Below are 72,089 nucleotides of genomic sequence, written 5' to 3' on the forward strand. Positions count from 1 at the left end.
AAACATCTTTTTATTACTTTCAAAAATTTCTGTCAAACTCTTACCCCATTTCACATCTGCTCTCCTCTTTGCAACCTTTACCTTTTTCTTTACTTCTCTTTTCTTTTCTTTGTACCTCTCATATGACTCCCTCGTCCTATTTTGTAACCAATCTGCGAAGGCTCGCTTCTTCTCTTCTACAACCTCTTTTGTTTCCTCATCCCACCATTCACTACCCTTCCTTCTATTTCCCCCTGTCCTTCTTGTTCCACACACCATCCTTGCACACTTTATGACTCCCTCCTTGAACCATCCCCATTCCTCCTCCACACCCAGCTCTACTCTACCCTTTACTCCCTCCCACTCCTCCTTCAGCTTCTTTCCGTACTCCTTCTCCTTTTCCTTCTCATTCAAAGAGTTCACTCTAAGAACCTCCCTACCTTTTGTCCCTTTGTCCCACTTTCAACTTACCTTCCACCAAAAAATGATCTGATATTCCCCCACCCTCTCCCCTTAGCACATGTACATCCTTAACTCTTCCTATCATAATCCTATTTACCACTACATAATCCATTAGCGCTCTATCTACCACCCTTCCCTCCACCACCCTCTCCCATGTGTACTCCCATGTGTACTTATGATCCTAACTAGCCTAATTAAAACTAGCCTAGACAAGAAATGGCAAGCGCGCAGGGGTGTGTGTGTGAAACCATTGAGGAACCAATTCGAATGGTAACACATAAGTGAAATATACCAACCCTAATCATAAAGTACAAAGATACAAATACAATATGGTGAACCAGTAAAACTGAGAGGTTGAGATATTCCAATCTTAACATTATAACATCTGTGATGTCTTCGATCATAAGCATACGAAGAGACATCTTGGAAGAAGGGGGAGGGGGAATTCCAGAGTAAATAGGAGATACTGAAACTCCATAAGGCACTGTAACTAATTAGTGCTAAACTTGCACAACAGTTGCTGGAGGAAAGGGGGAGGGAAATTATCAAGAAGCAGTTGCTAGAGGCCTTAAGACTTCCAGCGATTCCATAGAGCGAGGGAAAGCAATAGCCGAAGGGGCTGAAAAGAGACGAAAGAAAATGGAAAGCAGGCAGTGTCAGCGATTCCATTGAGCGAAGGAAATTGATAACCAAAAGGGCTGAAAACAGACGAAAGAAGATGGGAAGTAATAGGCAGTGTGTCACAACGCAAAGTTGTGACAGGGAGAGATGTGGAGGTGGAATTGAGGCAGAGAACGGGGAGGGAAAGGTGATTGTCATATAGGATTAATCACTGCTGAGGTGGATGATGAAAGAAAAGAAAAACAATGTAGATAGTAGTAGTATATGAAATGAACTTTAGATGAAGGCTGAGAGTAAGGTGGGTGGATGGGACGAAAGGGGTTTTGGATGTATGTGGAATATCCATTGAGTAGGGAAGAAACTGCGAAATATAGGAGTGAATGGAGGGAGACTGAATGGGTGAGATGATGACTTTAATATTTTATATTTAAGTGGATACGGAGGGGCAGGGGTCGCCATATGATCAAGCGGTGAGAAGAAACCAGTTTGGCTACCAGGCTCTGCTGTGTAAGAACTGTACCTCGCTACATTGCTTTTGACCAGGACAGTGTGACGGGAGACAGGGACGACCCTTCATCCCCGTGGTGCAAACCAGAAAGGGCGGTTAAATGGTTTTTAATTGTGCATAATGTGGGTGTGTGGTTTGATTTAGCCACCTCTCACCTCCCTTATAAGAGAGGAAAGGCCTATGGTATATTTGATATGAATAGCAACAAGTAATAAGGTTTCAATCCATGTTCTAGAATTTCTGAGCGCAAGTTGCTGATATTAGCGGTAAAGCTTAGCTTTGGTAACACTGCTGATTTTGTCGCCGCCAGGGCGTCAGTTCAGGACGTACCTTAACTCTGTGTTTACATCCGAGGGAGTGTTTACAACTGTAGTTGGGTCTGCCTCGACCCTTCAAAACTGCAGTGCAATATCGCCTCTGCCCTTGACAAGGAACTGCAAGGTATTATAGATAGAATAAATATGCTAATGTGTTTTCTAAACTAATTTCAATGTACAGTTACATGTTAAGGGATTTTTGATATTATTTAATCGTGTGAAGGTAGACCAAAATATTGAGTTGTTTTGATAACTCCTGATTTATTAGGAGGGGAATGGTTGTACAGCATTTTGGCAGTAATCACATTTTTACTGGTATTATAAGTGTCGATAAGGGAACTGTGCGAGGAGTGTCATTCATTTGGTCGTGTATACTTCGTACCAAGTTTATATCTTCAGGACAGTTCATTCTTAATTTATTTTATTTTGTTTTCTGACCTCAGTCAAGGACCAGTGTGTCCTTCTCTGATAGGTCTACTGTATGTACTTTTAGTTCTTTTATTTCTATATTTGTCTACATCTTATCATTATTCTTGTAAAATTTGATAGGTGTTTACTTTTTGTCCATAAGTAATAGAGGATGTCAGTTTTACTGTTCTTTGATTTTAGATTGGCTCCTTACTTTCACTGTATGGCAATTACAGAGCCTGGCAGGCAACTTTTGGTAGTGTCATCTTTTTCTTTAACTGTCTAGGTGAATCATGATAAAGTTGGATTTGTAACATTAAGTCAGAAATGGTAAGATTAAGCTAGAAATGTAGAGGAAGAAGTATACATTTGTTATCTTATTTCTTAAGGGTCCTCTGGAAATAAGCCCCTCATTGGGCTTTCTGAGTCCTAGTATATTATTATGTTCTTACTGGTGACTCAGTGTACATTCCTTACATTTGTTGTAAAATGATTGTATACTGAAAATCTAGCTGACTGCTTCAGGCAAGAAAAGCCTGAAATGTGATAAGCCATGTTTTTCAGACAACATCATGCCTGATACCGAAATTGGACCGATGTATTCATTATCATAATTATTATTATTGTTATTATTATTATTATTATTATTATTATTATCATGATAGGCTGAATGACCTAATCTAATCTAATTCGATGTGGTTAAATCTAACCTCACATAATGTAATTGTATCTATACTTGAAATGATTGCCAAAATATTGCTTGGCAATTTTTCTGCCAAAATATAGCCTTTGTGAAAAACTAGTATGTCATCCTGTGGTTACTATATATTGAAAAAAAAGATTCTATAATCATATACAGTGGAACTTTTATATTGTAACTTAATTGATTCTTTGAAGCAGTTTGATTATTGAATTGTTTGAATTTTTGGATAAATTTTCCCCCTAAAAGCTAGATTGTATTAATCCATTTTGAGACTGAAGAAATACAAATTATAAAGCATTTAATTGAAAATATGGCAGCTTTAAAGCAGTGTGATAAGAGTTACATATATAAAATTACACTTGAAAAATGTATAAAGAATGACCATAAATGAAAACTTTACTGAGGAGTTATGATGGTTAAATGGAAGGTAGGGGAGGTGGATGAGACGTGATGTTATTGCTTGTAAGGGGGATCACCTTCCAAATTTTGGGTAATCATTGTTCTCTTTGCTGGGAATTCACAAGACCCTTTTCCTGTGGTAAAGAATTTGTTCAGTGTTGTCTGTTGTTGCCTGTTTTTGAAGTGGTCAGATACATTGAACATAGGGTTCTCTTCATAATAGCAATGCTAGGATACCATTTCTCCACAATGATGTTGTAGCCTAATGAGACAACAATTCCTTAATTTCTCTCGTAAAAATGTTGCCTATTATCCTCCTTTAAAGTAATTTCTTCAGCCAGTTCTTCTTGAGGGTCCTTATGAAGTTGTTGTAGTTCTTCAGTGTTAAGATTATTGTGATCATTCATCAACTCTTCTACAACCTCATCATTCACCTTCAAACCCATAGACCCCCAGAGAAACAATATCAACCTCAGAATCTAGCTCAAACACTTATAAATCTCTGGCTGCCACACAGTCTGGCTACATTTTTTCAAAGCAGAGTTCATTGTCTTCTAAGAAATTTTCCTTGATGCTTTGTCTATACTCCTTAAACAATTGAGGATACTGAAATTATTTATCCCAAAAGTCCCTGGTATCTCCTTCCTAAAAGTCTCATGACACCTCTTTCCCAGATATCTTTGAATTTTTATATACTTCATCTTCTCCCCATGCAGTTGTATACCAGTCTTGTGCCCTCCACTTTTGGATACCACCATCACCTTGTATTCTGATACATTAACTTTCAGTTTTCACCTTTTACAAACCTATTCACTCTATGTCTCCACACTCTGCAAATAGAACATTGTCATCTGCATATACTAGTCTGTTTTGTACCCCAGTTGGATACCTATACATACAAGCTAAATTCTTCTCCATAAAATATATGAAATGATAGTTACACAACTCTATGATAGAGCCCACAACACTACTCATCCATTTTATATTACACAAGCACTACCAGCTAAACATAACAAAAAAACACCCCAAGACCTCACTACTCAAACATGCACAACAATCCACCACCTGTACCACAGTGCATCCATGCAAAAACACATTTACATTGATCATTGAATAAGTTCTTCAAGAGACCACCAAACTCTAAATCTCACCAAATACCCCCCAAAGAAAAATCCCTCTCAAGAGAAGCAAAAACCACAATAGCATGTTTGTGTTCAAGATACCATCCAGATCTAAAACATTACCAACACAGAATAGACCTGGCCACAGAATCAAACTGCCTTTGATACAGTCACCATACAGAACACACTGAACACCACTTCCTACACTGCCCCACACTAATAATCCCTAGACAACAACATTATTCCTATCCTGAATGACCTATGGGCCCACCTGGTGGTTGTAACCAATTACATGAGAGCCATGGGTCTCCCCCCTACAAGAGACCTGGGGTAACAGATTGTTTGATTGACTAAGTTGTTTAGCTTTCACTCTTGCCAATTTTTCTCCAGTCTTTCTTCCCCTACTAACTCTTGTTTCAATTTCTCTCATCATTTGTTCATGTACAAGAGAGATTGATGAGAGGTGTAAATACAAGAATTATAAAGTATTGGGGTGAGATTGGGTAAAAATGAGCAAAAATGAATTATAAATAGTCTAGTGTATGCAAATGAAAATGTTAGTTGTGTAACACTCGGTTGCCTCAACTCTCTCTTGCAGAGACCTATGGCCCTCAGGTGTGTAGCAAAATCTTCCCCTGCCCCAAGGGTATGTTTAAGTTATAATTTTTTCTGTTTGCAGAACTATGGATGAATTTGACACAGGGCAGAATGACAGAATGTCTGTACTTGATAATACTCCACTCCCCCCTGTTTCTGCTGTATCTACACCACTGCCACCAGTATCTACAGTGACTTACTATTCACTCCACCATTCTCGGCCTATTCAGCCCTCAACACAAAATATTATGAATAGCTCCTGGAGACAGAATACAAGGGTAAGCTGAAAATAAACCTTAAGCTGAGAAAGGAATATGAAGGAATATTTATTAAAAATGTTGATTTTTTTTTAAGATATATATCTGTGAATCTAGTGTGAGTTACCTAAAAAGTACATCTGATTTTTCCTTTCTAGACATTGTCAAATCAGGAGCTTCTGGATTCTGCAACTTCAGATCTCAACGAAATAAAAAATGATCGTGAAAACCCTGCAAGGATTTGTTCTGTTGCCTCATTGCCAGTTTCCTCTTCAGCCAACTTCACTTTCTTGAGTCTTGTGGAGGGTCCACATGGGTCACCCACCACTATAGAAACAGAAACAGCAGAAGATGGTCGAGTTAAAGGTCAACAGTTGTTTCCTGACATTGCTTGCATGACAGAATCTCTTGACCCATATAGACCGCCTGCATCTCCTCTTGGGACATATCGTATCTATAGCTCAACTGCTGATCAACTTGGGTCTGAACCGGAATATGTATGTGAGTGATTATTCATTTATTTTTTCTAGTTCAATAGTTTCCTCTATTCAAATTCTGCAGTTCTTGTTAGATAAATTTTTCTGATCCATAGCTCTATTGTACAGGTAATGCCTCCCCCCCCCTCAGTGAAGAGGAGGGATGGCCACTATGTAATGAAGAAGTTGGGGTAAACCAGATTTGGCTGTTGTGCCCTGCTGTGCTGGTGCTGTGTCTGGCTGAATTGCCTCTGACCCAGGTAGTGGGCAGGGGGCAGGGATAGCCCTTTATCCACAAAGAACTAAGAGATTTTTGGAAGGGAAACAAATGGATGTGGGATGGGTTGAGGGTGGGTGAGTGCTTTGGCTGGCTACCGCCTTTGTAATGGAGGTTAAGCCTTTTGGTATATAGATAACATTAGTTAGAACAGAATGATTAAAGCATGTCACCATGTGTGGTTGAATAGAAGGAAGTATCATCAAGGATATTATGAGTGAAAATGAGAATAGGTTGGGAGGTATGGGTTTGTGGAATTGAAATGAGACTGAAATGCTTGATGACAAATTCCAAGCTTTATTCAACAAAATACCAGGCTACCATATCTGTAACAGAGAGACAAACAAAACAAAACAACCACTGACAATCACACAACACATAACAGACAAAACAAAATAAATACAGACAATCATACAAAACAGTATTAACATAACACAAAACAAAACAACATAAAAGAAACACTCAGACACATTAACAGTAGGAAACAATTTGGTATGCAGGACCTAGACTGAAAGTGTCACCATTGTAAATAATGATACACAGCGCTGCCAAATGCAAAAACGATAGTGCTAATCAAAGTTGCCAACAACTAATTATTATCATCACATCCTTCCCTCCTAGAAAATTTCAACATTATCAAAACAAACAAATCATGTTTAATCCCACCTGTAACAATCAGGGGGCTTTGACACCTGAGTCAACCTCCTTAACTCAATGGGCTCAGTGGGTACATGAGAGTCATGGTTACTATGAAGGTGTGCATCTTGGATTTTTGGTGAATCTGGAGTGTCCATATTGTTCTGTGCTTTCTTCTGGTGTACTGGAGTTGTCGGACTCTCAGGACTTTGAGCTAAGTCATGGATAGACACAGAGGACTTATTCCCATCTGGATATTTGATGTTTGCATACATTGGGTTCACATCAACAAGTTCTACCTGATCAGTTAATGGTTCGTATATACTAGACCTAACATGTTGTTGCAGTAATACTTGTCCAGGGGTCAAAAGCCGTGATGGTAATGTATTTCCAAGACTAGAATATCGTTGAAACCTAAAGAAACATTCATGTGGGGTCTCATTTGTTGCAGTACATAAGAGTGATCTTACTGAATGTAAAACCTCAGGAAGTACTACCTCCCAATGTTAATTCTTCAAACCATGAGTCTCAAGTGTTAGACAAATAGCTTTCCAAATAATGCCATTTTATCTCTTGACCTGGCCATTACTCAATGGATGATAAGGTGTAACCCCTTTCTGGGAAAGGTACATCTTCAGTTCTTTGGAAATGAAAGAAGGACCTTGTTCTGAATGAATAAAATTGGGCATTCCACAAAGGCTAAAGATAGATTCAAGATAGTTGATCACTGTTTTTGAATGCATATTTGGACGGAAATGCAAAGGGAAAATGTGAGTGTTCATCAACAACTGTAAGTATGTATTTATTGTTTGTGGTAGAGGGCAAAGGTCCCTTGAAGTCAATACTTAGGCATTCCATCAGATGGATTGCTTTAATGAGGACCCCTTTTTCTGGATGATGGAATTGTGGTTTTTGTTGTGCACAGACTTTACAAGAAGCACACACTCTTTTCACATCATCTGTTGAGAAGGGAAAGTTCTTAGATCGCACAAAATGCAAAAGCCGGGTGACCCCAGGATGGCAAAATCTCTCATGGATGTCAGTGAGATTCGACATTGGGTAAACAGAACAACAATAAGCACAAGTCAAGGTATCCGGCACAACATTCTGTTTCCAAGGACAATACAGTATTGTATAACTGAATGATGCCAGCTCCAACCTCCACTCTTGTATCTTGCTATTCTTTATTTTAGTTCGCTTCCTGTTGTCTAACATAAACATCATGGAGCACTGATCAGTAACCAGCGTAAAATGCCGTCTAGCTAAGAAATGGCTCCATTTGCGAAAATTTTTAATGATGGCTGTAGCCTCTTTTTCTACTGCTGGATAGTACAACTCACTTCCTTGGAGTGTTCTTGACATAAAAGCTACAGGGCAGCCACCCTAGTTTAAGACTGCTGAGACAGTGACTTCTGAAGCATCACACTCCACAACAAAAGGAAGAATCATCCACAGACCGTAGAGAAGCATCTATAAGTTCCTTTTTCAAGGAGTTAAAGGCAGCTAGTACCGATTCACCCAATTGAAAAGTTTTTGTGTTTACCAAAGGTTGAATTTTATCAGAGAAACTAGGGATCCATTTGACATAATATGCAAACAACCCTTGAGCTCTTTGCAGAGACCCCATATTTGTAGGAGGTGGTAATTCTTGAAGGGGATGTAATTTGTCAGGGTCAGGACCATTATTACCAACACAATACCCTAGAACATTGATCGTAGGCAAAGACATAACTGATTTGGATTCATTGAGGGTAAGCTTATGATTCTGAACAACCTCCAAGAACTTCTTAACATTTTCATCATGTTCAACCTGAGTTGATCTAGCTACAGTAATATTACCTAAGTATAGGAAAGTGTCTTTGAGATTCTCATCTTCGACTAGTTTGTCCATAGCTCTTTGAAATACTGCTACACCATTAGTGACACCAAATGGAATCCAACAAAACTGATACAGCTTCCCTGCACCCTCAAAAGTAGTATACTTCCTCTTGCTCTTTTTAATCAGTGGTATGCACTCTTTAAGTCAAATGTGGAAAACACCTTGTATTTTGCAAGATCATGTACCATGTCCTCTATCCTTGGGAGGTGGTATGCATCTAGTTGTGTGTATTGGTTTATGGTTTGGGAGTAGTCAATACAAAGTCTCTTTTTGAGCCTGTCAAGTGAATCTTTTACTGCTACAACCTGTGCTCGCCATGGGGATATGCTTGGCTCAGTGATATCTTCAGATAGGAGATGTGATATCTGGTCCTTTACAAACAACTGGTCATCTGTACTATAGCATCTAGATTTGACTGCAATAGGTTTACACTGTTGAGGCAAGTTCAGAAACAGTGATGACTCTTCAATATCAGCTGTTGCTAATGCACAGACAGATTCTTTACCAGTTATCTTTAAACTTGGCTTATTTCCTCCATACTGAAAAGTTATGCTTTTATGTTGCTTCTGAAAGTCATGACCCAAGATAACATCACAACATAAATCCTTTAAGACCCTTAGCTGAACACATCGATAACTTTGATCAAGATGCACTAAGTCTACTGTAACAAACCCAGGGGAACTAGTATTTAAAGATACTGATGCCATTGAGATTTCCTTGCTTGCAGGAACTACTGCCGGTTTTAATTTCTGTGTTACTTTCTCACTTATGAAGCTATCTGAACTGCAAGAGTCAATTAATGACCATTTACAGTGACATCAGTAACTGCATGTGAAAGATGCTTTGGAAAAGTGGTAGCAATTGTAAGCAGAGTGTACAATGTAGCAGTAGTGCCTTAGCCTTGGATCTACAGACTTTTGCAAAATGACCTGTTTTACCACATTTGTTACATGTAACAGCACGTGCAGGACAACTCACTCTACCTGTAATGTGGAATGCTTGACCACAAAAATAGCATTTCTTCTTAGATAAGTATGCAGCAGCGACAGTTGAATCTCCAGGTGATCTTCTTTCTACCTCCTTTCTCGTTGACTGCTGTTGCTGGTCATCACTGTTCCTGCTCTCCTAGAACTAAAGCAGCAGCATGAGGAACAGGCAGTGGAGATGTATATATGTCAGCATTATGCTGGGTGAGATCTAATGTATGGGCTTGACTGTATGCAGCCTCCAGATTCAATGTTTTATTTTCTAGCAGGTGCTAACAAATGAATGCTGAGGCAATACCATTAATAAATGCATCATGTACCAGCTCCTCCCGTTATTGTTCAGCTGTGACTACCTTGAAGTTACAATCCTTGCTTAGCTTATGTAACTCCATTAGAAATTCATCAAGGGATTCACCTGACTGTTGTTGTTTTGTTGCCAAAACATGCCTAGCAAAAACTTTATTCAGTAACTTTACATAAGTACTTTCTAGTTTAGTAATAGCACTCTCATATCACAGTCTTCAATAAGTTCATACACATTTGGGGACACACAATTCACTATAGCTCTTGATCTGTCTGGTGCGGCCTTTCCACTCTCCTCTATGAAGTTAGTAAACGTCCTGTACCAGTGTTTCCATTCCTTGGCCACCGTAGGTGAGCTGGGATCTGTGTCCAGTCTGGATGGCTTCAGCAGCTTAACCATGATGGGTATTTGTAGAATAAATTGGAATGAAACTGAAACGCTTGATGGCAAATTCCAGGCTTTATTCAACAAAATACCAGGCTACCATATCTAACAGAGAGACAGACAAAACAAAATAACTACCAACAGTCACACAACGTGGCATTAACATGACACATAACAAACATAACGCATAACAGACAAAAACAAAATAAATACAGACAATTATACAAAACAGTATTAACACTACACATAAAACAAAACAAAATAACATAAAAGAAACACTCACACACATTAACAGTAGGAAACAGTTTGGTATGCAGGACCTAGACCGACCGTGTCACCATTTTAAATAATGATACACAGCGTTGGCATATGCTAGTGTATCAGAGTTGATACACTAGTGCTAATCAGAGTTGCCAACAACTAATTATTATCACAAGAATGTGTTGGAAGCATTGTGAATGTAATGATGCTGGGGATTAAACACTAAACGAGCCAGTGGATGGAGTAATGGGAAAGTATGGTTTGCCAGGAAGGAGTAAAAGTAGATGGAATGTGTTGAAAATATGTATTGAAAGATAACAGGTGATAGTGAATAGTGCATTTAAGAAGAAGGTTATACTCAAATCTTATTGCAGATGATATGGTTGCTGCTGCACCAAACAGTACCAACGGTAACAATCTTATCACCACTACATCAGTCATCGCAGGGCATCTGGTCTCCGAGTCTACGAATGAGAATGCAGGGGATGACCTTCATCAATACCTTGTCCATCTCCATCAGCCAGGAAACCATTCACATCTGCAGGACATGTACACCTCTTCCACTTCACCACTCCCTTCCATCAGCCTTAGTCCAATGGGAGCATCATCTAGTGTCATCACAACCAGTCTTGCATCTAATTATGTATGAACATTGTTGTTGCAATAGTAACTGAAATGTTTGCTTTGAATTTCCACAAGTAGTCATACAAATAGTATAATTTTTAGTGTATGTTGGGTTTGAAAGTAGACTGGATGATTTTTAACTTTGTAAATAGTGGTATGATGGAGTAATTAATGATGATAATACATGCATAAACCAATGGCTTTTTCCCGCTAACAAGGGAGGTAGCAAAAAACAAAGGCATAAAATCTACTCCCACTTGTTCCATCCCCACATACTCCACTCCCATTCAGCCCCCTCCTTCCCTCTTATCTTGGCTTCTCCAAGATGACGGGTCATCCCTGCATCTTGCCCACTGCCCTGGGTCAGAAGTAATGTAGTGAGACACAGCACATCCACAGCAAGGCTGTTTCATTTAATTAGTGACCCCCCTCTCTATCCCCTCATACAGAAAAAAAGAAGACAGGGAGACATCCATTTGGGATGCATCAAAATATCATTCACACATACTCCCCCCATCCCCCACCCACTCCCTTCCATGCATAACAGCATCATCCATACACGACCATTCTCCACTCACCTGTATCTTCTGTCTTCTCCCTTCCTCAACAGACATTCCCCTCTTTCCCAAAGCCCCTTTTATCCCATCCATACATCTCATTCTTGGTCGCCCCCTCATGTTCACTCCTTCCTCCTCTGCCCTCCACACCTCTTTTACTAATCTTTCTTCACTCATTCTTTCCATGTGTCCAAACCATCCCAATACTCTTTCATTAACCCTATCTCCCAACTTCCTTTCCACCCCCATTCTCGTTCTCACCTCCTTGTTTCTCACTCTATCTAACCTAGTAACCCCTACCATACTTCTCAGGCATTTCATCTCAAACACATTCAAACTCCTCTCTTCCTCTCTTATTTGCCATGTTTTTGCCTCATACAGTGCTGTTGGCACAATCACTCCTTCATATAATTTCCTCTTAGCATCTATTCCCAAATTGCTATTTCTCATTACACTTTTTAATCCCCCAATGCATTTACTTGCTTCTCTCAATCTTCATTCTATCTCCACCTCCACTCCTCCCTTTCCTGACACATTCACACCCAAGTATCTAAAACTATCCACTTCCTCCAATCTCTCTCCCTTAATACTCACTTCCAGTCTTCTGCCACATTCTCCCCGTATACATCTGATCACTACTTGTACCCACATTTATCTTCAACTTCCATCTTTCGCACACTCTCCCAAACTCTGTCACTAGCTTCCTCAATCCCTCCTCTGATCCTGCTACAAGCACAGTGTCATCAGCAAACAACAACTGGCTAATCTCCCACAGGATTTCATCTGATTAAAATTGCCTGGTCAATATACATTCTAATTTTATCTCCACTCCTTGCTTTCCTGCCACATTTGCACCCAAATACCTAAAGCTATCCACCTCCTCCAATCTCTTTCCCTTAATACTCACTTCCAGTTTACTGACACATTCTCCCTTTGTACATCTCATCATCTTACTTTTACCCACATTTATCTTCAACTTCCCTCTTTCGCACACCTTCCCAAACTCAGTCACTAACTTCCTTAATCCCTCCTCTGCCCCTGCCACAAGTGCAGTGTTGTCAGCAAACAATAGCTGGCTTATCTCCCACTTTTCTCCATTTTCTTTAACCATCTCCAATCCCTGGCCCATTACCCGTGTTTACCTCTCGCACCACTCCATCCATGTATAAATTGAATAGCCCATCTTCCTCTTACTGCTGTCTCCTCTATTATCATCACTCCACCTGCACCTTTTATATTTTCTTCTCTACTTGATTCACCTCCTCTTCCTCTCTTAATTTCCTTCTAAAACATCTTTTTATTACTTTCAATATTTTCTGTCATATTCTTACCCCATTTCACATCTCTCCTTTTTGCCTCCTTTATCTTATGCTTTCTCTTTTCTTTGTACCTCTCATATGATTCTCTCATCCTATTATGTAACCAATCTGTGAATGCTCACTTCTTTTTTTCCACAATCTTCTTTACTTCATGATCCCACGACTCACTACCCAATTTTCTATTTCCTCCAACTTCCTTGTTCCACACAGCAACTTTGCACACCTGGTGAATCCCTCCTTGAATGATCCCCATTCCTCCATTTTTAGTTCCACTCTATCCTTCACTCCCTTCCAGTCTTCTCTCAGCTTCTTCCTATACTCCTCCATTTTCTCATTTATGCAGTTTACTCAAAGCACCTCTCTACCTTCTGTCCTTTTCCTCTTTCTCCATCTATCCTCCACTCTCAACTTACCTTTTACCAAAAAATGATCAGATATTCCCCCACTCTCTCCCCTTGGAGCATGCACATTGAAATCTCTTCCTTCTCTTCTCCTGGTTATCACTATGTAGTCCATTAAAGCCCAATCTACCACCCTTCCATCCACTACCCTCCCCCATGTGTACTTATGCTTGATTTTCTTACTAAATACTGTATTTGCTATCATTAACTCCCTAGCCACCTCTTCACCATCAACTCTCCACTACAATTTTTTCCTGGAACTGCACACTTCCCAACCACCCCATCCATTGGTTCATTTCCTACCCTAGCATTAAGATCTCTCAACACCCACTAAATTGACATTTCTCTCTGAATTGTCTATGCACCCACTTAAATCTTGTTGGAAAAGGATCTGTTTTCCTCATCCAAACAAACAATTTCTTACTTTAGTTAGACTAATTCAAAATGAGAAAGTTCAATCTTACCTTCTTCTAGATATTTAGATGTAATTTATTGAAAAGGAGAAGATTTTTCGAGAGACTGGTTTTAACTTGGCCGAGTATGCACTTACTCTCTTTCGCCTTATTGAGTCCATCCAACTGTTATTTTAAATTGTGATGTAATCCTTTTTTGTTTTTAAAGAGAGGTTTCTCTTTACAGTTGGGAGTAAATGTTCCTCCGAAATTGATTTACAGTAATTTTATATTATTTACTTTTAGTTGACACAAATTCTCAGCGTCTTAATTTCACGGAATCAGAGATTTGAAACCGAAGCTAGCAGCTAGCAGTAAGTAATATCTATATTTTTACTCGATCATTGTTTACTTTTTCACCGACCAGAATTTTCGGTATTTATTTCAAATATTTAAATTTTTCAATAGACTACAAATTATCAGTAGCAATTGATCATTAAAATGATTAATTATTCAGATTTTATCCAATAATTTAAATATACATAATTTATTACTTTAATGAAATTAAACCTCCAGAGTTCAATAAATGAGTTCAATATGACATCACCTTTTATGTAATTTCTAATATACTCCAGACAAGAGATTGCATTTGTAACAAATGCAATGCAACCTTGTGTCCAAATCAATATAGATACAAACATAATAAATCAATAAGATTTAATGCCTCAAATCAATCTTTAATAAAACATTTTATTCTCACCCTTAGATTAAGGGTGCAGTATTTAAACCACTACCTAAACACATGTATCCTCACCCCTGAACCAGGGTGTAGCATTTTACCCAACATCTAATACCCAATTTATAATTTATAAATAATCAAGTTTATTTTTCATAAGTTCACGCTGCTTTAATGCAGCCTTTCTTTTTGGTTTGAGATCTCTATTACTTGCAGATGGAGCTTGAGGATTTGTTTGATTTGAGTTGTTTCCAGTATCTACCTTTGAAGGTTGTGATGGGTTTCACTTTAACAATCCTAACCTTATTGTCATGCCCAATAATTATCTCTAATATTATTCCCATTAACCAAAAGGGTCTGGGTTTATTTGGATGTTTAATCAAAACTACATCTCCTTTCTTTATCTTGTCAGACCATTCTTTCTGGTAAAGATTTTTTGCATGATCCCTTAAACTCAGAAGATAGTCTTCATACCACAATCTTCTAAATTCCTCAAACATCTCATTCTGCTTGCAAAGTGCATTTTCAAGATTTTCCTGATTTTCATCATTAACCCAAATATCAGTTTCATCTTTGAACATCAATGAACCAATGTTGTTAAGTTTGAGGAATGAATTTGGAGTTATAAATTCAAATTCTTCTGAACTGGCTCTATAAGTGAGAGGTCTAGAATTAATGGCATTTTTTATGTTTGAAAGGGCAGTGAGAAACTCAAAATATGTTGATTTAGATCTTCCAATTGCCTTATACAGACAGTTTTTTACTGTTCTGATAAGACGTTCCCATGCTGCCCCAACCCATGCTGAATATACTGGGATTCTTACATGTTTGATTTTGTTTTTTGAGAGTTCATCCAAAAATTCATTCGACTCGAGAGTTTTCTCTAATATGTCTCCCCCTTTCACAAATGATCGGGCATTATCACTGTACAAGTAAGTTGGAATAGTATACTGATTACAAAATCTTTGAAAGGCCAGAATGAAATTCTTAGTTGACATGTCAGGCAACAACTCAAAATGGACAGCCCTGATATTAAGACAAGTGAAAATCAATATAAAATATTTACTCAAAGCATTAGTATTATCTTTTCTCAAAAACACATGACCTGTATAATCAACTCCCACATGATTGAAAGGTCTGATCAGATTCATGTGCTGCTTAGGCATACTGGTTACTTTAGGGTAATTATAGGCAAGTGCATTATACTTCTGGCAAATTTTGCAGTCCTTAATTGAAGCTTTAACAGAAGATCTACCCTTTGGGATCCAGAATCCTTGGGACCTTAGGAAATTTAAGGTAGTACTGACTCCCATGTGTTGTACCTGAGCATGACAAAATCTGGTAAAAAGTACAGTGAAATGGTGATCTTTTCCCAAAAGTACAGGATTGTGCACATTCTAATCAAAATAAAGTGATTTGGAAATCCTTCCTCATGATCTCAGGATGCCCTTTTCATCAAGAAACAAGTTTAAATTCAATACTAAGGAAGGCACTTCTGAATCTTTAAAGTTACTTGACTTGAGTTCCACTTGTTTAAGGAAGCTAATTTCTTTAGCAAAACTGACTGACTGATTTATCATGATCCAGTAATCCAATGCCTTCTCATGAGAGTTTTCACCACTCTTCATACAAATCCACTTGAAGAGATACTCAGTGATTTTCATAACTTTATTATAGTTTGAAAATTGATTAATGTCAAAAATAGGTTTGATTTCAACTTCCTTCCCTTGCATGGTATTGTGAGTATTGATATTTTGATTTATCAGATTAAAACCCACACTCAACAATGGGTATTTAGGCCAGGTATTTAAATCATATTTCATCCAATCTGGTCCCTTGAGCCAAAATTCAAAATAATCGATGAATTTGTTGTAGGTTAAGCCTCTAGTTAAGAGATCAGCAGGATTATTTTCAGTTTTGACATAATTAAAACTAATGGGAATGTTATAATCCCTTTCAAGCTGTTGTAGTTTACTATCCATCTCACCTATTCTATTTTTGACAAACTTAGATTTCAGTTTAGTCTGTCTGGTTATAACCAGTTGAGCACAACTTGTGCATCAACAGCAATATTAATATAGTTGAATCTTATATTGGAATAGGCATTCAAAATAGTGGAGATGCACTTTAAAGCAAGAATCACTCCAAGTAGCTCCAAGACTGGGATACTATGTCCTTTTTCCTTGTTAGCAGGAGCCACTTTTGCTTTAGCAAATAAGAGGGAACTACTTTCCTTACTGGTACCATAAGCAACAAACCCAAAGCAATTTTGTGAGCTGTCCCTAAAAAATATTAAGTCCATACTCTTCATTCTCATTTAATGCCTGCCTATTAAAGGAGACCTGATTAGCTTTCTCAAAGTCTGGTTTGATATTCCACTCATTTATTATGTCCTCAGGCAATTTTTCATCCCATCCTAATTTGTGTTGCCACACCTTCCTCATCAATAACTTTCCTTTGATACTAATGGGTAAGACTAACCCCAGTGGATCGAATAAACTTGAAGTCTCGGATAGCAATTGTCTTTTAGTATTGAGAGCGAAATTCAACAGGCGCAAGCTGCATCTCATCTATATTAGGATTAAATCTGTAACCTAGAATTTTCTGTCTCATTTGAGTGTTCAACCAATTTGCCATCCCTTTCTATCAGTTGTCTCAGTTCAAGTGAATTTGAATTCCAAGATCTTAAAATAAAACCACCAAGAGCCATTCTTTCATAGCAAAGCCGATAAAGGTCAGTCATTTCCTTAAAATTATTACCTGTGAATATTAAATTATCAACATAGAATTGACTGGAAAGAATGTTAGTGCATTTGTCAAGAGGAAATTTACTGGCATGTTTCTTCATTACATAATGTAGAATGAAGGGTGATGATGTAAATCCAAATACTAGAGTTCTATATCTATAAGCAGTCAATTTATCCCTTTCCCAAAGGAAACAAAAACGGTTCTTGTCAAACTCTTGGCTGAGCCTAATTGACAGGAAGGCCTGCTTGATGTCACTCAGCAAGATTATATCATTAGTTCTAAAGCAAAATAACAGTTTAAGCAAGGACTCCATTAGATCAACTCCAGTATATGCAGCCTCATTCAAAGAAGGTAGATTCTTATCAGTTTTTAGTGAACAATTGAAAACTGGTCTAATCTTAGTTGAGACCTGCTCTTCCATCTTAATTACTGGCCTATGTGGAATCCAAGTGTGATTATTCACCTTTTCATCAGAAAAGTCTATTTCAATCTGCTCTATGATTCCATCCTGAAGCTGCTTATCAAAGACCTCTTCATACTTTTCATAAAGATTTAACTTTTTAAGATTTTTTGAGACTCTCCCTAAAACTTTTCTGGCAACCTGAAAATTAGAAGGGAACAGTTCTATTTTTTTTCCGAATGCCAAGGAAGCTTAACCTGGTAATGGCCATCTTTAAACTGAATAGCTTCATTAAATCTAGTAATTTGTTCTTGATCCTCTGAACTATAAATTTCATTCTTACTAATTCCAATAGATTCCAAGCTAAAGAGATATTCTATCCCATTTTCAATATCTGAATCACTTAGAATGTTTTCTAGAGGATTAAAATAAGATTTAATTGGATTAAGTATCAGATTAACTGAGGTGTCATGAACTTTAGAAGACTTCTGACATTGATAATTTTGAACTTCATTACTTGCAGTTTTTTTACTAATTTGAGAAGCCTGTTTCCTAGTCAAGAAATGATTGACATTACCAATAGGAATTACTTTATTTCCAATTACCATGCAGCTCCCTTGCAAGCACGGGGCAAATGAACATTCTGGAAGGAATTGAAGCAAGTCTACTCCTATCAATGCATCCACCTCTATTAATTCATTATCCTGATTTAATCCAAAGGCTTCATCAGCCAATTCAAAACCTTGATCTTTTATATTTTTTAGGGCTTCATTCATACCCGGTACAACAAAACTTATGCTGAGTGAAGGGTCAATAAGAAATGGCATTTGAATTATCTTATTCATTTTAACACCTATTAAGGTTTGCTTAAAGCTCTTAACTTCAGCTCCAATGAATGTTTTTATATTGAAGTCTATCATATTCAATGAGTCTAAATCCGTACACAGCTCTTTAGCAACTCTTGCTGACATGTAGGATCGCTGACTCCCTGTATCAATTAGACATCTGATCTTCTTACTCTGTTTACCACGAATAAATTCCAAAGTTACAGTAGGGGAAATGTAATCATTTTCAGATTTTTGTTGAGATGTTAAACAAAGATGATTACTACTAGTATTAGGCAGTGAGGGGAAGATGGGCAGAATATTTTAGGGAGTTGCTAAATGTGAAGGAGGATAGGGAAGGAAAGATTGCTGCAGTGGGAAGTGCAAAGAAAATGAGAGTGATGAATGAGGAGAAATAAGGAAGGATGAGGTGAAGGCAGTTGTGATGATGAAAGCAGGTAAGGCACCTAGTCTGGATGGATGCCATGCGGAATGTCTGAAAAAGGGAGGTACAGTGATGGTGGAGTGGTTGGTGAGGTTATTTAATATTTGTTGGAGAGAGTGTAGAGTGCCGGAGGACTGGAGTAGTGCCTGTATAGTTCCTCTTTACAAGGGAAAAGGGGACAAGTAGTAGTTTCAGAGGGATTAGCTTGTTGAGTGTAGTTGGGAAGGCTTATGGGAGGATCTTGATTGAGAGGATTAGAAGAGGAACAGAAGGAGTAATTGGTGAGAAACAGTGTGGATTTAGGACAGGTAGAGGTTGTGTAGATCAGATCTTTGTGGTAAGACAGATATGTGAGAAAGCTATAGGAAAGGGGAAGGATGTTTTTTGGGCTTTTATGGATCTGGAAAAGGCTTATGATAGGGTAGACAGGAAGGCACTGTGGGAGGTTATGCAGATATACGGGATAGGAGGAAAGCTTCTGGGAGCTGTCAAGAGTTTTTATGAGAATAGTAGAGCTTGTGTCAGGATTGGGAATGGAGAGAGTGAGTGGTTCGAGGTAAAGGTGGGACTTCGTCAAGGATGCGTTATGTCGCCCTGGCTGTTCAACTTATACATGGATGGGGTGGTGCGAGAGGTAAATGCAAGGGTAGTGGGCAAGGGATTGGAGATGGTTAAAGAAAATGGAGAAAAGTGGGAGGTGAGCCAGCTGTTGTTTGCGGACGACACTGCGCTTGTGGCAGGATCGGAGGAGGGATTGAGGAAGCTGGTGGCAGAGTTTGGGAGAGTATGTGATAGAAGAAAGCTAAAGATAAATGTGGGTAAAAGTAAGGTGATGAGATGTACAAGGGGTGAAATTGGCAGTAGACTGGAAGTGAGCATTAAGGGAGAACGACTGGAGGAAGTGGATAGTTTTAGATACTTGGGTGCAAATGTGGCAGGGAAAGGTGGAGTGAAAGTGGAGGTAGAATGTAGATTGAGAGAAGCGAGTAAATGCCTTGGTGGATTAAAGAGTGTAATGAGGAATAGACATTTGGGAATGGATGCTAAGAGGAGACTGTATGAAGGAGTGATTGTGCCAACAGCACTGTATGGGGCAGAAACATGGAACATAAGAGAAGAAGAGAGAAGGAGTTTGAATGTGTGAGATGAGGTGTCTGAGAAGTATGATAGGGGTTACTAGGCTGGATAGAGTGAGAAATGAGGAGGTGAGGAGGAGAACAGGGGTGGAAAAGGAGCTGGGAGATAGGGTTGATGAAAGAATATTAGGATGGTTTGGACACATGGAAAGAATGAGTGAAGAAAGACTAGTAAAAGAGGTGTGGAGGGAGTGAACATGAGGGGACGTCCTAGGATGAGGTGGATGGATGGGGTGAAGGGTGCTTTGGGGAAGAGGGGAATGTCTGTTGAGGAAGGACGGGAGAGGACAGAAGACAGGGGTGAATGGAGAATGGTTGTATATGGATGATGTTGTGATTGCATGATGTGGATGGGGGGTGAGGTGGTATGTGTGAACAAAACTTGACGCAGCCTGAAGGGATTTCTCCCCGTCCTCTCATTTTATGCAATGGGGGGATGGAGAGAGGGGGTTGCCGATTTAATGAAGCGGCCTTGCTGTGGATGTGCTGTGTCTTGCGACACTGCTTCTGACCCAGGGCAGTGGATAAGGTGCAGGGATGACCCGTCATTCAGGAGGTGCTAAGATAAGAGGGAGGGTGGAGGGGTGTGGAGTGTATTCAGGGATGGAATGGGGGGGGGAATGATTTTATGCCATTTTCATTTTGGCTACCCCCCTTGTAAGGGGGAAAAAGCCTTGGTATATGTATGTATATGTATGTATTAGGCCATTTAAATTCAGGACAAAGGGGTGCTATATGGCCATGAGAATTACAGTGTTTACAGCCATATTTTAATTTATTTTGCTTGCCAAAGCATTCATCTTCTTTATGACCAAATCCAGCACAACGTGCACAGAGACCTAACTCCTGTACTCTCTCTGTCTTATCCTTAAGAGTTGAACATTTTTCACACTGTCCCATAGAGTGACCTGATGCGCTGCACAATTTACAAATAAGGTTTTTAGAGGGAACAACCTTATTTCGACTGGTCTTAAAATTTTGAAGAGAACTTTTATTTTCTTCGAGTGCATTTTTTTAATTTCCTTTGGCCTTAATGATTTTATCAGATTTAGGCAAAGTAGTTTTACAGGTCTTAATTAGAGTCTTAATAATGTCATTATATGACTCAAAGATTTCAGTCAAGGTAGGATAGTTGCTATTATAATTTATTTATGAACCAGTTCCCTTTTTAATCCTGTAGGCAACTTATTAAAGAGAATATGACTCAATAGTAAATTTCCAGGAGAATCTTTCACTGTAAAATCATAACCATAATTAGACTTTAATTAAAAAATGTATGCTCTTATTTCAGTGATGAATGACTTTAATGTAAAAAACTCCTTGTCATATCCTTGAGGAACTGTTGCTCTTAGAATCCTTCTGAAAGTTTCATCCAGTATAAAGGGTACATCCAGAAATTCATCCTTCAATAATTTTAGTGCAGTATCATAATTTTCATTTATGATAGACAAATGGCTAATGATTTTCAAAGCATAACCCCTAAGATAACTATGTAAATAACTAAGCTTCACTGCCTGGGACATACTCTCCTTATTACCTATGACATTATTAAACTGATTGAGGAAAGAAGAAAAGGCAAATTTATCCTTTTCTGTTCCATCAAAAATGCCGCATGATAAGGGAGGTGGTTTAGTATCAAAATGGTCTAGCCTATTGAGTGTTTCAACAAATCTATCAGCATCTATAGAGCTTGCAGAGTGATTATTGGATTTATTCCCTGCCATATTAAAATTTCTTTCCAAAACATTTTTTTATTACTTTCAAAATTTTCTGTCATACTCTTACCCCATTTTACATCTGCTCTCCTCTTTGCCTCCTTTACCTTTTTCTTTACTTCTCTTTTCTCTTCTTTGTACATCTCATATGACTCCTGCGTCCTATTTTGTAACCAATCTGTGTAAGCTCGCTTCTTCTCTTCTACAACCTTCTTCATTTCCTCATCCCACCATTCACTACCCTTTCTTCTATTTCCTCCCATCCTTCTTGTTCCACACACCATCTTTGCACACTTTGTGACTCCCTCCTTGAACCATCCCCATTCCTCCTCCACACCTACCTCTACTCTATCCTTCACTCCCTCCCACTCCTCCTTCAGCTTCTTCTTGTACTCCTTCTCCTTTTCCTCTTCATTTAAAGAGTTCACTCTAAGCACCTCCCTACCTTTTGTCCCTTTCCTCTTTCTCCATCTGTCCTCCACTCTCAACTTACCTTCCACCAGAAAATGATCTGATATTCCCCCACCCTCTCCCCTTAGTACATGTACATCCTTAACTCTTCCTATCATAATCCTATTTACCACTACATAGTCCATTAAAGCTCTATCTACCACCCTTCCCTCCACCCTCTCCCATGTGTACTTATGCCTGACTTTCTTCCGAAACACTGTATTTGCTATCATCAACTCTCTTTCTAGACACATTTCCACCATCAACTCTCCACTACGATTTTTTCCTGGAACTCCACATTTCCCAACCACTCCATCAATTGGATCCTTTCCTACCCTAGCATTAAGGTCTCCCAGTACTATTACATTTACACTTCTCCCTAAACCCTCTATGCATTCATTTAAATCTATCCAAAAGGCCTCCCTTTGTTCTACACTCTTCTCACTGCCAGGCCCATATGCACTTACAAAAACCCACATCTCCTTTCCCAGTTTCACCTTCATCCACATTATCCTTGAGGAAACCTCCTTCCACTCCACTACACGTTTACCTATCTCTTCACTTACTAGTATAGCCACCCCTTCCCTCCCTCGCCCTCTCTTCACTCCTGATAACCTCCCACTTACACTCCCAAACTTACAATCGCCCTTCCCTTTCAGCTTAGTTTCACTCAAAGCTAACACATCCATCTTTCTTCTCACAAACATACTACCTATCTCTTCCCTTTTACTCTCATCTGTACCACATCCACGCACATTTAAAGACCCAAACCTAAGGGTGCTGGTCCGAGAACTTGCAGACCCTCTTATGCCTTTGCTTTTACTTTTAGGAATGTGCCCTGTGGGGCTACAAGGAGAAGGATGCCTAGTCCCAATCCCCGTCCCTTTCTTCTCGCCTCTTACGATCCAAGTGGGAATACTTGGTGGCAGTATTCTTTTCCCCCACCACAGAAAAAGAATACTCAGAGAAATGGTACAGGACAGCAACAAGGGGTTGGGGGACAGCATAACGGAGGGACAGTCATAGTATAAAAGTGTCATCATTTCTCTATGTTTTGGAAAGAAATTAAGAGAGGAAGAGGAGGCGAATCAAGTAGAGAAGAAAAGGTAAAAGGGGCAGATGGAGAGATGATAATGGAGGAGAAGGCAGTAAGGGGAAGATGGGCAGAATATTTTAGGGAGTTGCAAAATGTGAAGGAGGATAGGGAGGGAAAGATAGCTGCAGTGGGAAATGCTAAGAAAATGAGAGTGATGAGTGAGGAAAATGGAGGAGAAATAAGGAAGGATGAAGTGAAGGCAGCAGTTAAGATGATGAAAGCAGGTAAGGCATCTGGTCTGGATGGATGCCATGCAGAATGTCTTAAAAAAGGAGGTACAGTGATGGTGGACTGGTTGGTGAGGTTATTTAATGTTTGCTGGAGAGAAGGTAGAGTGCCGGAGGACTGGAGGAGTGCTTGTATAGTTTCACTTTACAAGGGAAAGGGGGACAAGTGTGAATGTAGTAGTTTCAGAGCGATTAGCTTGTTAAGTGTGGTTGGGAAGGCTTATGGGAGGATCTTGATTGAGAGGATTAGGAGAGGAACAGAGGGAGTGATTGGTGAGGAACAGTGTGGATTTAGGACAGGTAGAGGTTGTGTAGATCAGATTTTTGTGGTAAGACAGATATGTGAGAAAGCTATAGGAAAGGGGAAGGATGTTTTTTGGGCCTTTATGGATCTGGAAAAGGCTTAAGACAGGGTAGACAGAAAGGCAGTGTAGGAGGTTATGGAGATATATGGGATAGGAGGAAAGCTTCTGGAGTTTGTATGAGAGTAGTAGAGCTTGTGTCAGGATTAGAAATGGAGAGAGTGAGTGGTTTGAGGTAAAGGTGGGACTTTGTCAAGGATGCGTTATGTCACCCTGGCTGTTCAACTTATACATGGGGGTGGTGCGAGAGGTAGATGCAAGGGTAGTGGGTCGGGGATTGGAGATGGTTAAAGAAAATGGAGAAAAGTGGGAGGTGAGCCAGCTGTTGTTTGAGGACGACACTGCGCTTGTGGCAGGATCGGAGGAGGGATTGAGGAAGTTGGTGACAGAGTTTGGGAGAGTGTGTGATAGAAGAAAGCTGAAGATAAATGTGGGTAAAAGTAAGGTGATGAGATGTACAAGGGGTGAAAGTGGCAGTAGACTGGAAGTGAGCATTAAGGGAGAGCAACTGGAGGAAGTGGATAGTTTTAGATACTTGGATGCAAATGTGGCAGGGAAAGGTGGAGTAAAGGTGGAGGTAGAATGTAGATTGAGAGAAGCGAGTAAATGCCTTGGTGGATTAAAAAGTGTAATGAGGAATAGAAATTTGGGAATGGATGCTAAGAGAAGACTGTATGAAGGAGTGATTGTGCCAACAGCACTGTACGGAGCAGAAACATGGAACATAAGAGAGGAAGAGAGAAGGAGCTTGAATGTGTTTGAGATGAAGTGTCTGAGAAGTATGATAGGGGTTACTAGGCTGGATAGAGTGAGAAATGAGGAGGTGAGGAGGAGAACAGGGGTGGAAAAGGAGCTGGGAGATAGGGTTGATGAAAGAGTATTGGGATGGTTTGGACACATGGAAAGAATGAGTGAAGAAAGACTAGTAAAAGAGGTATGGAAGGCAGATGTGGAGGGAGTGAACATGAGGGGACATCCTAGGATGAGATGGATGGATAGGGTGAAGGGTGCTTTGGGGAAGAGGGGAATGTCTGTTGAGGAAGGACGGGAGAGGACAGAAGATAGGGGTGAATGGAGAATGGTTGTATATGGAAGATGTTGTGATGCATGAGGTGGAATGGATGGGGGGTGAGGTAGTGTGTGTGAGCAAAATTTTGACGCAGCCCGAAGGGATTTCTCCCCGTCCTCTCCTTTATATGGGGGGACGGAGAGGGGGGGGGTCGCTGATTTAATGAAGCGGCCTTGCTGTGAATGTGCTGTGTCTTGCGACACTGCTTCTGACCCAGGGCAGTGGGCAGGGTGCAGGGATGACCCGTCATCTAGGAGGTGCTAAGATGGGAGGGGGGGTGGGGGGGTGCAGAGCGTTTTCAGGGATGGAATGGGTGGGAATGATTTTATGCCTTTTCCTTTTTGGCTACCTCCCTAGTAAGGGGGAAAAAGCCTTGGTATATGTATGTATTTTAAAATCCTGAAATTCTGATAGACTTTCATCTATTTCCATATGATAGCCTACTTGCTTATCTACTTCACTAGTAAATGTGTCAAATTTCTTAACATCTACTTCATTTTCCTTTAAAAGATCTAAAATTTGTTCATCTTTAACTTTCATTTCACTTAATAACATCTAATTGTTTACTACAGAAACGAATGCTTCATGTCTTTTTATTGAGTGAATCCTTTAATTTATTAAGAATCAGAGTAACTTTTCTTTTAAGTATACCCCTTTCTCGTTTCAATTTAGCCAATGCAGTCTCAAATCCAGCTTCATCAAGGTTATCATTATCATTATCACTAGTCATGATTAGACTGTATTTATACAAAGTACAAAAAAATATTCAGGTTGTACTAGCCTATAAACAAATTAAAACAATTCGATTTCACTAAACATAGGCCATAATTCAAATAAACAAACTTCAACCTGGACACAAGGTTTCAACTAAGAACAAATAGGCCCTAGTATATACTAGGCGAACTTGACCAACTCATTTAATTGAACTCCTGAAGCTATTATATAAAACAACTTAATTTACTCACGAATATGTTAAGCCTTTTAATAATAATTGGCTAAGTAAATCAACAATTACTTTTTACTATAAACAAATAGTCCCACTTTCAGGCTCGAATACTGAATCAATTCACTGAGGTAAACTATTGGTTATGGCGAATTAGATTATGCCGAGTCTTGATGTTAATAGACCTCTCTTTAAATATGTTGGAAAAGGATCTGTTTTCCTCATCCAAACAAACAAAATCTTACTTTAGTTAGACTAATTTAAAATGAGAAAGTTCAATCTTACCTTCTTCTAGATATTTAGATGTAATTTATTGAAAAGGCGAAGACTTTTCGAGAGATTGGTTTTAACTCGTCCGAGTATGTAAGGGGGAAAAAGCCTTGGTATATGTATGTATGTATGTATGAGTATGTACTTACTCTCTTTCGCCTTATTGAGTCCATCCAACTGTTATTTTAAATTGTGATGTAATCCTTTTTTGTTTTTAAAGAGAGGTTTCTCTTTACAGTTGGGAGTAAATGTTCCTCCGAAATTGATTTACAGTAATTTTATATTTACTTTTAGTTGACACAAATTCTCAGCGTCTTAATTTCACAGAATCAGAGATTTGAAACCGAAGCTAGCAGCTAGCAGTAAGCAATAGCTATATTTTACTCGATCATTGTTTACTTTTTCACCGACCAGAATTTTCGGTATTTATTTCAAATATTTAAATTTTTCAATAGACTACAAATTACACAATGTAACACATGTTTTGTTTATTTGTATTTTTTCATGTTTATATATGTATTTCGTGTCACTGAATCCAAATATCACATTAGTTTTGACGTAACATCGATATTTCTTTATCTATTCTTAATTTTATATTTTATTGTTATATACGCAACCTTTCTCTACAGTAGTTAATTGATTCAATCTACTTTAGCATTCTAAGGATAATTATACAACATCTAGTATTTTTTTCATAATATGAAGTGTATTTAAGAGCTACAATATTAGTAAGAACAAAATACACAACACAACTTTGCACTGCAAGTGTTTTGATGACTCTTCTCATGATTAGAAGTGCTTTGACGATCGAGATTTTCTAGAATGCATGCTTTCGTCTTTTCTGACTAGTGACCATATGTAATCTCCCATCATAGCAGTATTCCATCGTCTTTGATATCTTCTTTTCATAGTTGCGATATCCTGATGAAATCTCTCGCCATGCTCCACACTGACAGCCCCCAATTTTTCGGGGAAGAAATCTAGGTGAGAATGCAAGAAATGTATCTTCAAGGACATACGACAACCAAGTTTCCTGAAGTTCTCAATAAGCTTTGCCACTATTTGTTTATAATTAGGGTCCTTGTGATTTCCTAGGAATCCACGAACTACATCACGAAATGAACACCAAGCTTCTCTTTCAACTTTCGTCATCGCTCTTTCCAGTTTCTCCGACTTCAACATTTTGTTTACCTGGGGTCCAACAAATATACCACCCTTGAGCTTAGCCTCAGATAGCTTGGGAAACATGAGACAAATTTCTTGGAAAGTTTCGCCTCCAAAATCCAAAGCCTTCACAAACTGTTTAATTAACCCTAGCTTGATATGAAGTGGGGGTAATAAAACTTTTTTCGAATCTACTAGAGGCTGTCTGAGAACATTTAACATTCCTGGCTGCAGTTCAACTCTTGGGGGCCAATGAACTTTATTATAATGATCATCATCAGCCCTGCTGTCCCATAAACAAAGAAAACAGGAATACTTTGTGTATCCCCCTTGTAAGCCAAGCAAAAAGGCTAGCATCTTGAAATCACCACAAACATCCCATTTGAATTCGGCATAATTTATTTTTTCAAGAAGCTGTTTGACATTATGATAGTTTTCTTTCTTCTGTACTGAGTGTGCAAGAGGCAAAGATGGGTTTTTATTTCCATTGTGGAGCAATACTGCTTTGAGACTTCGTGTTGAGCTATCTATGAACAGTCGCCATTCTGCAGGATCATGTTCGAGTCCAAGGGCTGTAAACAAACCAGTAACATCCTTACAATAACACATATCATCACTAAAGTCATAGTAAATTTTAAATTCTTCATGTCATTTCCGGTACACAGATGTCCTGCAGTCTTCTCTTAGTAGATTCCATTCTTTCATCCTTGATGTAAGAAGCTCAGCTCCTGACTTAGTAAGACCTAAGTCTCTGATTAAGTCATCTAGCTCACTCTGACTTGGAAAGTGAGGCTCCGAAGTCGTTCTTGGTGCGAAATCTTCGTCTCCCATTTCATGGCTGCTGCTACCTGCTGACCCTTCAGATGAAATTTCCATTGCATCTTCCATCTGGAAAGAAAGAAATAACTAAATATAGCAACTTCAACAAAGACGAATAGCATTAGTATTCCATATATCTTTAGGAAAGTGAATGTATATTAAGTACTTAATATTGAAGTTAATTAAAAGTAAAGAGAGTATGATAAAAATAAACTTGCATTTTCTGGTGGTTGTGGTACTGGTAAGCTATCATCATGTGGGACAGGTGCTCTAGATGATGGTATGTCTGGATACTGCAGAGCTTGTCTTCCTTTCACTTTCCTGTACTTCGTCACATCAATCATACAAAAGTAGTAGTTGTCATGATGGTTCTTCGGCTCTCTCCATATTCTAGGAATGGCAAAAGGCATTGCCCTTCCTGTACCTCTCAGCCATCCTTCTAGAGTAGATCGGCAGCTTCCACATATCACATGAGGTGCCCATGGCTTGTCCTGGTCACCCATGGGCATTCCGAAATAGAGTCTGTACGCTATCCACACTTTAGCACCTCTCACGATCTTATGTAGTACTTGTTTTTTCCCAATATGATAACCACACACATAGCAAAATGTATCAGGAGAATTTTCACATCCTCTAGTAGCCATCTTAACAGGTAAATAGTTCAGTCATTGATCTGAAAGAGAAAATTAGATAAACATTTAGTAGCAGACCACATAACAATTCCAAAATATACATGGTAACATTTTACTTGATTTACTTACTTGGTTTACTTGGTGTTGTTCTGAGGTTGATCCCTCACAGTCACGGTGATCCGCCGCTGAATCCGGTTCTGGCGTCCCTAGCTAGTAGGTCTACTTGATCCGGGATGGAATTTGAGGCTGCCCGACAGTTCACTGTATAGCCTGGTACCGGTGGTTTATCAGGTAAGGACGATAAGTATCTGTCCAGTCCAGCCTTGAATGTGTCCACCGTGCAGCCTGTTATGTCTCTTATTTGTTTAGGGAGAGCATTAAAGATCCTCGGCCCTTCGTGCCCCAGGCTGGCAGCAAGTAAAGTCTTGATTCTCTCTGGGGCTTTGGTTGGAAGGGTTCTTCTTTTGCACTTTCGCCCTGTTCGTTTGTTGTGTAGTGAGTGCAGTGTAGAGGAGTTTGTGGGGTCTGGTGTATGTTTTTCTAGGATCTTCCACAGGTAGATTGCTCTGTACCGGTCTCTCCTTCTTTGTTGGGAGAATAGATTGAGTTCCTTGAGGCGGTCCCAGTAATTCAGTTCCCTCATCCCCTGTATCTGACGGGTGAAGCTTCTTTGAACTGCTTCTAGTCTCTGGATTTCCCCTTTTTTATGGGGCGACCACAATTGACTGCAGTAGTCTAGTGTGGGTTGGACCAGGGCCTTCCATAGGGTTAGCATAACCTGTGGTTCCCTTGATGAGAAGGTACGGAGTACCCAGCTTGCCATTCCCTTGGCTTTCTTTATTGTTACATCAATATGATGATGAAAGCTGGCATCCTCGCTGAGGTGGACTCCCAGGCATTTTACATGCATCTTTGGGGGGATGACTAAGTCCCCCTCGGTGTGCAGATCAGTTTCCTGCTTGATGTCTTGGTATGGGCCACACCTCAGCATTTCAAATTTTCCTTCATTGAACTGCATATTGTTTTCTGCAGCCCAGGTGTACACCTTGTTGAGGTCCTCCTGTAGGTGGAATACATCCTCTTGACTGGTCACTGTGTGGCTGATGTTTGTATCATCAGCGAAAGAGGTGAGAACTGAGGAGCCTATGTATTCGTCGATGTCACATAGGTGGATGAGGAACAGGAGTGGACCTAGAACTGAACCTTGAGGCACTCCGCTACTTACTGTGGCTTCTATAGATTTGTGGCCATCCACTGCCACTGTCTGTGTTCTCTCGGTGAGGAAACTGGATAACCAGATTCCCAGTTTGCCTCCAATTCCTAAGGATCTGATTTTGTGGAGGAGAATACCGTGATCTACCTTATCAAATGCCTTGGCGAAGTCTAGGAACACCACATCTACATTTTTTCCTTCCGCCAGGTTGTGTAGGAGCCAGTCGTAATGATCCAGTAACTTTGATAGACAGGAGCGTCCTTTTCTGAATCCATGTTGGGTTTCGTTTAGGAAGTTGTTGTCTTCCATATATTTGGTGACTTTATCCCGCACACATTTCTCAAACACTTTAGTGATATGGGATGTAAGTGCCACCGGTCTGTAGTTTTGTGGGAGGCTCCTGTCCCCTCCTTTGTAGATGGGGCTTATGGTGGCTTTTTTGAGGAGTGCTGGGACCACTCCTTTGTCTAGAGAGGATCTCCATATCAAACTTATGGGTTGGGCAAGGGTTTCTTTGCATTTTAGGAGCATGATGGCTGGTACTCCGTCTGGTCCAGCGGCCGAGTTTGATTTGAGCTCTTTTATGCTGTTCTTTATGTCATTCTTTGTGAACAGTATGTCGGTGAGCTGTGGTGACTGGGGGTTTTTTGTTTCAAAGAATGTCGCTGGGTTGTTGACAACTTTGGACGCTCTTGGTGTACTGAATACATTGTTGTATTGTTGCCTCAACACTTCACATGTTTCATCTGGATCTTTTGTTAGTTTTCCCTTGTCCGTTTTTAGGGGGCCAATCTGGGTTTTTGTTTTTGTGTACCTCTTACAATAGCTGTAGAAGTATTTCGGGTTTTGTTTGATGTTCGTTATCGCCCGATTTTCCTCGTTTCTTCTTTGTTCTTCATGAGATAATCTTATTTGTTTTTCAACTTCAGCTATTTTGGTTCTGATTCTGCACTCTTTTTCCTCTCTTTTACTTTTATTCAATTGTTTAGTTAAGGACTTTCTTTTCCTCATCAGGATCCTTCTGTCTCTCGGTATGATGTTTTGTTTTGGCCTTCTGTTTAGTTTTAGTGGGATGTGATTATTGCAGATTTCTAGTAAGGTTTTTATTAGGGCCTGGAATGCGTCATCAGGACTGCCCCCTTCCATGATCTGGTTCCAGTTTACTTTGCCAAGGCTAGCATTTACCTCCTCCCACTTTATGGAGTCGCTGTGGAAGTTGAAGTGTCCAAGATGAGTATACTCTGATGGGGTTGGTTTACTTTGTACTTGCCCTGTCTTCATGTAAGTGGTGTTCAACGTGATGAGGTTGTGATCACTGAGCGTTGTTTCTTCTACATGGTAGTTGCTGAGAATGTCCTGGTTATTGGTGAAGAAGAGGTCAAGGATATTATTTATCCTTGTTGGCTTGGTTATCATCTGTGTGAGGAATGCCCTGTCGGCTAGGTCCAGCAGGAGTTTGGCTTGGGTTTGGTCCTCTGTTGTTCCTCCTGCTATGGTACCTTCTGGCCATTGTATAAATGGTAGATTAAAATCCCCACACAGTATGATGTCAGGCATTGGTGTTTGTAGACTATCTAGTAATAGGTCTATTTTATCTATCCCGTTTCTGAATTTTTCAGTGTCACATTGGGGTGGGCGATAGCAATTAATGATAATGAGGTTCAGTGTGTTTATATGTAGAGCTAAGAGCTCAATTTGACTGTCTGTGTGTGTTAGGAGAATCTTTGTGTCTGAGGTGTGGGTATTCCTTATATATATAATAACACCTCCATGTGTTCTCCCTTCTCTATCTACTCTGTATGGGGTATATTGCCCCATTTCTATTTCTGCATCATTCACTTCTTTCTTCAGATGCGTTTCAGTCAGGGCAACAAATAGGGGGTCCTCTAGCACCATTAGTTCTTTGATGAAGGGAACTTTACTTTGATTAGTTTTAGGGTAGAGGCCTTGTATGTTACCCATGATGATGTTTTCTAGTGTGCAATTGTTTGTGCCGCTGTGAGCCAGGGAAATTGTTGGTTGGCTAGTACTGCTGTCTGTGGGGGGGACAGTGGTATGTACCCTGTTGGCTTCTTCTCTTCCCTGTAGTTGGTCCAGAGTGTTCCCTGTGCTTGTATGGTCTTGTTTAGCAGATCTAGGGCTGTGTTCAGGCCGTTTACCAAGCCTAAAAAATCCACTTGGGCACTTTGTGTCATTTCAGGCCCTCGAATATAGCTTAAGGGTGTCGGGTCTGGTCCATAGGGTTTGAGATGTGTTTGCATCTGAGATTCTGTTCCCCTGTGTGTGTTGGTGTTGGTATGTGAGTTCCTCTCTTTGATGTTGTCTGTGTTGTCCGGTTTCCGGCTTGTGCCCCTAATATGCAGGTATTTACATTCTCTGGTCAAGCATTTTTTGTTTCTTAGGGAGTTTCTGCACATAGTTGGGTGGAATAGGGTACAGTTTTTGCCCAGTTTGCATCCCTTTTGGTCCTTTATCCCATGGGTCAAGAGTTTGGGGCATGGTTTTGGGTGTCCGTGGGAACAGTCTTTGCCTGTTATTCCATAGTTACAAACTCCACGTTTATAGTAACGACATATCAAGGTTACTTGCTTGTTTCCTGAGTTTGGGTCTTTTGTCGATGTACCAGGAGAGTCCCTGTTCTCCCTCTTGTAGTCTGTAGTCTGTGTAGTGATTGTGTTTGTATTTGTTTCGATCTGACCATGTCCTGGAACTTTGGGCTTTGCTCCAATATTGTTATGGCTAATCTGTTTTGGGATTGCTCCATTTTGGTTGAGCTTTTGTGTTAAGGTGTTAATTGTGGTATTTTCTTCTGATTGTGTACTAGGTGTGCTAGCCTCAGGGACAGGAAGGAGTTTGTCTGCCTGTGCAAGTTCATTTTCTGATGTAGGCGAACTTACAGTCTTTGTGTCCTTCTCTGTTCTCTGTGACTGCCATTCCACAGCTTCCTGTGCCATTTGTGGGGTGTGGTGACTAATGGATTTAGTTTTTGGGGATCTTGGGGTTTTTGATTGTCTATTTACAGCTTCCCTGGCTTGTTTCTCCTCCATTGTTGTCGCTTCGTCCCCTTCGTATTTAGAGATATAGCATCTCTCACACGAAAATACCCTATTTGTTTTTATAAACCACATGATTTGATACAATGGAAGGCTAGTGCATAGATAGTGAATCCAGCTTCCACAATTATTGCATCTCATGGTGTAATTAATTTCATCATCTCCGCCACATGTGGCGCAAGCATCCTTTTGTGTTTGTTTTGGTGTGACGTCGATGGCGGCCATTTTGGTGATACTTGATGGTTCAGTTTTTTTTTTTCGTCTTAATGTTGTTAGACCAAAAAAATATCACGTTTCACTCTTTTTCAATCACTTCACTGACACTTTATCAATCTAATTTTAGTGATCAACGATTGATGTATATCAATTTGAAGCTAATTATATGTACAGTATTTCTATAACGGTCGATGATACAGAAAAAATAATTGCATATTTGAAATCAGCAGGAAAAATGGATTAATAAACTCTAAAAAAAATACAATAAACAAAATTTTTGGAAAAAAAATGTTACGTTGTGTTATCAGTAGCAATTGATCATTAAAATGATTAATTATTCAGATTTTATCCAATAATTTAAATACACACAATTTATTACTTTAATGAAATTAAACCTCCAGAGTTCAATAAATGAGTTCAATATGACATCACCTTTTACGTAATTTCTAATAATCTATCCAAAAAACCTCCCTTTCCTCTACACTTTTCTCACTACCAGGCCCATATGCACTTGCAGAAGCCCACATCTCCCTTCCCAGTTTCACCTTCATCCACATTGACCTTGAAAAAACCTCCTTCCACTCCACCACATGCTTACCTATCTCTTCTCTTACTAGTATAGAATCCCCTTCTCTCCCTCATCCTCTCTTCACTCCTGACACCCTCCCAACTACACTCCCAAACTCAAACTCGCCCCTCCCTTTCAACTTAGTTTTACTCAATGCCAAGACCTCCATCTTTCTTCTCATAAACATACTGCTTATCTCTTCCCTTTAACTCTCATCTGTACCACACCCACACACATTACAAGACCCAAACCTTAGGTTTTTTTTTTTTTTTTTTTTTTTTTTTTTTTTTTTAGGAATGTCCCCTGTGGGGCTAGAGAGTAGGATTCCTAGTCCTATCCCTTATACCCATCCTGTTTTTATTGACTTTTAAGACTCAAGTGGAAACACTCGGTGGCAAATTAATAAATAGATTGTTAATGTCAACAGACCTATATCTCTCTTTCCATAATTTCCTTTTCAGGTCCAGAGAGTTGGTTCACCTTCAGTTCTTCATTCTACAGCTTTAGACTTGTCCCCAGCGCCCACTTTGGCCACAACAATACCTGCACTTCCCACAGGAACAGCCAACCCAAACACATCCCATGTCACCACCCTTAACACAAACACTCACCAACAGCAGCATAACCATTCAGGACAACATGCTGTAGGTTCCATCTCAAATATTCATCCAGGACTTCACCATCAACTTCAGCAGCACCAACATCAGCCATATCACTCACAGCCACATCAGCATCATCATTCACAACAGCAGCAGCATCATTCACATCATCAGCAACATTCACATCAACAGCAAGAGCAGCATGCACAACACCAGCAGCAGCATTCACAGCAACAGCAACATCAGTCACAACAACAACAACAACAACAACAACAACAACAACAACAACAACAACAACAACAACAACAACAACAACAACAACAACAACAACAACAACAACAACAACAACAACAGTCACAGCAGCATCATTTGCAGCAACATCATTCCCAACATCAACATCACCATCAACACAAATCACAACAACAGCAACATCATTCACAGCAGCAACATCTTTCACAACAAAGTCATCATCAACATCAACATCATTTACTTAGTACTCATTCTCTTCATGGGATTGAGAACCTTTCTTCAACCATAACTACCACCACACCTCCACTTTCTCCTCACTCCAAGATGCAACAAGGCATTGAGTTGAAGATGGATTGCCGACAGGATTGTGCAGATGTTCCTGGTGCTGAATATCTAAAGTTTCCTGACGAGGTAAATATAGCATTTATGGTATTGTGTTGTTTTTGAGTCTAGAAATGTTCCTTTTTCTTAAGTATTGCATCACTTGATATTTTGAAGAACATTAGCATTGTGATGTGTCTGTTCACCTTAACCCCTTCCATTTGATGATGCCTATGTAGGCGTCATGAGGCGAGAGTGGGTATATGAGGATGCTGGTGCTGGTATCTTGATTATATTTATTTTGTAGTTGTAGCTGAGTAACCCCATATTCTGTGAACTGGCCTAATCATATTTTCTGTGGTTGCTGATATTCAGAGTGAAAGAGAATGAGTAATACAGCTGTAACTTTATATTTTATAATGTGAGTACATCAGGCAGCTGATGCTGTCCTTAAGAATTTGACTCGTATTGAAGAAGTTAAAGAAAATTTATTACATACATATACCAAAGTTTTTTTTTCCCCTCTTAAGGGAGGTAGCCAAAAAACAAAGGCATAAAAACCACTCCCACCCATTCCATCCCTATCATACTCCACTCCCCTCCACCCTCTTCCCTTCCTTTCATCTTGGCACCTCCTGGATCCTCCTGACCCAAGGCATCTTGCCCACTGCCTTGGGTCAGAAGTAGTGTCACAAGACACAGCACATCCACAGCAAGGCTGCTTCATTAAATTGGCAACCCCTCCTCTCCATCCCCTCATGCAGAAAAGGAGAAGACAGGGAGAAATCCCTTCAGGCTGCATCAAATTATTTCTCACAAATACTCCCTCACCCCCTATCCCCCACCCATTACACCTCATGCATCACAGCATCATCCATATACAACTATTCTTAATTCACCCCTGTCTTCTGTCTTCTCCCATCCTTCCTCAACAGACATTCCCCTTTTTCCCAAAGCCCCTTTTACCTCATCCATCCATCTCATCCTAGGTCAACCCCTCATGTTCACTCCTTCCACCTCTGCCTTCCACACCTCTTTTACCAGTCTTTCTTCACTCATTCTTTCCATGTGTCGAAACCATCCCAATACTCTTTCATCAACCCTATCTCCCAACTTCCTTACCACCCCCGTTCTCCTCACCTCCTCATTTCTCACTCTATCCAGCCTAGTAACCCTTATCATACTTCTCAGACACTTCATCTCAAACACATTCAAACTCCTCCTCTCTTCCTCTCTTATGTTCCATGTTTCTGCCCCCATACAGTGCTGTCAGCACAATCACTCCATACAATCTCCTCTTAGCATCCATTCCCAAATGTCTATTTCTCATTACACTTTTTAATCCACCAAGGCATAAACTTACTTCTCTCAGTCTACATTCTACCTCCACTCCTCTCTTTCTCGCCACATTCACACCCAAGTACCAAAAACTATCCACTTCCTCCTATCTCTCCCTTAATACTCACTTCCAGTCTGCTGCCACTTTCTCCCCTTGTACATCTCATCACCTTACTTTTACCCACATTTATCTTCAACTTTCTTCTTTTGCACACCCTCCCAAACTCTGCCACTAACTTCCTCAATCCCTCCTCTGATCCTGCTACAAGCACAGTGTTGTCCACAAAGAACATCTGGCTTATCTCCCACTTTTCTCTATTTTCTTTAACCATCTCCAATCCCTGACCCACTACTCTTGCATTACCTCTTGCACCACCCCATCCATGTACAAATTGAACAGCCAGGGCAACATAACACATCCCTTATGAAGTTCCACCTTTACCTCAAATCACTTACTCTCTCCATTTCAATCCTAACACATACTCTACTACTCTTGTAAAAACTCTTGACATCTAAAAGCTTTCCTCCTATCCCGTATATCTGCAATACCTCCCACAGTGCCTTTCTGTCTACCCTGCCATAAGCCTTTTTCAAATCCATAAAAGCTCAAAAAACATCCTTACCTTTTTCTATAGCTTTCTCATATATCTGTTGTACCACAAAAATCTGATCTACACAACCCCTACCTGTCCTAAACCCACACTGTTCCTTACCAATTACTCCCTCTGTTCCTCTCCTAATCCTCTTAATCAAAACCCTCCCATAAGCCTTCCCAACTACACTTGACAAGGTGATCCCTCTGAAACTACTACACTCACACTTGACCCCTTTTCCCTTGTAAAGTGGAGCTATAGAGGCACTCCTCCAGTCCTCCAGCACTCTACCCTCCCTTAAACATACATTAAATAACCTCACCAACCAGTCCACCATCACTGTACCTTCTTTTTTCAGACATTCTGCATTACATCCATCCAACCCAGGTGCTTTACCTGCTCTCATGATCTTAACAACTGCCTTCACTTCATCTTTCCATATTTCTCCTCTATTCTCCTCACTCATCACTCTCATTTTCTTAGTGCTTCCCACAACAACTACCTTTCCCTCACTATCCTCCTTCACATTTAGCAACTCCCTAAAATACTCTGCCCATCTTCCTCTTACTGCCTTCTCTTCCATTATCATCTCTCCATCTGCATCTTTTACCTTTTCTTCTCTACTTGATTCGCCTCCTCTTCCTCTCTTAATTTCTTTCCAAAACATCTTTTTATTACTTTCAAAAGTTTTCTGTCATACTCTTACCGCATTTTACATCTGCTCTCCTCTTTGCCTCCTTTATCTTATGTTTTACTTCTCTTTTCTTTGTACCTCTCATATGATTTCCATGTCCTATTTTGTAACCAATCTGTGAAAGCTCGCTTCTGCTCTTCTACATCCTTCTTTGCTTCCTCATCCCACCACTCACTACCCTTCCTGTCCTCCTTGTTCCACACACCATCTTTGCACACCATTCCTCCACTTCTAGTTCTACTCTATCCTTCACTCCATCCCACTCCTCTCTCAGCTTTCTCTTATACTCCTTCTATTCTTTCTCATTTAAGCAGTTCACTCTAAGCACCTCCCAACCTTTTGTCCTTTTTCTCTTTCTCCATCTATCCTCCACTCTCAACTTACCTTCCACCAGAAGATGATCTGATATTTGCCCACTCTCTCCCCTGAGAACATGTAATCCTTAACTCTTCCTACTATACTCCTATTTACCACTACATAGTTCATTAATGCTCTGTCTACCACACTTCCATCCACCACCCTCTTCCATGTGTACTTATGCTTGACTTTCTTTCTAAACACTGTATTTGCTATCTTCAACTCTCTAGACACATCTCCACCATCATCTCTCCACTATGGTTCTTTCCTGGAACTCCACACTTCCCAACCACCCTGTCTATTGGTTCATTTCCTATCCAAGCATTAAGGTTTCCCAATACCACTACATTGATGTTTCTCCCTAATCCCTCTATGCACTCATTTGAATCCATCCAAAAAGCCTCCTTTTCTTCTACACTCTTCTCACTACCAGGCCCATATGCACTTACAAAAACCCACATCTCCCTTCCCAGTTTCACCTTCATCCACATTAACTTTGTAGAAACCTCCTTCCACTCCACCACATGTTTACCTATCTTTTCACTTACTAGTATAGCCACCCCTTCTCTCCCTCGTTCTCTCTTCACTCCTGAGAACCTCCCAACTACACTCCCAAACTCACATTCTCCCCTCCCTCTCAACTTAGTTTCACTCAGTACCTACACATCCATCTTTCTTCTCACAAACATACTGCCCATCTTTTCCCTTTTACTCTCATCTGTATCACATCCACACACATTAAAAGACCCAAACCTTAGGATACTGGTTGGAAAACTTGTAGACCCTCTTATGCCTTTAATTTTTTCAGGAATGTCCCCTTTGGGGCTACAGGGAGAAGGATTCCTTGTCCTAATCCCTGTCCCATTTTTGTCGCCTCTTATGATTCAAGTGGGAAGACTAGGTGGCAGTATTCTTTTCCCTCACCACAGGGGGAACAAAGAACAAAGAACAAAAAAAAGTCCTTGGACAGTAGATTAGAAACTTTGGCAGAAAGCATATATTAACTTCTTAGAGTTGAATGCTGTTCCCTATAAAGCAAATAGGGATATGCATGTAAGGGATTTATTATCATAATTTTCACAAACATCCCACTGATCCCAGTTGCTAGTTTTCAAATTTTCATCCTTGAAAAAGTGCAGGAAAAATGGCCAAAGCTGATAGAGAAATCTTGGGCCTGGTCCAGAGACTGAGTACCAGCCTTATGGGATTTAACCCCCAGATAAAGATACATCTTTTTGGAAATGGGGCAGTATAGGATTTGGTGCTTTATGTCTTCTGTGTGGTGATTGTGTCTAAGGGCAATTTGAGTCTGTGGCCAGGCCTATTCTATGTTGGTACTGTTTCAGTGTGGGATGGTGACCTGAATACAATTATGCAAGTATGATTACACTGGGTAACAGCCAAAAAATCGTCAGGGGTTTCTCAGCTGATTTAGACTAATTTTGGTGTTCTGAGTCCGAATATCACATTGGTTTTGCTCAATCAGGTCAACTTTTTGAGATACAGCCATAGGCCTACCTGACGAGCTATACATATGATAATTTGAAGGGTTTTGAGTTCAATCCTATTTTTCTTGAAGAATATAGCGAATTATTCATATATAAATGGTTGCTTCTGGTGTGTTTCTGTTTGAAATTGACTAATTGACTTATTTCTTTCTTTTCAGGGTATTGATATGGCTTCGGCGCGACGGTCATGCAGGAATAATCCTGACATTTTCTGCTACATTTGCGGAGAATACACGCTGTCAATGCACAGGAAGAGCATCACAAGCTTTGTGAAGCGCGCATACCAGGCTTACTTTCAAGTCAAGCTGGGTGACCAAGATAAGTCCTGGGCACCGCACACGGTGTGCATGACGTGCGTGGTTTGGAGGGAGCCGTCTGACCATGAATCGGATTGTTACTTCTGCGCCATCAATACTACTGGCATCAACCGGAAGAATCGGAGCAGCCTCCAGTACCCCGACCTTCCATCTGCCCGCCGTCCAGTTGCTCACTGCGAAGAACTTCCTGTACCAGCGTGCAGAGAGCTTCCTGACAGCGACAACGAGGCCACCACTGCATATGAGGGAGGAGATACAGAAGAAGAGTATGAAACACAAGATGGTCCGCAGCCCTTTTCACAATGTGAGCTTAATGATCTGGTTCGGGATCTCAGCTTGTCGAAGACTTCCGCCGAGCTGTTGGCCTCCAGACTCAAAGAGAAAAATCTACTCGGCGAGGACGCGCGTATCACGTTCTTTCGTAGAAGGCATCAGGACTACATGGGCTACTTCTGCCAGGAGGATGACCTTGTGTACTGCCGAGATGTCGCCGGTCTTCTTGTTAAACTCGGCGCTCCTCAATATGATCCGAGAGATTGGCGACTCTTCATAGACAGTAGCAAGCGCTCTTTGAAGAGTGTGCTCATCCACAACGGGAACGAGTTCGCCTCAATTCCTCTTGCACACTCCACAACTCTCAAAGAGAAATATGAAGCAGTCAAGTACGTGCTCGACAAAATCCAATATGAGCAGCACCAATGGCTCATCTGCGTCGACCTTAAGATGGTGAACTTTCTACTTGGTCAGCAGTCCGGGTACACAAAGTACCCATGCTTTATATGTAAGTGGGACAGTCGAGACAGAGCCCAGCACTATGTGAAGAAAGAGTGGCCGGCGCGAGAGCAGTTAGTACCTGGGGCGAGCAACATCATAAACGAACCTCTTGTTGACTGGGAAAAGATTTTGTTCCCACCGCTTCACATCAAGCTTGGGTTAATGAAACAGTTCACGCGCGCTCTGGACAAGGATGGGAGGTGCTTCAACTACCTGTGGCGAGCCTTCCCTGGAGTGACCATTGAGAAGCTGAAGGCCGGCATTTTCGATGGCCCACAGATACGGCAGCTCATCAAGGACACAGAGTTCGAAAACTCCATGAACACGCTAGAGTGCGCCGCCTGGAGGTCGTTTGTGCAGGTGGTGAACAACTTCCTGGGGAACAAGAAGGCAGCAAACCACGCCACACTCATCAACAGCATGATAAAGAACTTCCAAAACCTCGGGTGTTTGATGAGTATAAAGATGCATTTCCTGTTCTCACACATGGAGAAGTTTCCTGAAAACCTTGGTGCGGTCAGCGACGAACAGGGAGAAAGGTTCCATCAGGACATGCATCAAATGGAGGAGAGGTACCAGGGGAGGTGGGACGCAGTCATGCTTGCGGACTACTGCTGGTCGCTGAAGAGAGACAACCCAGCAGCTGCTCACACACGGAATTCGAGGAAACGGCGATTTACGCCGTGAACTCCGAACTTTTGTGTCACGTAATGCTCATGTACATGTATTAAGCTTATCAAATGTAATCGAGTATATAAAAAATGAATGAATTTGGATACGTTGACTTTTATTTCCCCAGGAAAACGGAAAAACCGAATTTTTATGATCCGCAGAAATTGGGTTTTTGGACGAAAAATCGTTTTTTCTTAAATGTCTGTAGCGAACAATCCTGACCTGATTGAGAAAAACCAAGGGCATTTTCGGACTCAGAGCATCACAATTAGTCTAATTCCGCTGGAAAACCCTGGACGATTTAAAAAAAAAAAAAAAATTGTTACCCAGTGTTATTATTTGTCTTGGCAGAGATTTTTTAGTTGGGTTGAGGTCTTGGGGGGAGGGGGTCTAGTTGAATATAGAATTAGGGGTGACAGGCTATGAGTTCTTGTTTGAATGAAAAAAAAAATATATATATATATATATTATTTAGCCAAACCGTTTTATTTAGGGTTAATGTAAATATACCTACATTTTAGTATTGTTGTGCAATATTTTGTTCTTTGTATCTAGATTAATGGTCATTATTACACATCTGTAATAGATGATCTTTTACAACAGCATTGTGGTCTAGAGGATGAGAGCACATTAGCAAAGTCCAGTGAAGTCACATCTGACAATTCAATGGTTGTAATCCATTCCAAGGTGGAGTTGAGAAAACGGGGTCTTCGTACAAATGAAGCTGAGAAGATGCCCAGTAAGCTGCAGTGTAGGGAAACCTTGCATAGAACAGAAAGGATGAGGGTATGTATAGTGCTAGGAGAGATGTGTACTTGTACTAGATATTTCATGTGATAGACTGTTCACTAAGCCAACTGCATGCTCACAGAAATCATGTGACAGGTTCATAAAGAGTATTTTCCACATTTTCATATCACTTTCTACCTCACAAACAACTTTTATTTCTCCCACCGTCACTCACCATGAGGTTTTGACTTTTTTTATTGTCACAGAAACAAGACATTGATTGATTGTTTTCACATTATCAGGTGAGTGAGGCAACTCAAAGAGGAGAGCGACCATATAGATGTGAGAAGTGTGAAGCTGCCTTCACCACGAAAGCTATGCTTGCACGACATAAAAAGGTAAGATTACAAAGGATTACAAAGGCGGAGCATGCCGACATGAGACCTTTTGGTTCATATCTAGGTTGGATGCGAAAAAAAATCATAATAATAGTAAAACAATAAATAAAAACTATAATAATGTAAATAACAAATAAAATACATAAATAAATGCATAGGTATAGTTAAATAATAAACAAACAGGTAGATAGTAAATAATAATAAATTGATATATAACTAATAATAAATGAAAATCAGACAGACAAATGATAACAAAACAAAAACAAATAATATAAAATAAATTATAATCATTACAGCATCTTGCTTAGGTGTTTATCTAAATGATTCTTAAAGCTTCGAACTGAACTACATTGCACTACCTGTGCAGGAAGTTTATTCCATTCATTAACTACACGGTTGGCAAAGTTGTTTCTACCTACTTCCAAATTGAATCTATTTCCGGACAGTTTGAGACCATTGTTTCTTGTCTGATTCTCATTCAATGTGAAAATTTTGTCACTTTTGATGTTTTCAATTCCCTTTTAAATCTTAACCCCTTCCATATGGTGTCACATACGTAGGCGGCATGAGGAGCAAGTGGATACGCGAGGCTGCCATATCGGCGTCTTGATTATATTTATTGTAGTTGCCCCTGCGTAATGACATACTCTCTAAACTGTCTTCATCACATTTTCTATGGTTATCAAAATTCACGGGTGAAAGAGAGAACGATCGATATAAGCGGTGACTATATTTTATGATGCGAGTATTATTACGACACATTGTACGTCTGGCACCTAATGCTGCCCGCAAGATTTTGGCCCGTACTGAAGAGGTTAAAGACCTGTATCAAGTCACCTCTGAGTCTACGCTTTTTAGGGAAAACAGATTCATATGTTTTAGTCGATTTTCGTATGATTTATTTTTGATATTTGGAATCAGTTTTGTGGCTCGCCGTTGTACTTTTTCCAGTCTGTCAATGTCTTTAATGAGATTCGGTGACCATGCGGAAACAGCATATTCCAAATGTGGACGAACTAACGATTTATATAGCTTGTTAATGAGTGATGGACTTTTGAAATCAAAAGATCGGGCAATCAGTCCTAGAATCTTATTTGCTTTCTCAGAGGCTGAAATACACTGCTTGGATGATTTGAGGTCGTTACTGATAATTACGCCGAGATCTTTTTCACTATCCACTTTTGTTAATGGATTTCCAAATAACTTGTAATCGTACTTACTGTTATTTTTACCTAAGTGCATTACCTTGCATTTACTTGTGTTAAATTTCATTAGCCACTTTTCAGACCATTGCTGTAATTGATCTAAATCTTCTTGAATATCTAATTGGTTTGAGTGATCATTTGCCACTCCGCACAGTTTTGTATCATCAGCAAATTTGGAAACAGTAGATTTTAGTCCATGGTCTATATCATTTATATATACAGGTACTCCTCGTTTAATGACCTACTCGGTTAACGACAACTCGGAGTAACGACGGGCTTTATGACGTCGTTTAACGTAAATCTCCTGAAGTTACGACGTCGTGTACGATAATTAAGTTGGCTGAGGCAAATTTGTATGATGTTATAAATGAACTTGTACGGTGGATATTAGCTGTGAGGTAAAGTGTTCTGAAGCTTAGGTCTACATTACCATCCTGCAAGCTGCAAAAACTACCTGGGGTACAGTGTATACCGGTAGTGGTAAATTTTTAGTTTCGACCATGGGCGCAATATAACAATAGAAAATTAATGATTAATTTTGTAAATTATAATGTATCAACGTAATATGCAATTTTGTGAGCGGAAATGAAAAAAAAATGCTAAAACAGATTTCGTAAGTAACGAAGTCATGTCAGACGAATGGTACACCATGTTTGTTATGATGGTTGCCGATGTTGAAGAAATGAAAGGATGATAAATTAATTCGTCTAACCTAAACTAAACTAACCTAACCTGTGTTTAATAAATCATTACCTGCAAATTAAATGTCATCCGGCTCGTTGTCGTCGTGAGAGACGTTGGCAGATGACAAGATGGCGTCCCGAGCCAATGCTACCGACTTCGTTCATTAGCATATTTTCTTGTAGCAAGGTATTTTTTACTTTCATTTCCGCCCACAAAATTGCATATTACGTTGATACATTTTAATTTACAAAATTAATAATTAATTTTCTATTGCTATATTGCGCCCATGGTCGAAACTGAAAAAATACCCCAGTATTCAATATGGAATGTCAGCATACGCGGATTTGGTCATATACGGTAATTTTAGGAACCTAACCACCGTAAATAAACAGTAAATAAAGCTTTAATGTACTGTATAAAAGAGGGAAAATACACGAAAATAAAGATACATGTATTGCTGGACATTGTACATACAGTACATGTACGTATATGTATACACTTTCGCTTAACGACCAATTCGGTTAACAACGGCGCGCTGGTCCCAATTGTCGTCGTTAAACGAGGAGTACCTGTTCAGTCGAACCTCGGAAGCCCCGACTAATTGGGGGGAAGGGTGGTCCGGTCATGCCAAACGTCCGGTCATTGAAAATATCGCCCTAACAACCGCAGATTTTCATAGCAGTATACGTATAGGTAATGTATGATATGGCATAGAAACACATAAGAATAATACTCTAACACTGTAATAATAACAATACTGTAATAATAATGCTATAATACCAAAAATTCTGTAATAATAACTGTAATACAGGCATGTAAATGTACTGCATATACAGTGTACTGTACTGTATTTTTTATTATGTACACTGTAAATATCGGAAGGTATGCATGCGGGACAGTGGTGGCGGCCAGGGTTGCCGCGTTTTCTACACTGCCGTGTAGAATGGGAGTGTTGCCATACATTTTTCTCGGGCGTGTGCAGACTTTCATAGCAAGATATACTTGTCAAACTTTGACAAAATGGTGGTTCTAGTTTTTTTTATTCTTGAATGTATATAAAGCCCCCATGCCCTAACATATTCAGTAAGATATAATTTTTTTTTTTTTTATTATTATCGCTAAAAGGAAGCTGAAACTTTAGCGTAGAATTTTTTCTACACGGTAAAAACGTATCTTTTGGAGTATAATATTTTATAAGTACCATATTTTTCGGACCATAAGGCGCTTCGTACCATAAGGCGCACCCGTAATTTGCTATTCCCCGTCCTTACATAAGGCGCACCTGGTCTCGTCATCGGATAATCATGCATATGTGAGTGCTTTCAGAACTGAACATTTTCGTTGTTGAATGAGAAAAATTGGTTGGGATTTAGCAAAATTACAAAAATAAATGATACGTTTTATTTTTATTTTGGTCAGTGAAATCAGACCACCTCCATGGACGATCTGCCCTGCCAATACCCCTAAAAAACAACATAAACACGTTACGGGAATTGTGGGGAATTAAACCAACATTAGCAGTTTTATTCCCGGAATTCTCTATTCACTTAAAAACACAGGATTACAAATGAAGGTAAATTTTTAGTTTCGACCATGGGCGCAATATAGTAATAGAAAATTAATTATTAATGTTTTAAATTATAATATATCAATGTAATATGCAATTTTGTGAGCGGAAATAAAAAAACAAAAAAGGTGCTTAAACAGATTTCGTAAGTAACGAAGTTGTGTTGGACGAATGGTACGCCATGTTTGTTATGATAGATGCCGACGTCGAAGAAATGAAAGGATAAATTCGTATAACCTAACCTAACCTGTGTTTAATAAATCATTACCTGCAAATTAAATATCATCCGGATCATCCTCGTTGTTGTCGTCGTGAGAGACGTTGGCGGGCTTTTCAACCACTCTCTCACCTTGCGGGGTATACAAAGTTCTTGCAGCTTGAAGGAATGCATGTATCTCCTCTCCAAAACATTCCTTCAAGAAAATATACCTGGCGAGGTACTGTCGGAAGTACCGAGACAAGATGGCGTCCCGATGCTATGCTACCGACTTCGTTCATTAGCATATTTGCTTGTAGCAAGGCATTTTTTATTTTCATTTCTGCCCACAGAATTACATATTATGTTGATACATTTTAATTTACAAAATTGATAATTAATTTTTTTATTGCTATATTGCGCCCATGGTCGAAACTAAAAGAATACCCAAATGACTACAGTCTGAGTGGAGCGAGACTAGACCAATGCAAAATGGCTGTCTGTGTTGTGGACGCTATCATGTCATAGCCATGATAGCGTGAATGAATGCGGTGGCATGGACTCGAAAACTGTCGAAGTTTTCGCAATTTTCTTGTCAAGATACATGCATCTTGGTTATAACTTGGTTGTAACTTTTGCTAGGACTATGCACTGTTGCCGTCGGCAGGCTAGCTACAAAACGTGTCAAAATTGTACATCACTGTCCGAGGCATTTTTTTGCACTGAAGCCACACATAAGGCGCACCTCACGATAAGGCGCACCACCCGATTTTGGCCAATTTTAAGGATTTTGCCCGTGCCTTATAGTCCGAAAAATACGGTAACACAATTACCAATAAAAGTCATATTTTGATGTACCATTTATTATTTGATAACTAGTTCTATGATTTTTAAACAAAAGTTTGAGTTTTTGAACGTTTTTAACAGCCCGCTGATATGTAGAAAAACTTTCCTCATGTCGTTGTGCAGTTGCCACATGCCGCTATTTTACTACGTTTTGGTACAAAATTCTACGAAACGGCAGCTCTGGTGGCGGCTTGACTGGGCCGGGTTTGAGTAGACGTATACGGCTGTCGCTGCCACCTACCGGACAAATAGGGAACTTTCCTTGAAAAGTCCGCCCTTTGTTCATTTCGACTAGTCATACGAGGGTCCGGGCATTCGGGGTCCAGGCTTTCGAGGTTCGACTGTACTATGAATAGAAGTGGCCCAAGAACGGAACCCTGAGGAACTCCACTTGTAACATTTTTCCATCTAGAAGTTTTTCCATTTAAAACAACTCTCTGTTTTCGACCATTCAACCAATTACTAGTCCAACCTAATAGGCTACCACTCATTCCGTGTAAAGCTAATTTAGTAAGTAGTCTTTCGTGTGGGACGGTATCAAAAGCTTTTGCAAAGTCTAGATATATTAAATCTATATTGTTTCTTTTGTCATAATAAGATTAGCAGTATTTACTTAGAATATAAAATTTTATATTTGGATAGATTGATTTATATGTAAAGAAGACACATGCAAGATAGAATAATTGTATTTTATCACTGGTAACTAGTACTTCTATCCTTGGGAATTATGTCTCACTGAAGAGGCAGAGGGAAATGCAGAAGAATAATAAAAGGATGTTTAGTTTTCTAAGACCTAACAGTCTCCCTCCAGACTTTTAGCACTTATTTCCATGTTTTGAATAGATTCTTCTGCTCATAATTATATGCCTTGTATGTGCACATTTTGTGTGGTGGTCTCCTCATAGGAATCCTTGGGTACTGGTCTTCTGCCAGTGTTTCCATACAGAAGGAACATATTTTGGTGTGTAGTTTATCTCAAGTAAGGTAGAAAATAAATTTGTGTTCTTAAATTTATTTTGAAGGTGGACTGGATAGAATGATATGATGAAAGCTCAAAGTTTTTGTACAGACAAAGTATCAGACATGTAACACATAAGACATGCATTAATCTTTTAATCATTTGCATACTTCTAGGTACACACAGGTGAAAAGCCATTCACTTGTGGTGATTGTGGGGCTAAGTTCACTGAGGCAGGAAGCCTGAAGACACACAAGCGAAACCATAATGGGGAGCGGCCATTCCGTTGTGATATTTGTGGTGATGCTTTTGTTGCTGCAAGTATGTTAGCCACCCACAAACGTAAGCACACAGGAGAGAAACCTTACATGTGTGATGAATGTGGAAAGGAGTTTCGACTCCTTTCAACACTCAAAACCCACCGACGATGTCATACTGGAGAGAAACCATACATGTGTGACCTGTGTAATGCTTCATTCACCCAGCGAGGGGCTTTGAAACGTCACCATAGGACACATAGCGATGTAAAACCTTGGGTTTGTCGACAGTGTGGGTACAAATTCAAAGAAAAGGAGAGCCTGAAGAAGCACATTGCCCTGCATGACCTCAAATCGAAATTCATGTGTGAGGTGTGTGGGATGGGTTTCAATCGAGCCAAAAAACTAAATTCTCACCGTATGATCCACAATGGAGGTGATCGACCCTATAAGTGTGATAAGTGTTCTGCTTCTTTTACCATTTCCAAATACCTGGTTCAACACTATACACGGGTACACCATCAGAAGACTCTCATTAAGTGTGATGAATGCAATGCTACTTTCAAGAGGAGGGAAACTCTAAAAGTTCACTTAAGAATCCACTGTGGTGACAACCCATATGTTTGTGATGAGTGTGGAGCAACTTTTGGCCAACGTGGTACTCTTACCAAGCACCTCCGAACCCATGGCACTGCTCCAGTCAAGATCAAACAGAGACAGACTAACACTGTGGAATGCAGTCAGTGTGCCTTTGGCTTCTGTGATCAGTCAGCTCTCAAACAACACTTGCAGACACATGCAGAGAAACAGAATTATGTCTGTAACACTTGCTGTGAAGGTGTTCCTCAAAAAAAGGATTTGGTGAAGCATATTAAAAAGTGTCATCCTTATAATCAACCATATTCTTTTCCATTAGAAGATAATAGTGAAGTTGATGATAGTAGTGAACACATCAGAGACAAATATGTATGCAATGACTGTGATCAGACTTTCTTCAGGCGACGGCAGTTGAAAGCTCACAAGAAGAACTGCCCAAGTCTTGCTTCCTCTTCAGATCCAGATGATCCAGATGAAATACCCCAGAGAGTGAAAACAGAAAATAGCAACAGCAATAATAACAGTATTAATAATAATGATAATAATAGTAGTAATAATGATAATGATATAACTAGTAATGTAAGTAAGTGCAATGATAACAGTCATGATAATATTGACAGTAAAAATATTGATGACAATAATTACAGCAATGACAGTAATGATGATAATAATAACAATAACAACAGTGGCGCTGTCAACAGTGGAATGAATGGTTTAAGCATGAGGGAACAACCTCAGGATCCAATAAAACTGATAACTGCTGTCTTAGCGTGTACAGATACATCCTATCTTACTCCTGCATCTTCCTCCACTCAAACAAAGAAACTTGTAGATATACCATACCATACAGGTGCCACATATTTCCCCAGCACAACTAGCACAAATTCCACGAGCACAAGGAAGCTTACAGAGGCCTTATTCAACAGCAATAACTCTGATTACAATCATACTTCTACTCACACCCTTGCATTTCATAATCGCACTAGCTCTCGTAATAACACAAACTCTCATTGCCACTCTACCTCTCACAGTGAAACAACTGACAACCACATGTTTTCACACAGCCATGGAAATGCACATGACCATACAGCCCCACACAGCTATGCAGCCTCTCACAACTTTACAGCTCCACACAACAATTCAACCTCTCACAATCATACAAGTACCTCAAGACTTACTCTTTCCTCACAATCATCAAGCTCTCTTCCAGAACAAACCCCCATGAATCAGCCAAGTTCTCTTCCCCAGCAAGTTGCTCTACCCCAGCCAGACACCATATCCCAGGATCCTTCTTTGGCCCATCAGTCATCTCACACTCAACAGCCACAGATTCAGCACCAAATCATGTTTCATATTGGCCTGCAGCCACAGGTACAGATGTTACCTCAGACTTCATCTCTTCCTCCTAATTCAACTTTGCAGGATCCACAGTCTTTGGAAGCTTCCACATTACAGCTCAATCAGCTCTTGGCCTCATCTCAACAAAGTCATCACAATTCCAGTAAGACTCATCATCACCAGCAACAGCATCAACATCTCGAGCATTCACATCTTCAGCAGAATCAGCAGCAGCAGCAGCAGCAGCAGCAGCAGCAGCAGCAGCAGCAGCAGCAGCAGCAGCAGCAGCAGCAGCATAGTCATCCTCATAGTCATCCTCATAACCAACAAGAGCAGTCACATCAGCAACAGCTCAGTGGTGTGGACTTAGTCATTGTAGGAGTGGTGAACACATCTTCATCCCAAGAGATTAATCTCTCTCATGAAATGAATCAAACGCGAGAGTTGGACCTGTCGTGCGTGTTGAGCCAAACTCGTGAGATGGACCTCTCTCGCAGTGTTGAACTTTCAGAAGTGAATTTATCACGTGATATGAACTTATCTCGCAGTGCTGGGTGTTCAACAGATGTAAATAATATGACGAGGGAAGTCAATCTGTCTCGTAGTGTAGAGCTATCAGGTGATGTGGATTTGCCAAGGGAGATGAACTTCAATCGTAATGTTGAATTGTCAGCGGATGTGAATCTTACAGGAGATATTAACCTTTCACAAGAAGTGGAATTGTCTGAAGATGTGAATCTTTCCCGTGAATTGGGTCAACCACGGGAAGTTGCCAGCTGTGGGAGATGGAGATGCTAATGGAATGATTGTTTGGATTACATTTAGCCCATCTTGGATGACACGGCTCATTAGATTGTTCATCAGATAGTACAAGGTTGTATTAATATATTTATATTTGCTCATTCATTCTATTTATAGACAGTAGTTCAGATTTAAACAGCTTTGCTGCCTGTTGCCTGCATAGATTCAGGAAATTGCAGTCAAAATCATGGGGGCATTTTAGAGACTGGGAGTTTTCTATTTGTTGAAGAATCCTGTTGCTTTTGTATGTAGGGAATTTTAGTTTTAGTCATGGCATAGTAAAATGTTTCAGTTTGTGATAGAAATAAGCTGACCAGGTTGCTTCTCCAGCTTAGTGCTGCTGGTTTCAGACATTTTAAGTTCATAGGAGAAAGAAGGTTCCTCTTTTTATCAAGGTATTCGAGATCTTGTATTTCTAAAATTTTCAGAAAGGTGCAAAGGTTGTAGATAAACCGTGCAACAAAGTCCTGGATTACCATTGCAATACCTGAGGATGCCAGTTTTATAGGGAAGACTCACAGCACTAAGCAAGTTATTTTAATGTGTGATAGATTTTGTATAAAGATCAAATATGAGTTGGATAGATACAAACTTTGAATGTGATTATAACAATTTACCATGTCAGAGAAAAACAAAACTATTTTGTTTGCTATTTTCTATAAAAGAGCTTAAAGATACATACATAGGGAGGTAGCCAAAAAGGAAAAGGCATAAAATCATTCCCACCCATTCCATCCCTGAAAACACTCCACACCCCTCCACCCTCCCTCCCATCTTAGCACCTCCTAGATGACGGGTCATCCCTGCACCCTGTCCACTGCCCTGGGTCAGAAGCAGTGTCGCAAGACACAGCACATCCACAGCAAGGCCACTTAATTAAATCGGCGACCCCCCCTCTCCGTCCCCCCATATAAAGGAGAGGACAGGCAGAAATCCCTTCGGGCTGTGTCAAAATTTTGCTCACACACACTACCTCACTCCCCATGCCCCCGTCCATTCCACCTCATGCATCACAACATCTTCCATATACAACCATTCTCCATTCACCCCTGTCCTCTGTCCTCTCCCGTCCTTCCTCAACAGACATTCCCCTCTTCCCCAAAGCCCCCTTCACCCCATCCATCCATCTCATCCTAGGATGTCCCCTCATGTTCACTCCCTCTACATCTGCCTTCCATACCTCCTTTATTAGTCTTTCTTCACTCATTCTTTCCATGTGTCCAAACCATCCTAATACTCTTTCATCAATCCTATCTCCCAACTCCCTTTCCACCCCTGTTCTCCTCCTCACCTCCTCATTTCTCACTCTATCTAGCCTAGTAACCCCCATCATACTTCTCAGACACTTCATCTCAAACACATTCAAGCTCCTTCTCTCTTCCTCTCTTATGTTCCATGTTTCTGCTCCATACAGTGCTGTTGGCACAATCACTCCTTCATACAGTCTTCTCTTAGCATCCATTCCCAAATTTCTATTCCTCATTACACTTTTTAATCCACCAAGGCATTTACTCGCTTCTCTCAATCTACATTCTACCTCCACCTTTACTCCACCTTTTCCTGCCACATTTGTACCCAAGTACTGTATCTAAAACTATCCACTTCCTCCAGTTGCTCTCCCTTAATGCTCACTTCCAGATTACTGCCACTTTCACCCCTTGTACATCTTATCACCTTACTTTTACCCACATTTATCTTCAGCTTTCTTCTATCACACACTCTCCCAAACTCTGTCACCAACTTCCTCAATCCCTCCTCCGATCCTGCCACAAGCGCAGTGTCGTCCTCAAACAACAGCTGGCTCACCTCCCACTTTTCTCCATTTTCTTTAACCATCTCCAATCCCTGACCCACTACCCTTGCATTTACCTCTCGCACTACCCCATCCATGTATAAGTTGAACAGCCAGGGTGACATAACGCATCCTTGACGAAGTCCCACCTTTACCTCAAACCACTCACTCTCTCCATTTCTAATCCTGACACAAGCTCTACTACTCTCATAAAAACTCTTGACAGCTCCGAGAAGCTTTCCTCCTATCCCATATATCCGCATAGCCTCCCACAGTGCCTTTCTGTCTACCCTGTCGTAAGCCTTTTCCAGATCCATAAAGGCCCAAAAAACATCCTTCCCCTTTCCTATAGCTTTCTCACATATCTTTCTTACCACAAAAATCTGATCTACACAACCTCTACCTGTCCTAAATCCACACTGTTCCTCACCAATTACTCCCTCTGTTCCTCTCCTAATCCTCTCAATCAAGATCCTCCCATAAGCCTTCCCAACTACACTTAACAAGCTAATCCCTCTGAAACTACTACATTCACACTTGTCCCCCTTTCCCTTGTAAAGTGAAACTATACAAGCACTCCTCCAGTCCTCCGGCACTCTACCTTCTCTCCAGCAAACATTAAATAACCTCACCAGCCAGTGCACCATCACTGTACCTCCTTTTTTAAGACATTCTGCATGGCATCCATCCAGACCAGGTGCCTTACCTGCTTTCATCATCTTAACTGCTGCCTTCACTTCATCCTTCCTTATTTCTCCTCCATTTTCCTCACTCATCACTCTCATTTTCTTAGCATTTCCCACTGCAGCTATCTTTCCCTCCTTATCTATCCTCCTTCACATTTAGCAACTCCCTAAAATATTCTGCCCATCTTCCCCTTACTGCCTTCTCCTCCATTATCATCTCTCCATCTGCACCTTTTACCTTTTCTTCTCTACTTGATTCGCCTCCTCTTCCTCTCTTAATATCTTTCCAAAACATCTTTTTATTACTTTCAAGATTTTCTGTCATACTCTTACCCCATTTTACATCTGCTCTCCTCTTTGCCTCCTTTACCTTTTTCTTTACTTCTCTTTTCTTTTCTTTGTACGTCTCATATGACTCCCTCGTCCTATTTTGTAACCAATCTGTGTAAGCTCGCTTCTTCTCTTCTACAACCTTCTTCATTTCCTCATCCCACCATTCACTACCCTTCCTTCTATTTCCTCCTGTCCTTCTTGTTCCACACACCATCTTTGCACACTTTATGACTCCCTCCTTGAACCATCCCCATTCCTCCTCCACACCTACCTCTACTCTATCCTTCACTCCCTCCCACTCCTCCTTCAGCTTCTTCTTGTACTCCTCCTTTTCCTCTTCATTTAAAGAGTTCACTCTAAGCACCTCCCTACCTTTTGTCCCTTTCCTCTTTCTCCATCTGTCCTCCACTCTCAACTTACCTTCCACCAGAAAATGATCTGATATTCCCCCACCCTCTCCCCTTAGCACATGTACATCCTTAACTCTTCCTATCATAATCCTATTTACCACTACATAGTCCATTAAAGCTCTATCTACCACCCTTCCATCCACCACCCTCTCCCATGTGTACTTATGCTTGACTTTCTTCCGAAACACTGTATTTGCTATCATCAACTCTCTAGACACATTTCCACCATCAACTCTCCACTACGATTTTTTCCTGGAACTCCACATTTCCCAACCACTCCATCAATTGGATCCTTTCCTACCCTAGCATTAAGATCTCCCAGTACTATTACATTTACACTTCTCCCTAAACCCTCTATGCACTCATTTAATTCTATCCAAAAGGCCTCCCTTTCTTCTACACTCTTCTTACTGCCAGGCCCATATGCACTTACAAAAACCCACATCTCCTTTCCCAGTTTCACCTTCATCCACATTATCCTTGAGGAACTCTCCTTCCACTCCACTACACGTTTACCTATCTCTTCACTTACTAGTATAGCCACCCCTTCCCTCCCTCGCCCTCTCTTCACTCCTGATAACCTCTCACTTGCACTCCCAAACTTACAATCGCCCTTCCCTTTCAGCTTAGTTTCACTCAAAGCCAACACATCCATCTTTCTTCTCATAAACGTACTACCTATCTCTTGCTTAAAAGTGGCAGTTTGCCGACAAGATTGACGAGATAAACACCATATGAGGACGGAGCCTTTATTTGTACGACGTTTCGCTTATTACAGCTTTTTCAAGTACTTGAAAAAGCTGTAATAAGCGAAACGTCGTACAAATAAAGGCTCCGTCCTCATATGGTGTTTATCTTACCTATCTCTTCCCTTTTACTCTCATCTGTACCACATCCACGCACATTAAAAGACCCAAACCTAAGGGTGCTGGTCCGAGAACTTCCAGACCCTCTTATGCCTTTGCTTTTACTTTTAGGAATGTGCCCTGTGGGGCTACAAGGAGAAGGACGCCTAGTCCCAATCCCCGTCCCTTTCTTCTCGCCTCTTATGATCCAAGTGGGAATACTTGGTGGCAGTATTCTTTTTCCCCACCACAGGGAATTAGTGACACTAAATTAAAACAAAATTCACTTAGTTGTGTATTTATTCATATAGAAATTACACATTCAGCAAAAGGAGTGTACTTAAGTGTTTAAGACTACAGTCGAATGTGATATTAAAGTTCAAATTCATATTACTGATAATGGCAAGAGGATGTAGATTCCATTTAGTTATAAAGTCAGAATGACAGCTGTATTCTTGATGTATTCTCTGTATCACTATTTTTAGGTTGGTTCTTAGACATTGTCAAAAACTATTTGACCAAGAGCATGGTTACCATGTGGACATCTTAATTAGTTTCATTGTTGCTCATTGGCAGTAGTATCAGATTTTTTCCTGCACGATTTGAGAATGCATGACTAGTTCCACTTCTCTACTTTTTTATGGATGTAGGGTAAATCTTTTTTCATACACATGAATGAAAGAGATTTTGAGGCCATGGGAAGGATTTTGTTATAACTAATGACTATATATATGCTGGGAAGGAATACAACATATGTTGAGTCTAAAGTTGCAAACTATCAGATGATTTGTTGTTCCAAATCTCTTGCAGGAGACTAACAGCCCTCATCTGACTACAGCCACCAGGTCAGTTTACAGGTCTCTCAGAGAAGAGTATTTGTGGGGCTGTCTGGGGTTAGTGATTGTAATGCTGTGTAGTGACAAAACATCAATACCTCTCATCTTTCCACAACATCATACATAAACCAGGACTCACAACCAAACTATAAGCACCCAGGACTGACTAGATGAACACATGAAATAAGATCATGTATGATGGCAGTGCAAGATTGTCCACAAGGTTAGATTCAGTGGGAAGCCACAGTCAGCTGCAGCAGCAGCAGCAGCAGCAGCAGCAGCAGCAGCAACAACAACAACAACAACAACAACAACAACAACAACAACAACAACAACAACAACAACAACAACAACAACAACAACAACAACAACAACAACAACAACAACAACAACAACAACAACATTGCATGTTGGGAAAAAGGATTGTGGTACTCCCCAAGGTAGGCGTAGCTCCTCTTGGGGATCGGTGCCACCTGCGTAGAGCCGGTGGCCAGGGGTAGTTGCTGCCGTTTGGCCCCCAACTCTTGGGGTTGGGGGGTGGTCCCACGACGTAGACGCTGCAGCTCCAGGACCTGATAATACAACAGAAATCCAATCCATTCGAATCCGCACAGGCAACAAATCAACACTGACAATAGTTAACATGTACATTCCCCCCCAATCATCCCCCACAGTTCCAGACACCTTCAGGCCTCATTTTAGCCAACTAGCCTCAATCCCCAACCTGATCATGGGTGGAGACTTCAACGCCAAGTCGTCTGCCTGGTATGTCGACAACCCTGACACAGACAGAGGGCTTGATATACAGACTCAGTTTGACTCATTGACTATCATGAACAACACACATAATCATACACATATCCCACACCAGGCCCTCTACACTCCCTCCTCACCTGATATCACCTTTTGCTCCCCCTGCCTAACCCCAACAACATCATGGAGAGTGGTCGGAACCCTTGGCTCTGACCACCTTCCAATCATCATCACCACCAAAACAAGATGCACCCCAGTCGGCCACAGACACACTTACACCAATTACAAGAGAGCTAACTGGGAAGCTTTTACTGAAGAGACAGAACAACATTTTGAAACACTTAACAGTACACCAATCACAAACTTAAACAATGCTGTGCACACTTTTAATACAATCATACAAAATGCAGACAAGAGATACATCCCTAGAGGCAACAGAAAATCACACAACCCCAACTTCACACCAGAAATCCAAAGCCTCATCAGACAACGTGACACACTTAAACACGGTACCCCCACACCTATCCCTCAAAACATAGCAGACCAAATACAAACACTAAACACTGTGATTGCCAATAAAATACATGAACAAAAAACACAAAATTGGCAAAACTTTATCAATACACTTGATCACAAAACAAACACCAGCAAATTGTACAAAACACTCAACAGCATTACACTATCCAACAGTAACACTACACGCTCTCACGCAGCAATAATCACAACAACAGATAATCTACCCTCAAACAGACAACAAGCAAACGCACTCATACGTCATTTTGCACAGACAAGCCATCTCACTTCTCACCCTGACGACCGATGCACCATTCGACGTAAGAAAGACTTTCCCACAGACTCAGACTATATACCCTTCATAGACAGTCAGACAAAACTCATAATACATAGTCTCAAGCACTCATCAGCCTGTGGCCCTGATAACATAAGCAACATCCACCTAAAACACATTGGACCACAAGGTATACACGCACTCACAAACATTGCAAACTACAGCTATTCACACAACACTATACCCGATATCTGGAAGCATGGTAAAATAATCACCATTCCAAAACCGAACAAAGACACAACAATCCCAACATCGCACTGTCCAATCACACTTCTCTGCACCCCCTCTAAAGTCATTGAACGCCTAATACTTAAACTTGTCACACCACATATTCCCCTTGCTGACTCACAACACGGTTTTAGGCCACTACACTCCATAAACACTCTTCTGACAAACCTCACACAAAGAATTTTAGATGGCATCAATTCAGATAGGCCCCACCAAAGAACACTTCTTATAACATTAGACATTAGTAAAGCTTTTGATGCTATCCCCCGCCACAACCTAACAAATAAAATATATAACACAGACATGCACAATAACACCAAAAGATGGCTGGCCAATTATCTGGCAGGTAGGAATGCTTACATGTCATATAATGGCCAATCATTGCACATCAGAAACATTAAGAACGAAGTACCACAGGGCTCGGTTCTATCCCCCACACTATTTAATCTATACATGCATGACTTACCCACGCCAGACACCTCAGAAATACAAATCTCTTCCTACGCAGATGACATAACAATCACATGCACACATCGTAACACAGACAAAGCTGCAGAAATAATCCAGCCATACCTTGACACACTCAACACATGGTTCATCACAAACAGACTCAAAATAGCTCCAACCAAATCTACAACAACACTTCTCACCAACTGGACAAAAGAACACAAATACATACCTCATCTCTACATCAACAACACTCTAATACCACACACAAACACACCGAAAATTCTTGGTGTAACATACGATACATCCATGTCTTTCAAACAACACATCACAAACATAAAAAACAAATGCACACCCAGACTTAACACACTTAAGTCAATCACTGGAACAACATTTGGACAAAACAAAGAAACTAATATAACAATATACAAACAATGCACACGCTCAGTGTTGAATTATGCGAGTCCTGCATGGGCTCCTAATCTCAGTGAGACACACCACAACACCCTTCAAATCATACAAAACAAAGCCCTAAAAACAATTACAGGCTGCACAAATACAACACCTACAGACCATTTACACCATGAAACAAAAGTCCTCAAAGTCAAGGACCACCTCGACATGAGAGGCACACAAACACTTGCCGCAGCCACCACAAACACATTACACCTGCTACACTACATAGCAGAACACCCACACACACCAAGAAACATTAAAACAACACCCAAAGACCTTTATCACGCACAGATACTCTCTTCTCTTCCTCCACAACCACCAAATACCAGCCTCCGGAAACATATTCATAATCATATCACTTACCGCTCCATTAACACACTGAAAGACAACACACTGCTGCATGCCAGACCCCCTGATATCCACCCTTCTGAATTCTCTCTTCCTCGAAAGGACAGAGTCCACTTGGCCAGACTGCGGTGCGGTCACCACCCAGCACTTCTAAGCTACCAGAAGAGGCTGGATGACCGCGTTGTGAACAGCTGCCCAGGATGTAACACTTCACCCCATACCATACAACACATAATGGAAGACTGCATTATACACATTCATGCACGCAAACAACACAACATATGCTCTATAAAGGATTTGTGGGAAAACCCAGTTTCGGCTGTGGCATTCCTTGGGGAGACGGGACTGCTCGGACAGACAGTCTAGGGAACGACGACGACGACGACGACGACGACGACGACGACGACGACGACGACGACGACGACGACGACGACGACGACGACGACGACGACGACGACGACGACGACGACGACGACGACGACGACGACGACGACGACGACGACGACGACGACGACGACGACGACGACGACGACGACGACGACGACGACGACGACGACGACGACGACGACGACGACGACGACGACGACGACGACGACGACGACGACGACGACGACGACGACGACGACGACGACGACGACGACGACGACGACGACGACGACGAAAGTTTGTATGTAGTTCTTACAGACAACTCATATTAGCCTGGAACTTTACAGGATTTTTTGGCAGTCTCTCAGTGCCAGTGCACAAACTAAATCTAAGCTAAACTCCACTGTGGCCACCACACAACATTGTAGACATATCAACAGGATTTTGGCATTCAGTGCAAGTGCACAAATCTAAATCTAAGCTAAACAGAACAGAATTCATCTAGACTCCACAGTTGTCTATGCATCCACAGCTTAGCTACCTACACTTGATAACTCAAAAGAATACTACTGGCAGTACAAAACATGTTTGACCAACCTCCTTGACTTCTTTAGTAATATATTTAGCAATGTGTGATGAAAGCAAATCAGTCTATATGATATGCTTAGATTTCTTAAGAACTTGATATTGTCCCACATAATCTGTTACTCAGTAAACTACACTCCATGGCTTCACAGTTAATATTCATAATTGGGTCAAAGATTGGCTAACAAAACAATGGGTTGCAATCATTGGAAATTTGTGCGAGTGGTATGATGTAGCGAGTGGTGTTCCCAGGGATCTGTGATTGGTCTGGTTCTCTCTTTTATTTATGCAAGTGATTTAGTAGTCTGGTAAGTACATATATCAAGGGCTCCTTCCCCCTTACCATGGAGGTAGCCAAAGTCAAAAGGCATAATTCCACTCCCATCCATTTCATCCCCACCCATTCCACTCTCATTCCACCACCCCTACTTCCCTCTCATCATAGCTCCTCATGGATGATGGGTCATCCCTGCATCTTGCCTATCGCCCTGGGTCAGAAGCAATGCAGCAAGATTCAGCACATCCATAGCAAGGCCTCTTCATTTAATCGGAAACATTGTTTCAGGCAGAAACATCGAAGACAGGGAGGAATCCCTTTGGGCTTTGTCAAAATATTCATACATAACCACTGCCTAACCCCCAACTCACTCCCATTCATCACAGTATCATCTATATGGTACACAGCCATTCTCCACTCACCCCTATCTTCTGCCTTCTCTCTTCCTCAACAGACCTCTCCCTCTTGCTCAACACCTCTTTCACCCCATCCATCCATTTCATCTTTGGTCACCCCCTCATGTTCACTCCATCCACCTCTGCCTTCCACACTTCTTTTACTAATCTTTCTTCACTCATTCTTTCCATGTGTCCAAACCATCCCAGTATTCTTTCATCAACCCTCTCCCATCTCCTTTTCCACCTCAGCCCTCCTCACCTCCTCATTTCTCACTCTGTCTAACCTTGTAACCCCTACCATACTTCTCATACATTTCATTTCAAACACACTTAAACAGTTCCTATCTTATGTTCCATGTCTCTGCCCCATACAATGCTGTCAGTGCAATCACTCCTTCATACAATTTCCTCTTAGAAGCCATTCCCAAATGTCTATTTCTCATTACACTTTTTAATCCTCCAAGGCATTTACTTGCTTCTCTCAGTCTACAATCTACCTCCACCTTCACTCCTCCATTTTGTGCCACATGCGACCCAAAGTACCTAAAACTATCCACTTCCTCCAGCCTCTCTCCTTTAAAACTCATTTCCAAATGGCTGCCATCTTCACCCCTTGTACATCTCATCACCTTACTTTTACCCACAATTGCCTTCAACTTTCTCCTCTCGCATACCTTTCCAAACAAAGTAACTAATTCCCTTAATCCCCCCTCTAATCCTGCCACAAGTGCAGTGTCATTACCAAACACAATTACTTACCTTCCACTTTTCTCTATTTTCTTTAACCATTTCCACTCCCCTGTCCATTATTCTCATATTTATGTCTTGCAACCCCCCCCCCCCCCATCCATGTACATATTGAACAGCCATGGTGACATGACATAGCCCTGTTGCAATCCCACCTTTAGCTCAAACCACTTGCTCTCTCTCCATTTCTAATTTTAACATGGGCTTTACTATTCTCATAAAAACTTTTGACTGCCCTTAACAGCTTTGCTCCAATCCCATATATCTTCAAAACCTCCCATAGTGCCTTTTTGTCCACCCTGTCATAAACCTTTTCCAGATCCATAGAGGCCAAAAAAAAGGTCCTTACCCTTTGCTAAAGCTCTCTCACATATCTGTCTTACCACACAACCCTTACCTTTCCTAAATGCACACTGTTCCTCACCAATTACTCTCTCTGTTCCTCTCCTAATCCTCTCAGTCAAAACCCTCCCATAAGCCTTCCCAACTACACTCAAGAAACTGATCCATCTGAAATTACTATACTCACATTTATTCCCTCTTCCCTTGTAAAGTGGAACTATACATGTAAATCAGTCTGGTATGTAAAATATAAAAATTTGTGGATGACACAAAAATTGCTAGTAAAATCAGTAATGCAGTGGATTGGGATCAACTAGTCTGAGATTTAGTTGAGTGAATTAGTAGATGGCAAATTGAATTTAACATTGGTTAATATATGGTTTTACATATAGGCAAGAAAAACAACTGTATTGATGTCTCCATGAATGGTAGTCATCTTCAGAAATTTGGTCAAGAAAAAGACATAGGTGTCAGCACCCAAAGATCTAAAAATGATCCTCCAGTGTACAAAAGCTGCAAAAACTGCCCAGCAAATAGTAGGACTTATTGGAAAAATACATACATACTTTATCCCCCTTACAAAGGAGGTAGTCAAAGTCAAAGGCATAAATCCACTCCCACCCATTTCATCCCCACATACTCCAGTGCCATTCACCACCCCTCCTTCCCTCATTTCTTGGCTCCTCCTGGATGAAGGGTCATCCTTGCATCTTGCCTACAAGAAAAGTAATGATAACTCAGTATCATTCTCTTTTAAGACCTCATCTTGAATACTGTGTTCACTTCTAGTCCCCATCTTATAAAGTCATAGACAAATTAGAATGGTTAGAATGAAGAAGCACAAAAATGATCCCTCACTAATGTAATAAACCCTGTGAAGAGCATCTAAGTGAATATAATCCATTTAGCTTATCCAAATGTAGAATGTGGAGTGATTAAATTAAAACCCTGGTACCATGGCTTTATTGATATGAACAAAGGTGATTATTTTATTGTAGACCGTAGTAATGTCACAAGAAATAATGGTTAAAAAATAGTCTATAAGAAATTAAACATCTATGAATCAAAATTATTACTTTTTAACTGCATTGTAAATATTTGGAACCAAACTACCTGTTCATGTTTTAAGTTCAAATACAATTGACACTTTAAAAAAAAGACTAGATAAATATATGAAGTCTAACCACATTCTAACTTAATTCTCAGCATCATGAGTTTGTACACTTATATCGAGTCGGTGGTCCTTGACAGTTTTCATGGTGTTTGCCCTTTCAGTTCACAAGCAGCCCATTAAGTCTTGCTGTTTGCATCTCCTTTGTATTCCTTTGAATACACAGTTGTCACTGCTCATTAAGCTCTCTTAGGGAAAAAATAAAAGATCTCTAGGAATCAGACATCTGGAAGTTGACTGTGCCTTAAACTTATGGTAAAATCCCAACCATGTAATGCAACTTGGAACACAAGAGTCCAATTAACTGGGAAGTTTGTATTTGCTTTATTGTATATCAACGACCTTCTTTCGTATGAGGAGGGGTGGCTGATTTAAAGCACATATCCACATAATGATCTAATAAAACCCATTCAACTATTCTTCCCATCTGAGCTCTTGGGGACTAAAGGTTTGCTCTATCCTCTGCCACACTGCTGAAGTCAAAAGCAAGGCACAGCTCATCCACAGCAGGTTCTAACATCTGGAACTGGTTTACTTTCATTAATTCATTGTATGTTAGTTCCCTACATTACTTTTATGCGCATATATTCATAACATCCTTCTTTCACAAACTTTTCCAAAGTCAGTCACTATCACTAGCTGCTTCAGTCTCTCTTCAGAATCAGCTTCAAGTGCAATGTCATGTGCAAATAACTGGTCCACTCCCCATGTTCTTCCATTCTCACCCACCAATTTCAGAACTGGCTTACACTCTCACACACCCTTAATTGTACAATTTTGTAAATTTGTAATGGAATATTTTGTGAATATGTACATTGTATGATTTAGATGTTTTTGTATAATTGTTATATGAAATGTAATGGAAAAAATTATTCCATATTTTGAATATTGACTAAAAAGATTATACATTCTTTTCTTTCACCTTTAAAGGATTGAACTATTAACTGCAATATCACTTTTAGTGCCATCCCCAGTATTTGTCTGTATCTATGTGGCAAGGCACGCACCAGTTCCCACACATTCCACTCTCATCCACCACCCAATGCTTCCTTCTCATCTCCTGTACTGGGATATTGACTGTATGCTTTTGTGCTGTAGTAATTACATAAGTACCATGCCACCAATGCTCTAGGGACTGTTTTGGGTCACCTTTGAGCCACATATTTGTCTATGTTAGAGTAAAATCTCTACTCCTAGAGGAAGGATGTTACTTTATGCTCTCCCCTTGTAATTGTCCTGGACCACTTTGAGTATACATTTTCTTTTCCCCTGTGTCCCCTGTGGTAGGGAGAGGAGAGAATTTTTCTATTGATTCAGATGTGTCATAAAATGTGATAAAGTGGAACAGTAATGGGACTAGGGATCCTGCTTTCTATATGTTCACCCTATGAGAAGTCAAGGCACAAGAGGGTCAAGGAGAACAACAACCAGAACCCTAAAGATTGGGCCTGTATTTGTAATCCTACTATATCAAGTTAATTTTTATCACAAGATGTCTTGCTCACATCTTTTAAAAGTAGCCATTTTTGAGTTAACCCTTTTATGAAATCAGCAATGGCATTTCCCTAAATCAAGAATGTTGACATTCTACTGTGTACATATTTGTGATTGTGATCATGAGTGGGGCATGTATGTGGTAGCTGTCGGTTACATGATATGTGTAAGATGATTTGCTCTGTATGAATTATCATGACAACTAAAATGCACTTCTTAGTTTTCATTTCCATTGAATTTGGTTTGTTAATGTTTTTCTTTTTGTTTTTATTGATTGGTTTGTTTATTTTATTCATCGCATGTGCTCCACGTTCCAACTTCCAACTTTTAATTTTACTCCATTTTGTTGACCACCCCCTTGCCCACCAACCATGATCCCTTTCTCTCCGGCAGACTTCACCCTCTGCGTAAACACTGGCAGGTTAGGGAAAAACAATTTACACCACAAATACAACTTGTCTATGTCCATTATAAGGTAACCACCCAGTTCCTACTTTCTGCTTTATTCCTTCTTCCCTCCCCGTTTCCTCCCTTTTCCTTACACCCTTCTCTCTCTGCTACTCTGCCGTGTTCTTGCTACTCCCAGCCTCTTTTAACTCCCAGGGGACTCTCACCCTACGGCTGTATTATGCAGTGTAGATTTTAGTCTGACTTCAGATCATTTCATTCCACTGAGGGACTAGTCTTGTGTGTATGTATTTACCTAGTTGTATTTTACGGGAAGGGGAGCTATGCTCGTGGTGTCCCGTCTTCATATCTCATTGTGTGTACATGCATGTGTGTGCGTACATGTGTGATTCACCATGACCTTGGATAACGTGTTGGGCTCGTGATCGACAGCTATTACCCTCCCGAAAGAGAGCTCAGAGCTCAAATATGACCGATCTATGGGTAATGCTGTGACCTTACACGCACACACACACACACACAACTCCCCGGCCACGAGAGTTGGAGTAACGACTCGCAGCACAGCGATACAAGAATTATTTCAGCCCTGGGCAGCATTTGAACTCGGACTGCTGTAGCAGTGGTTGTGAACGCTACCACTGTGCCGTCGAGTTGTGTGTGTAGGTGTGTGCATGTGCATCTTGTGTGTCTGTGTCAGTGTATGTCTACATTGTGTGCGTGTGTGTGTATTTACCTAGTTGTATTTTATGGGAAGGGGAGCTATGCTCGTGGTGTCCTGTCTTCATATCTCATTTTATCTAAACTGTTTTTGAATTCATGTATTGTTTTTGCACACACCACTTTCTCATCTAACTTGTTCCAAATGTCTTTTACTCTGTGAGGAAAGCTGTTCTTTTTCATATCTCTTCTATAGCTGTCTTTCTTGATTTTCTGTGTCCTCTTGTATTTCTATCATCCGATTTTATCAGATCCTCTCGTATCAATAGTTTCTATGCCTTTCATGATTCTGTAAATAGTTATCAAATCTCCTCTCTCTCTTCTTTGCTCTAATGTCTGTAGCTCAAGTTTTGCTAGTCTCTCTTCATATGATAGTTTTGAGAGTGTTGGTGCCAATTTTGTAATTGCTCTTTGTATTCTTTCAAGTTTTGTTATACATTTTTTTGTACTTGGTGACCACATCGTTGCTGCATATTCCAATCTTGGTCTTATCAAAGTGATTAGTATTTTCTTCACCATTTCTTCATCCAGGTATGTAAATGCTACTTTGATTGTTCTTATTAAATTATAAGTTTCTCCAAAAATCTTGTTTATATGTTTCTCAGGTGACATATTATTCATAATAATGACTCCCAGGTCCTTCTCATTTTCTACTTTTTTTATTCCTTCTTCTCCCAGTTTATATGATCCTATTATTCTTTTTTTGCTTTTTCCAAATTCCATTATACTACACTTCTTAGTATTGAACTCCATCTCCCACTTCCTACTCCATTCCCATACTTTATTGAGATCACTCTGTAGTGACTCACAATCTTCTTCATTGTTCACTTTTTTTTTAACAGTTTTGCATCATCTGCAAAGAAGCTCATATAACTTTCAATTTCTTCATCCATATCATTAATATATATAGCAAACATTACTGGGGCCAAAACTGTTCCTTGTGGAACAGCACTTATTACTTCATCCCAATTTGAGTGTTTGTCTCTTATTAATACTCTCATTTTTCTTTCTTGCAAAAAGTCTTCCATCCATTTAAGCAGTTTGCCCTGTATTCCTCCTTCAGTTTCTAATTTCTTAAGCAACTTTTTATGTGGTACTTTGTCAAAAGCCTTTTTTTAGGTCTAGAAATGCACAATCAGCCCATCCATCTCTTTCTTGTATTATATCTATTAGCCTAGAATAGAAACATATTAAATTAGTGACGCATGATCGTCCTTGTCTGAATCCAAATTGCCTTGGATTTAGCACATTGTTTTTTTCTAAATACTTTACCCATGTACTTTTGATAATTCACAAATTTTTGCTATTGTACTTGTTAGAGAGACTGGTCTATAGTTGGTAGGGTCTTCTTTATTTCCCCCTTTATATATAGGTACTATATTTGCTTTTTTCCAATCTTCTGGAACTTTTCCTTCTTTCAAGGAACTGTTTATTATGCTATGTATTTTGTCTGCCAGTTCATTCCTGCATTCTTTCAAAATCCAGTTTGCTATTTCATCTGGTCCATGCGATTTTCTGACATCAAGATTACTCAAGTGTTTCATTATTTCATTCTTTGTTACTACTATTTCTTTCATAGGGGGGGACTTTCTCTTTCTATTCGATCTCTCCAGGTTGTATGTTCTCCCTAGTAAACACCGATTTAAAATGCTTGTTCATAATTTCTGCCATTTCTATTTCCTCTGTGTATTCAACTCCTCCTTGTCTTAATTTCTCTAATTCTTGTTTGTTTTTCAGTTTGTTTACAAATCTGTAAAATAGTTTTGGTTAATCTTTACATTTTTCTATGACATCTTTTTCATATTTTCTCTTTTCCTCTCTGCACAATTGTACATATTAATTTCTATAGCAAGTATATATTTTCCATTTTTCAGGTCTTTTGTTTTTCTTCAATTTGGTCCAAGCTTTGTCTCTTTTGTCTTTTAACTTCCTACAACTTTTTTTGTACCAGCACTTTACATATTCTTTTTCTTGTTTTTGTCTTGGGACATACTTTTCCACTCCTTTTTTTTATTATTTTTTTTATTATTATTTTTTTTTTTTATAAATTTTTGTCAAAATATTCCATTTATCTTCCACTGTTGTTTCCTCTTTGTATATTCTTTCCCAGTTTTCTTTTTGAAAGAATTCTCTTATTTTATAAAAATTTGTTTTTTCATACATTCTTCCTTTTCTATATTGTTCATTTCTTTTCATGAATTTTTCTTCATTTAGTTCTAGTTCAATCAATATGTGGTCACTTTTACTTATTGGTGTCTTATATTCAATCTTTTCGACTATTTCAGGTTCTGATGTGATTATTAGGTCTAGTCTCGATGGTTCTTCATTTCTATACCTAGTGTTCTCTTGTATCCATTGTGTCATTGTATGGTCAATAATCATCTCAAGTAGAACATTTCCCCATGAGTTGTCTCCACCCTTTGCTGTCATCTCTTCCCAGCAGACTTCTTTGCAGTTAAAGTCGCCCATCATAACTATTCTTCCTCCATCTTCCATTAACTTATTTAATGTTATCCTTGTGTCTTATAACATACTTTTATGTTCACTCTCTTCCCAAGAGGCTGTTTTTGAAAGCACATAATTTATTACAAACTTTCTGGTCTTCTTATCTCTGTCTTCCACTTCGATCATAATCATCTGTACTGTATTCTTTCCATATGTGACACTCCTCACGTTTATATCCTTCTTAGTCAGGAACATAACTCCACCCCCTTGTTTTGTCTCTCTGTTTCTAATCCAATAATTATATGCATCATGTCCCACACTGTTGGGTGGTAGTGGACCTTTTAATTTTGTCTCTACAATTCCCATTATATCCGGTTCTTTTTCCTTCAGATACTCGTTCAGTTCATTCAATCCTGTTATTAATCCATCTATATTTGTGTAAGACACTCTTAATTTTCTGCTACTTCCATTGTATTTTCTGTTTCCCTTTTGTTTTTCTCTGGTATGTCCCATTTCCTCACTTTCATATTCACTACTCTCCAATAGAATTTCTCTTTTTCTGACTGTTCTGTTCTCGTTTTTTTCCTTAGCTTCTTGTCTTTTCATTTTTTCCTCCTCACTTTCCTCTTTATTCATTTCTCTTTTTATCCATACCTTTTTATATTGTTCACTCTTTGCTAGTTTCCCTGTTTTTGCTAAGATATTCTCTGCTGTCGTTTGTGACCTGAATTTAATCTTAATTGGTCTGGTCTTTTCTGTACTATATTTCCCGAGCCTATACATTTCTTCAATTTGTTTCACGATTTCAGGTTCATCTTCCTGAACTAATTCTAGTAAACTGTTTACTTTTTCTTTTTCCTCTTTGATTCTTGTGGTTCTATTTAGATTATACTTCTCCTCCATTCCTGATATAATTATACATTTCTTTTTATCTGCTAAGTCTCTTACTATATTCTCCTTCTGTCTCATCACTTTAATGATTGTGTCTTCAGTTTGTTCTTTCATCTGTTGTTTTACTGTCATTAAACACAATTTTGCTGTTCTCTTGGATTTTTTTTCCAACCCTGTGCTTCTTTTACTATGGACTCTTTATTCTCTTTGTTATTCTTTAATTCCTCATTCTCATCTTTTACTTTTTAATACTATTTCTTTAGTTAGTTTTTGGTTTACCTTTTCTGATTCTTTCAATTTGTCAACTCTGCGTGATCTTCGTGATTTCACCAAACCTATCCTCCCAATGTTTGACAATTTTCTCAAGTTTTTCTTCTAGGCTTGCTAATCGGGGAGGGTTGGCTTCCTCCCCCACATTAAATCCTTGGAAATTGTTACCTTCACTTTCCATTGTGCTGCTCTTATCTATATTTCTAATCTTTACATTTTTGTTAGTGCCTTCATCGTCACTAAATTGACGTTTGTTTATATGGCGTCTGCCTGCCTGGACCAAGTCCTCTCCTTCCTCATTTCCTTCCATTTCCCTCAGTAATCCCTCCCCTTCTCCTTTTTCATCACCTTCCCACTACACCACGAGCTTTCCCCTTCCCTGTAAATACAAAAATGTGCTTCCTTGACGTTGAGATCCACGAAAATTTCACTTTTTCTTCGAAGCTCCAATCAACGCCGTCAATCCGACGAATGTGTGTGTGTGTGCGTGCGTGCGTGTGTGTGTGTGTGTGTGTGTGTGTGTGTGTGTGTGTGTGTGCATGCTTGTGATTCATATCTTGGATCACGTATTGGACTCGTGATCGACAGCAATCACCCCCCCACCCTCGGATGAGAGCTCTTATATGACCTTTGGGTAGTGCTATGATCTTACAGCACTTCTCAGTAGTCGTCAGTTGAGCAGTAGTCGTCACTCAGGTCAGGTCAACAGGGTAACTGCTTCAAATAGTGATATGGCGATTGGTTGTGTTACCGTGTTCAACGCCGATGAGGTACAATCTCTACCTAGTAGAATTGAAGGCTTGGAGGATGCTGTATAGTGCCTTAAAGAGGAGAATCGAGTTCTCCACTCGAAGGCCCAAAATACGGAAGACAAAACTAATTTGGAGCCTGGATGGAAAACGGTGACAAATAAGAGTTGGGAAAAAATTCTCACCAGCCCCGCTCGATTGCAAAAACTCGTTTCAAGCACTAGCGGGTCTACAGGAAGAAGAAACAAAAGAAATTAAAGAGAAGGAGAGGGCAGACGCTGGATCCCTTCTCACAGGTAAGATTTTGGTTGTAGGAGACAGTCAAGTGAGGTACTTAAGTCTTCCTGTTATGATAAAGATAGGAAACATAGGTCTCTGGTGTGTTTCCCCGGCGCGGGGATAGATGTTAGAGATAGGATTGAAGAATATTTAGTAGGGGAAGGTAAGGACCCTGTCATTTGATTAAGTGCTGGGGGGCAATGATATAGGTAAGTTAGGGAGTGAGGTATTGTTTGCGCTAGACAAGATTAGGAATAAGGGAGGTATTCCTGTTGTATGTGGAATCCTTCTGAGGTGTAGATGGAGGCATGTGGCATTCCAGGGCTACTGCAGTGAATTGCAGGCTGGCAAAACATTGTAAGGCCAATGGATGGGCATTTGTCGACAACTGGGATAGCTTTTACGGTAAGAATCATCTATATACAAGGGACGGGGTGCACTTGTCGCCCAGAGGACTTCGGCTCCTTGCTGAATCCCTTGAGCGAGAAGTAGGCACCCTACATTTTTTTTCGGGTAGATTACGTAGGAGTAGGGGAGGAAGTATCGGAATATAGTTTAGGCAATAGAAACAACTTAGGGACTGAAAATAATCACCCAAGCAGGTGGAGGGAAGATAAACTTAAAGTTTACTATACAAATAACAGAAGCATAATTAACAAAATTGATTTGTTGCGAGGTAAAGCATGCGTAGAGAATTTTGATATAGCTATTACTGAGTCCTAGATCAACATGGCTGATAAACATTTCCTTCCGGAAATCGAAATAGGATATATTTGTTTTTTTTTTCACAAGGATAGGGTTGACAGGAGTGGGGGAGGAGTAGCACTTTTCGTTAAGAATACAATAAACTGTATTATCAACAATTCAATTAAGGAAGAGGACTGTACGGAATCTATTTGGGTAGAGATTATATGCAAGAATAATGTTGCTTGTCTTACAACATATAGAATACTTCGGAGCGACTAGAAATTCTTCTAGTTGGTAGCGGTTAACGTATAATGTGATAATGTGGAGCAAGGGAAAAGATACGCAGAGCGAGTGCCCTCAACTGTCTTCGTGTCCGGACTCCCGGCTTTATTGATGGAGAGGACATATATACAAGTAGTGTGGCGAGGTTGCCAATGGGATATTATTTAGACAATGCGCTGTTTTACCAGCGAAGGAGATTATTTACAGGACATTTGTACAGAAGTATTTATATGGCATTTGTGGAAAAATATAAGATTGCCGGCAGTGAAGGCAATTGTTCTGAGCGCAGCTTGTGGTGAAGTCTTCTAGACAATGGACTGGTCTGGCTAATCCCCTTGGGAGATGCCAGGTGTTCGAGGAGAACAATGCGAGTGGGCCGACTGGGCCTGGCTGTGAGGTCTGCGTACATACTTGCTGCTTGCTGGTCGAAGGGAGTAGAAGGCTTGGTAGATGTGCCGTGCTGATCTACTTTGTAGATTTGATAGTAGATATATTGTCTAGACGCTGTAGAAGTTCAACAGGTGCTCGGATTCACGCTATCCCGTGTCCGTCCGCGCGACACCTTGAGCTTGGGTATCCACATATGCTTGGTGCACGAACTGTTTAGAGATAAGATAAGATAGATGTGCCTAGGTGAAGGGGTTAACTTTCCCTGAATGGTAAAGGTAATCTGCATAGGTAGGAGGGAGATTCTGGTCATGAAATGATGTGATGAGCATGAATGATAATTATTTGTTGAAATAGATACCCAGATTTTGTTTTGGGGCTAACGAGTGACTTATACCAATCTATTCCTGAGGCTATAACGAGGTGTAGGGATCGGTTGAGTGTTTGAGGTGTTCGTGTCTAGGGTCTCGGTCGTGTGTGTTGGTTGTTCTATGGGCGGGGTGTGTGTGTGTGTGAATGTCATCCATGTCGAGACTCTGGGAACTAGTTTTATATGATTTAAATGTAGGATAGCCTCTGTGAGTTCGCGTAAGTTGAGAGCTTTGACCTTATTGTGCGGAAGTATGTCGGTGACCCTGAATGGACCAAGGAATTTGGGTGC

General features: G+C 40.2%; 1 protein-coding gene across 1 annotated transcript; it reads left to right on the forward strand.

Annotated features, from left to right (window-relative positions):
* Positions 1 to 1,877: 1,877 nt before the first annotated feature.
* LOC143037971 (uncharacterized) lies at positions 1,878 to 54,942 on the forward strand. Its single transcript, XM_076206726.1, has 8 exons — positions 1,878 to 2,011; positions 5,198 to 5,393; positions 5,531 to 5,873; positions 10,950 to 11,218; positions 34,416 to 35,213; positions 41,980 to 42,162; positions 42,408 to 42,503; positions 48,136 to 54,942. The coding sequence occupies exons 2-8, from the start codon at positions 5,202 to 5,204 to the stop codon at positions 50,947 to 50,949; spliced, it is 4,695 nt and encodes a 1,564-aa protein (XP_076062841.1). The 5' UTR covers positions 1,878 to 2,011; positions 5,198 to 5,201; the 3' UTR covers positions 50,950 to 54,942.
* Positions 54,943 to 72,089: the final 17,147 nt, after the last annotated feature.

Source organism: Oratosquilla oratoria, chromosome 2 (genome assembly GCF_046742065.1).
Source record: "Oratosquilla oratoria isolate Oo_2021 chromosome 2, ASM4674206v1, whole genome shotgun sequence".
NCBI classification, from domain to species: Eukaryota; Metazoa; Arthropoda; class Malacostraca; order Stomatopoda; family Squillidae; genus Oratosquilla; species Oratosquilla oratoria.

Excerpts from the sequence above, each read along its gene's own strand:
- LOC143037971 (XM_076206726.1), top strand. The coding sequence starts at position 5,202 with ATGGATGAATTTGACACAGGGCAGAATGACAGAATGTCTGTACTTGAT. Across the intron at positions 5,874-10,949 it reads GTCTGAACCGGAATATGTAT|ATGATATGGTTGCTGCTGCA; the intron begins GTGAGTGATTAT and ends ATCTTATTGCAG. Across the intron at positions 35,214-41,979 it reads ATCTAAAGTTTCCTGACGAG|CATTGTGGTCTAGAGGATGA; the intron begins GTAAATATAGCA and ends CTTTTACAACAG.